Raw genomic sequence first — 54,226 nt, 5'->3', positions numbered from 1 at the left:
AGACTGAAAAAACTTTGTAGAAGGAGAAAATTGAGATATTCTGAGATGAGGGTAAAGGCATTCAGGAGATGGCAGCCTCAGAGCATACAGATGAGGAAGCTATAGAACACAGGTGTTGAACAGTTTTCCCGGAGCATCAGGTATATGAAGTCTTCATGAGACAAGAATGCTGGGTAAACAAGTTTAGACTTAAGCTTATGGGTAATAAGGACATGTTTCATCTATTATAATTTTCTTTTTTTTTTTTAAAGATTATTTATTTATTTATTTGTCAGAGGGGGAGAGAGAGAGGCAGCACAAGCAGGGAGAGCTGCAGGCAGAGGGGGAAGCAGGCTCCCCACTGAGTAAGGAGCCCAGATGCAGGACTCAATCCCAGGACCCTGGGATCATGACCTAAGCCGAAGGCAGACACTTAACTGACTGAGCCACCCAGGAGTGCCTATTTATTATGATTTTCATCCCAAAATAATTTTTGTAATATTGCACAGGATTCCTCTTGTTGCAGTTAACCCGAGCATGTATACAAGTACCCCATTTATCCATCTCATGACCTACCACGTTCTCTATGAAAACCAAGTTTTATTTTTTAATTTTTTTTAAAGATTTTATTTAGGGCGCCTGGGTGGCTCAGTGGGTTAAGCCGCTGCCTTCAGCTCAGGTCATGATCTCAGGGTCCCGGGATCAAGTCCCGCATCGGGCTCTCTGCTCAGCGGGGAGCCTGCTTCCCTCTCTCTCTCTCTCTGCCTGCCTCTCTGCCTACTTGTGATTTCTCTCTGTCAAATAAATAAATAAAATCTTTAAAAAAAAAAAAAAAAGACACAGAAGTCCCTCCTGGTGCCTGGGTGGCTCAGTGGGTTAAAGCTTCTGCCTTTGGCTCAGGTCATGATCCCAGGACCCTGGGATCCAGCCCTGCGTGGCTCCCTGCTGAGCAGAGAGCCTGCTTCCCTTCCTCTCTCTCTCTGCCTGCCTCTCTGCCTACTTGTGATCTGTGTCAAATAAATAAATAAAATCTTAAAAAAAAAAAAACGATTTTATTTAGTTATTTGACAGACAGAGATCACAAGTAGGCAGAGAGACAGGCAGAGAGAGAGAGAGAGGAGGAAGCAGGCTCCCTGCAGAGCAGAGAGCCCGATGCGGGGCTCCATCCCAAGACCCCGGGATCATGACCTGAGCTGAAGGTAGAGACTTTAACCCACTGAGCCACCCAGGCGCCCCCCTTGGTTTAAAACCAAGTTTTGGGGGGGGGCGCCTGGGTGGCTCAATCGGCTGAGCATCCAATGTTGATTTCAGCTCTGGTCGTGATCTCAGGGACCTGGAATCAAACTCTGCCTCAGACTCCAGGCTCAGGGTGGGGTGTGCTTGAGACTCTCTCTTTCCCTCTGCCCTTCCTCCAACTCAAATGCATGTGCATGCTCTCTTTCTCTCTCTCTCTCCCCACTCTCCCAAATAAATTAATAAAATCTTTTTTAATTTTTTAATTTTTTTAATTTTTAAAGAATTTATTTATTTATTTATTTGAGAGAGAGAGAGAATGAGAATGAGAGGGAGAGGTCAGAGGGAGGGACAGACTCCCTGCTGAGCCAGGAGCCCGATGTGGGATACCATCCTGGGACTCCAGGATCATGACCTGGGCTGAAGGCAGCCGCCCAACCAACTGAACCACCCAGGCGCCCCAAAATCTTTTTTAAAAAACAAATAAGTTTTAGGGGTGCCAGGCTGACTCAGTTAGTAGAACATGTGACTCTTGATCTCAGGGTTATGAGTTCAAGCCCCATATTATGTGTAGAGATTGCTTAAAAAAGTAAAATCATAAAGAAAACCCTACTTGTTTTAGCCATTAGTAAGTGAAAAAAATCTCCTGGTCGAAGCATAGAGTATTCTTCTGGGGCAGGGAAGAAGCTGGATATGACAGAGTGAGGAAAGCATGATCCTTTATTTCTGTAGCTCTACAGATGGTTTAAGGCATCAGGGGATATGAAAGGAAGCAGGATTAAGCTTGGGTCCTGATAAGTAAGATCATCTTTGGGATAAACATTAAAATGACAAAAGAAACATATGAAGAAAAGAACAAAGTTCAGGACAAACAATACCCGATTTCAAGATTTACTGTAAAGCTTGAGTAAAGAAGATAGTGTTGTGCTGGTGAACGGATAGACATACAGACCAATGCAATGAAATAGAAAGTCTGGAAGAAGAACCACACATTAGTCATCAGTTAATTTATGACAAAGGTGCAAAGGCATTCAAAGGGGAAAGAGAAGTCTTTCCAATAAATTGTATTGGAACCACTAGATATACATATGCAAAAAAAAAAAATCAAACCCCAGTCTTCATCTTACATCATATGTAAAGATTAACTCAAAATGTCATGTAGATCTAAATGTAAAAGCTAAAACAATAAAACTTTTAGAAGGAAATAGAAAAATGTTTATGACTTCAGACAGAACCAAAAAAAGAAGAAATCATTTTAGAATTGATGATTTGGGGACACCTGGATGGCTCAGTGGGTTAAGCCTCTGCCTTCAGCTCAGTTCATGATCTCAGGGTCCTGGGATCCAGGCCCGCTTTAGGCTCTCTGCTCAGCGGGGAGCCTGCTTCCCTCTCCCCATCTCTGCCTGCCTCTCTGCCTACTTGTGATCTCTGTCTGTCAAGTGGATGGATAAAATCTTAAAAAAAAAAAATTGATAATTTGAACTTAGTTAAAAAGACGTTTGCTACTTAAGAGACATCATTAGGAAAGTGAAAAAACTGTCATAGACTAGGGAAAACATTTTATGTGTATCAGCCAATAGATTTGTATCTAGATTGTATAAAGAACTCTTACAACTCAATAAAAGAAAGGGCAAACAACTTTTTAAAAATCTGAAGACTTGAACAGACACTTCACCAAAGAAGATACATGAATAATCAATGGGTGTTCAACATCATTAGTCTTCAGGGAAATGGACATTAAAACCATAGTAAGATACTACCACATAGGGCGCCTGGGTGGCTCAGTGGGTTAAGCCACTGCCTTCGGCTCAGGTCATGATCTTAGGGTCCTGGGATCGAGTCCCACATCGGGCTCTCTGCTCAGCAGGGAGCCTGCTTCCCCCTCTCTCTCTGCCTGCCTCTCTGCCTACTTGTGATCTCTGTCTGTCAAATAAATAAATAAAATCTTAAAAAAAAAAAAAGATACTACCACATAACCACCAAAATGGCTAAAATTAAAAAGATTGACAATACCATCTGCTGGGAAGCATGTAAAACAAACAGAACTCTAATATGTGGATGGTGGTAATGAAAATACGCTACAGCCACTTTGAAAATGGTTTGTTAGTCCCTTATTACGTTAGACATATACTTGCCATATAACCCAGAATTTCACTCCTAGGCAATTTGTCCATGAGAAATTTAAAAATATGTCCATACAAAGACTTGTCCTTGAATGTCCATAGCAGCTTTATTCACATAATAGCCCCCAAATATAAACAACCCAATTGTCCATCAACAGGAAATGGGTAAACACATTATTACATATTCATTTAATAAAATACTCAGCAATAAAAAGGAACAAATGACATATGCATTTATATAAAATTCTAGAAAAGGCAAACTAATCTATAGTGATAGGAAGCAAGTCTGTTTACCCAGGTTGGAGGTGGAGAGGGGAAGATGTGTTCAAAGGGAACTTTTGGGATGATGGAAGTGTTCTCTATGTCTTGATGGCGTCAAAACGCACTGAGCTGTGTACTTTATTTATTTATTTTTTAAAGATTTATTTATTTATTTGACAGAGAGATCACAAGTAGACAGAGAGGCAGGAAGAGAGAGAGAAAGAGAGAGAGAAGCAGGCTCCCTTTTGAGCAGAGAGCCCGACGCGGGACTCAATCCCAGGACCCCGAGATCATGACCTGAGCTGAAGGCAGCGGCTTAACCCACTGAACCACCCAGGCGCCCTGAGCTGTGTACTTTATTGTATATAAATTTACCTCTATACAGCATGAGAGACATTAGGCATGCCAGGTGCAATGCTGAGGAGTGGTAGCACACGCAGATGATAAAATATTACTGTTCCCTAGGCTTCACAGTGGAAAATAATGTGCATAATTTTCAATAAAGATAGAAGTTTGCTTTCTTTGTGCTGCTCCTCATTCACTGATCCAACACATATTTATTGAGCTTCTACTATGTGCCAGACATTTGACTCCATGTTGAGAGTACAAAGGCAGGCAAACAATCTTCACACAGTTCCTGACTTCACAGAGCCTTCAGTTCAGTGAGGGAGGTAGAAAGACCAACGATAGTTTATGAGGATAATTTCTGTGAGCAGAAGAATAGGAGATGTCAAGGAAGTACATTTGCCTTGTGACCACTTCTGAAGCAAGTGACATCTAAGTTCCTATCTAAAGAGTGAGGTTTAGGGGCGCCTGGGTGGCTCAGTGGGTTAAAGCCTCTGCCTTCGGCTCAGGTCATGATCCCAGGGTCCTGGGATCGAGCCCCATATCGGGCTCTCTGCTCAGTGGGGAGCCTGCTTCCCCCTCTCTCTCTGCCTGCCTCTCTGCCTACTTGTGATCTCTGTCTTTAAAAAAAAAAAAAAAAATCTTTAAAAAAAAAAAAGAGTGAGGTTTAGTTAACCAAAATAAAGCTAACTGTCACTCCAGAAATGCTCCCTTTCAGAAGGGACACAGAACGGATGGTCACATTCAGTATGTTCATGTGTACAAGCTTTGAATTAATGCTTCCCCAACTAATCGGTTTTTCAAAAATTTTTCAAAGCTGCTTTTTTTTTTAAACTTATCCATGCTGGGGCACCTGGGTGGCTCAGTAGTTTAAAGCCTCTGCCTTCAGCTCAGGTCATGATCCCAGGGTCCTGGGATTGAGCCCCGCATCGGGCTCTCTGCTCAGCAGGGAGCCTGCTTCCTCCTCTCTCTCTGCCTGCCTCTCTGTCTGCTTGTGATCTCCATCTGTCAAATAAATAAATAAGATCTCAAAAACAAAACAAAACTTATCCATGCTTTTAGCTTAATACCAAAAATACATTCATTTTTAATCAAATCCTGGTAGTTTTATGACTGAAATCCTTACCCATTTTTGTACAGTATAACTTGTTATACTAATGAGAGTTTTCATTTTAAACCTATTTTAGGTAGTATAATTGTAGAGTCACACATTATTTACTATGAAATAATCTGATACAATTAATTATACTGTCAAGTCAGAAAAAAGAGGAATAGACTACATATGAGATATACTACAAAGGTAACCTTGTCAAATATATTTCCTACTCTAAAAGAGAGTAGAGGATAATCCTTCGTGAAGAGTGTTATGCCCACCTTAGAGTGTTTGGAAACCTTTGGGATGGTTTTGTGGTTGGTGCATTGATTGGGAGAGGTATTTACAACCAGAGGTTAGGGTCAGGGGTGGTAAATGCTTTTCTATGGTTGGGGCAACGGCACACATACAAAAATTACTCTGGCCCCCCAGTGCTAGTTGTATCCCCACTGAGAAGTACCATTGGAAGGTCTCCTGTGCCCTTTCCAGCTCTAAAACTTTGCTGGTGGATTTTATCCATTCACCTGAAATGGCATTGCTTTATCAAGAAGACAAAAATCAGCCAACTTGACATCTGTGATGATTAATTTTATGTATTAATCTGGCTGGGCTACGGTGCTCAGATATATGGTCAAACAAAATTCTGGATGCTTGTGTAAGGGTGTTTTGGATGACATTGACATTTAAATCAATGGATTTTGAATAAAGGATAATGCCCACCGTAATGTGGGTGGGCCTCAACCAATCACCTGAAGGCCTGAGGAGAACAAAAGATTTTCCTCCGGGAAGTGAGAGGAAATTCTGCCAGCAGATGGCCTTTGAACTTGAACTGCAGACTAAACTTTCCAGTCTCCAAAACTGAGTGAACCAATTCCTTAACTCTCCCCCAAATTCTTTCTATTTCTCTCTATATTGGTATCATTTCTTTGGAGAACCTTGACTAACACAGTGTCCTTATTCTTTTTTTATATATATTTTTTTATTTATTTATTTGAGAGAGAATGGTGGAGGGAGAGATTAAGAGAACAAGTGAGAAAAGGGGCAGAGAGAGAAGCAGACTCCCTGGAGAGCAGGGAGCCTGACGGAGGGCTCCATCAATCCCAGGACGCTGGGAGCATGACCTGAGTGGAAAGCAGATGCTTAACTGACTGAGCCACTCAGGTGCCGTTCTAACATCCTTAGTCATGGGCATAAGATTTACAAAATGTTGAATGGAAAAACAAATTTATCCACATTTCCACATTTGCCATATTATCACATTTACTCCTGAGATGGATAGCCATGGTTTCATTAATGCATACCTCAAATCTCAAGTATTTCAAGTATTTGAGTTTTAGAATGCCCCTGAGCTTTTATTTTTTTTTTTTAATATTTTATTCATTTATTTGACAGAGAGAGATCACGAGTAGGTAGAGAGGCAGGCAAAGAAAGAGGGGGGGAACAGGCTCCCCACTGAACAGAGAGCCTGATGCAGGGCTCGATCCCAGGACCCAGATCCCAGGACCCTGAGATCTTGACCTCTGCTGAAGGCAGAGGTTTAACCTACTGAGACACCCAGGTGCCCCTAGAATGCCCCGGAGCTTTTAACTGAGTATCTTTCCTCTGCACATTTAAACTCAGGCGCACATAATCCCTGTGATTTTGATTCATTTACAGGTAACTCATCAAAACCTCGACTTGCAGCCTTCACTCTGAGCCTTCTGGATGCTTAAACTTAGCTCCAACAAGTCTTTGTCCAAAGAACCAGAAGTCACTTTTTGTTCTATTGAAGAAATAAAATAAAGTAAGAACCCAATTTGTAGTAAATTCAGAAGGTACAGTTTCTGATTCCGTTCCTATTCCCTTTTTAAACACGTTTATTTTTACTCCTATTCACTTGAAAAAAACTGCTGTGTACCTTAAACCTATTCAGTGTTCTCTCAGACACTTTTAAATACATACATATCTTCAAACCAAAAGCAGCAAGTAATTTTGTATAAAGCGTATTTGCATTAAAGTCTATTTCTTTCCGTGCCTTGGTTATATATGCCAATGGAGGATTAGTGTCAAGTTCAGGGGATCCAGGCATAACCTGTATTAAAGGATTTTTGTTTTGTTTTGTTTTTTGTTTCCCTTTAAGTGCCTCATGTTGTTTTGCAAAGTCCACGTAATTTAATCTATCTAATTATCCTTTCAACAGAAAAACATCCCTGATGTTGCCTTATTCCAACAAAAACAACACTATCTGATCCAATAAAGTAATGCCCCTGAGACATCATACAATAACAAACCAAGATGAACAGGGAAAGAGAAAAACCGAATACTCACAAAGAGAATTAAAAGGCAGTTTTGCACTTCGAAGAGGCTAACCTCTCATTTCTTTTAAACATCCGATCTCGGGACTGTGGGGCTGACTTTAACTTGTAAATAATAGAAAATTTCTTAAGCTTGATTAAAAATTTTTCAGACAATTTAAAGGTTACAAATGTTAAAAACAAAAACAAAACAAAACAAAAAAACCCACAATCCTTTTTCTCTGGCTTTGACAGCTCAAGTTTTATTTCAGAATTGCACATAAAATTTATCTGTAATAGTCCAGACTCTAAGATAATGACAGTTAATTAACCCAGCAATAACCGTCATCTATTTTTCAGAGAATTAAGCACACACCATGAACCACACACCAGACAAAACTCAGTCTTTGAACAGCAGTGTACCTAATGCTTCAAATCAGAATTAGATAGAGAGGTGCTCTTTTCAGGAACTGAATGAGAATTGGGCTACTTAAAATAAATTTCATTTATCTGATTGCTTTCTAAATTAGAATAACCCTTTTCTCACAACCTCAACGTAATGTATGCTTACTACCAAAAATACAGAGAAGCAGAAAGAGAGAAATAAAGAATATTACTCAGGTCCATCCCCCCCAGGGATAAACATGTTGATAACACAGTAGGAAGCCATGTGGCACAGGGTCGAAGAGCTCAGTACATACAGCTAGGCTGTGTGAGTTCTCCCCTAACCCCACTACTCGCCACCTCTGTGCAGAGCTAGTAATTTCATTTCTCCATCCCATCTTCCTCATCTGTAACATAGAGGAGCAAGGATGTTGTGAAGATTAAATGAAACATATCCTGCAGTGTGTCTTGTATATAGCAAGCCTTTGATGAATATTGATGATTAGTTCCACTTTCTTGATTCTTTTTGTCTTCGTGTTTTCAAGTAGGGACATCACTGTTTTTCTGTTTTGTTTTGCTTTTTGTTTTTAAGATTTTATTTATTTATTTTAAAGAGAGCAGGAGCGGGGGGAGGGGCAGAGGCAGAGAGAGAAGCAGAAGCCCACTGAGCAGGGAGCCCAATGTGGGGCTCCATCCCAGGACCCAGGGATCATGACCCCTGCGGAAGACACCTACTTAACCCATGGAGTCCAGGCGCCTGTGACATTGATGGTTTTGATTTACATTCGAAAAGGGCACTGAGAGTCTCAGAAGATAGTCATTTATAATCACAATTATCTTTTTCTTCACACTTCATACTTTTTTTTTTTTCAAAATCATATAAGGGGGAAATTGCATATAAAATTATGCTATTTTTAAAGTCAAGGCTGGTTTTTAAAGCAAGGACAATCTTTTATTTCACGAATCAAAAATAATATATCATTTTGCAATTTTCTTTCTTTTTTTTTAAAGATTTTATTTATTAATTTGAAAGAAAGAAATCACAAGTAGACAGAGAGGCAGCCAGAGAAAGACAGAGAGAGGGAAGCAGGATCCCCGCTGAGCAGAGAGGTCCAATGCGGGACTCGATCCCAGGACCCTGAGATCATGACCCGAGCCGAAGGCAGCGGCTTAACCCACTGAGCCACCCAGGCGCCCCCATTTTGCAATTTTCCATGCAATAATGTTTCAAGCTCTTCCACACATACTAATGCTCACACAAGACTCTTTTGAAAGAACAAGACATTAGAATTATCTCCATTTTTTTAACTAACTCTTCCCTTACACTAATAATAGACCATTGTCATTTGCATTTGCCCTTGGAGACTATATTTAGATTTGGGGAGAAATAAAATTACATGTCTATCTGCTCAATGCTTAAAGCTAAAAATTCCACCTGCTTCCCCTCCTAAGTTCCCTATCTTATTTAGAGATAGCACCAACCAGGAAGTCAGCCAGACTCTAAACCTGAGTCATGCTATGCCTCTCTCCTCACCCTTACATTCCTGAATTACTGAGTCTGTTGGTTATATTTCCTTTTTTTTTTTTTTAAGATTTTATTTATTTAGGGGCGCCTGGGTGGCCCAGTCGGCTAAGGATTTGTCTTCGGCTTAGGTCATGGCCCCAGGGTTCTGGGATTGAGTCCCACATCAGTCTCCTGGCTCAGCAAGAAGTCTACTTCTCCCTCTCCCCCTGCTTGTGCTTTTTTTCTCTTTCTCTCTTGTCAAATAAATGAATAAAATCTTTTTTTAAGAGACTTTTAAAAATCGTCCTAAGGGGCGCCTGGGTGGCTCAGTGGGTTAAGCTGCTGCCTTCGGCTCAGGTCATGATCTCAGGGTCCTGGGATCGAGTCCCGCGTCGGGCTCTTTGCTCAGCAGGGAGCCTGCTTCCTCCTCTCTCTCTCTCTCTGCCTGCCTCTCTGTCTACTTGTGATCTCTCTCTGTCAAATAAATAAATAAAATCTTTTTTTTAAAAATCGTCTTAAAATCTTATTTTTAAAAATGTTTTATTTATTTATTTATTTGAAAGCCAGAGCACATGAGTGCAGGGGTGGCAAGAGGTGGGAGTTGGAGGGGCCAAGGGAGAGGAACAAGCAGGCTCCACACTGAGTGAGGAGTCCAATGTGGGGCTAGATCACACGGCCCTGAGAACATGACCTGAGCTGAAATCAAGAGTCAGACACTCAACTGACAGAACCATCCAGGCACCCTGGTTATATTTCTTAAATGCATCTGGAAACAACCCCTTACTTTCCATCCATCTTCATTGGCACTGCCCTATTCCAGGTCTGTAGCGTTGCAATCGCCTCGGTGCTCACCTCTCTGCCTCCAACCTTACTCCCTGATGTCTGCCACAGAGAAAACTCTTTGGCCACCACTTCCAGACCAGTGGCATAATAACGCTTTTCACGATCCGGCCCCTTCCAAATGAACAAGATACCTATTTACAAACCGTGTACCAAAGTAATGTCATGGAATATTCCTCTGCAGTGACTAAAATTCAAATGTCTGCTCTTTCAGGCCCTTTCTTCCTGTTAGCAAGGAAACCAGAAAGTTGCAGTGACAAAGGTAAGGTAGTACTTAGTAAGCAGAAGCACTGTATAATCACTAGGGAAATTTCATGCAGACTAGAGCAGATCCCAGTACTCTCTCCTTTGTCCACAACAGTGTGCTTTTCTAATGTTCAGAATACAGCATTTGCTTCCACTAGATTATCTCTGCCTCTCAGACTTCATTTGGGAAACATTGAGAAAAATTTATTTTCCAAGCTAATTCTCACCTTTTCATGAAGACTTCTTGTATTTCCACCCAGTTAAAATTATTTCCTGCCCTAGCTGTCCTATCATAGTACTGTGTTCTGTATTGACTATTTCTACTATAGGACTTGTTAATTTTTTTAGCACTAAAATGATTTATGAAGGTTGCTTTCTGCTAGAAGGCTGCAAGTAAACCAGCACTTGGGTCAACCAGATCTGAGTTTAAATTCTGATTCCTTCACCTACTCATTGAGTGGCCTTTGTCTAGTCCCTTAACCTCTCTGGACTATATAGTTGCCTTATCCATAAAATATAGATAAGACAGTTCTAGCTTCATAGAGTTATTGAGAAGATTCAATGTCAAGCTACATGGAAAGTACTTTGCATAGTACTGGACACATGGAAAACACCCAATAAAGTAGATCTTACTGATCATCTGTTCATTCAGTGTGGCAGTGAGGAATCCTATGCCTAGGATAGGATCCATTATACAGTCTTGTTTTCTACTTAGTGGTTTATCTACTTTGGAAACCAAGAATGTTTTCTCTTTTAAAATATTTTGTCCATTATTTAGGAAGCAGACTTTCTCAGACAACTAGAAATACCCAGTTGGCTTACCTAGGTACCCCCTACCAGACTATAAGTTACTAGAGAAGAGGTGGAGGGTTTTAATTCTTTTTGAATCCCCAGCACCTAGAAAGAGCAAGTAATTAAAGGAAATGTCTACTGAATGAATAAACTTCTAGAAACTATTTATGACACATTTTTTATTTTATTGTCTAGACCAGTAGTTCTCAAAGTATGCACCCTGGATCCGCAGCACAGACATCACATTGAGTTTGTTAGAAACACACATGGGGTTCTATGTCTTAATTGGAAACAGATTACAGGAGTTTATGCCTATGTCAAACTCATAAACCTGGGGGTGCTGGGTGGCTTTGTGGGCTAAGCGTCTGACTCTTGATCTTGGCTCAGGTCTTGAACTCAAGGTTTTTTTTGTTTGTTTATTTGTTTGTTTGTTTTGGTTTTTTTTTAAGATTTTATTTATTTATTTTACAGAAAGAGATCACAAGTAGACAGAGAGGCAGGCAGAGAGAGAGAGAGAGAGAGAGGGAAGCAGGCTCCCTGCTGAGCAGAGAGCCCGATGCAGGACTTGATCCCAGGACCCTGAGATTATGACCTGAGCTGAAGGCAGTGGCTTAACCCACTGAGCCACCCAGGCACCCTGAACTCAAGGTTTTGAGTTCAATCCTGTTTTGGAGCCTATTAAAAAAAAAAAAAAAGAAAGAAAACCTCATCAAACTGTATACTTAAAAACCTTTTTTTTTTTTAAATTTGACAGAGACATAGCGAGAGAGGCAACACAAGCAGGTGGAGTGGGAGAGGGAAAAGCAGGCTTCCCACGGAAGAGGGAGCCCAACGGGCTCAAGCCCAATGTGGGGCTCAATCCCAGGACCCTGGGATAATGACCTGAGCCAAAGGCAGACGCTTAATGCCTGAGCCACCCAGGTGTCCAAACTGTATACTTAAGATCAGTGCATTTCACTGTATATAAATGAAGTACCAATAGGAAATTAAAATAAAGTATTGCTATTTTAATTCCTTCTGTATATGTCTTATCAGCAGAAGTTTTTTTGCCTATCAATCTTAAGATCTCGACAAGGCCCTTGTGGATCTGATCTCCCACCTACTTTTCTAGACTAAACTGTAACCACTGCTCCTGTCACTTTTTCAGTCCTTCACCAGCAATTACCTCTTAGTTCCCCAAAGGCATATATTCCTATCCCGCCCCAGGGCCTTTGCACATGATACCACTCTCTAAGAATGTTTCTCTTTCTTCCCTTTCACCTGGTCAGCTCCCATTCTTCTTTCAGCTCTCATTCTTCTGTGTGTTCCTCAAAGAAATCCTCTGAAATCTCATTTCATTATAGGTGTCCATGGAAACTTTTGTAGGGCTGCTGGGTATAATTGTGCAGGATGTTCATCTAAATAAGTTTTCCCAGCTGAAATGCTAGTAGATGAAATCCAATTTTCACTCCACTCACAAAGCCTTGCATATGGAGCAGGGCTATGTCAGTCTAGAAGGGGTGACTTTTTCTAATCCATCAGAGGCATAGTCTGCTTGCTAAGCTCTGCCTACTCTGGGTTGTTTTTGTCCAAGGAGACACCTTTTAAAAAATAGCACACGAACATGATATGGCCTAGCAGCAGTCCTGACCTTATACTTTCCCTTCATAGTATTTATCACAGCTGTAATTTTACATTTATCTGTGTGATTATTTGGTTAATGTTTGTTTTCTCCCACTAGACAGTAAACTCTGTGACAGTAGAAAAGTATCTGGTTTTGCTTATTATCAGGTATTCCCCACACTGAGAATAGTGACTGACACGTAGTGAGTAATCAGTAAATGTCTATTAAATGCATGAGACATTTGGTGGGGAGGTTAGACAATGTTTATTTTTCATTTTTAATTATATACGTACTTAAATTACAAAGTAAAACAGGCTTATTATAAGAAATTCAAACAACAGAGAAGCATATAAAGACAAAAATGAAACTCTCTTCCCCACCGGCCCTATTTTTCAGGTATAACTACCGTTAATATTTGACATGCATTCTTTAAGATTTTCTTCTAAGCATATGTAATCAGATTCATTATTTTTTCTTATTTTTTAAAATGCAACCCCACTCTCCTTATTGTTCTGTGACTTGCCTTTTTCACATTTTCATCAATAGTTGGATGTTTTAAACATCATTTTATAAAATGTACTTTGTTATTATTTTTTAAAGTAGGCTCCACACCCAGCATGGAGACCAATACAGGGTTTGAACTCACGACCCTGAAATGAAGGCCAGAACTGAGATCAAGAGTCAGACGCTTAACCAACTGAGCCACCCAGGCTTCTCATAGCATCATTTAAAAAAAAAAAAAACAAAAAAAAAACTAGAAAAACAATAAAGTTATTTTGTTTGGGGGAATAAAAATGATCAGCCAGGAGAGAACAAAATGCATGCATGATCTGAGTAGTCCAGTGAAGAGAGGCACAGGGCAGAGACTTCCTAGTATAGGTCACCATAGTGGTAAATACAGGTGGGGACCCAGACATGCCCAGTTCACCTTGGGAAATTGATGTGTCCTGTTCTCCCCATATCCTCAAAGCCAAAGAGGGACTGCTAGAGTTCAGCCTCAGGCTAAAAAGTCCCTGACACTGGGCTCTGGGCTGCCCCCAGAGATGCATTTCCTGTGCCAGTACAGTGGCCCAGGGAGCAGGTTCCATGGGATCAAGAAGGACAAAGCCATGAAAGGCTACCCTGCCTGCCACATGCCAGCAACGACACTTCCCTTGGGCTTGCTGCATTCCCTCATGAAAAGCACCCAAGTGGGGACGTCTGGGTGGCTCAGTTGGTTGGACGACTGCCTTTGGCTCAGGTCATGATCCTGGAGTCCCGGGATCGAGTCCCGCATCAGGCTCCCAGCTCCACGGGGAGTCTGCTTCTCCCTCTGACCTTCTCCTTGCTCATGCTCTCTCTCACTGTCTCTCTCTCAAATAAATAAATAAAATCTAAAAAAAAAAAAAAAGAAAAAGAAAGAAAAGAAAAAAGAAAAGCACCCAAGTTCCTTTTTCTTTTCCTCCCCTGGTTCTTTCACTTGTCATATTCCTGGGGAAGGGGCTTAATGAGGGGTCAGAAATGCTTCTAGAACCTCATTAGCCCCCTGCAAGAAGGACCAGGTGGGTCTCCTTGCCCCCTGAGTCCTGGAGAGAAGCCAGAAAACAAACCTGTCACCGTGTCTGTCTTGCAAGGCAAGAAGATGGGTCTGGTCTCAGAGACCCAGGCCCCAGAGAGCCACAGCAGAACTGTGCCTGCCTTGGGAGGGCCATGTATTCCCTACAGTGAGAACTATGAAGAAACTAAGCAAGAAGATTGAGCCCCTTGCTCTGGGAGATCACAGCATGTTGTGCCAAGTTGTCCCAGTCCCTGCACCGCAGAACACAACCGAAGATGGTGATTTGTCCGGTGGTTCTGGCCTGGAAGTGCTTCCACAGGCTCACTGTCCTGTCCTCTGGGAAGTTCTGGGAAAATCCTTTCGGTTTTTCTTTCTGATAATAAAACCTATGCTCTGTGCAGAAAATTGCAAAATGGCAGGAAGGTACAAGAAAATCTATCAATGACTCATAACTCCATTCCCCTAAGATGGCTTCTGAGTATCTTCATGTATCTTTTCCACTGTCTATATGGGTATGTACATATTTTTAACAGGATTAGGGCCAAAGTCTATACAGGGTTGTTAAATGCTTTTTTTTCTCAATATGCTTTTTAAATCATTACATAAATAATATTAAAGGACCCCATGTATTATGCCAGGTACAGTACTAGGGACATTAAATATATTATGAATTAGGTAGTACTATTACCTTATTTCAGAGATGAAGTAACCAAGTATTGGAAATGTTCAGTTTCTGCCCCGGGCCCCACGGGTCCCATGGTTGGGGGGACTGAGCTGACAACCTGCCTCTTGGGCGGCTGCTTCCATCTGTACTCTCCTCCTGCCCTTTTCAGTGAACACTCCTAGCTCTCCAGTGGTTCCGCTTTGCTCACTAATGGGCTTTACTGCCCCCTTCAGAGAGCATTGCTGAAATGCAGGTGCTAGAGATACCGCTCCACATTTAACTAGAAGACCAACCAGTAAAGATGGTGCAAGGAGCCAGAGATTAGAGAGCTAGTTGGAGGGTGAATTATCCTAATTTAATGCCTGTGTCAGATAATCCTTTTCTACTCTAAGCATTTGGTGCCTTTCTCCAAGACGCAAATCCTGGGAAGCTAAAAACAACTGCCTCAAATCAAGCAGCAGGTCAGTGGGAGATGGATTCACCCCTGCTCCCAACAAATCTCTAAGGACTGTGATCATTCTGTCATGGGCTGCGGGGCATTCATGTCATAGCGCCTCTAGAGATGTCACAGAGATTTAAAGATGGCCACCTCTCCAACTGGGTAATTATTCAGAAGTAGAAAACTCTGACCTCTGCCTAAGTCAGATGTCAGCAGACTTCCTCAGTGAAAGACCAGGTATCAAATGTTTCAGGCTTCGAGGACCATATAGCTTCTGTCAGCTCGGCTGTTGTGGAAAAAAGAAGCCATAAATAATACGTAACCGACATGGCTGTGTTCCATTAGAATTTTATTTACAAAAATAGGTGGCCGTCAAACATTTGACCCATAAGCAGGATTAGACTGCTGAAGGGCGGAAAAGAAGAAGGAGGGAAGGATCCCTCCAAAGGACAGAAGAGGAAATCCCTCACCATTTCCGGCAAGGTCAGTCTCGCTGGTTCCCCCTGGGGCTTCAGACCCTCGCTGACAGCCTCCGCCAGAGGTTGTCAATTTCCTGAAAAGTACTAGAATTGATCCACAAAGGGAAAGTCCTGAGAAATTTCTGGAGAATCCAAGGAGTGCAGCGGCCGACAAGGGCTCCCCACCAAATGCAGAGTCCACCAGATGTGGGGTGATCTGATCAGGTGGAGGCCAGCAGCTCAGGGGGTGAAAGAATTGACCAGTAAGAAGGAACAGAAGTTTATTGAATATACCGCAAGGGAACATGGGCCAAGCAGCAGAGGAGAGACTGTTAACCAGGTGGTGGGGAGCTTAGTGAAGGGGGCAAGGTGAGGAGGTATGGGAATCTATGAATTTTCCTTTTTTTGTATCTGTGCCCAGGTGTAAGTAACCCATTGGTCAGCTAGGGCTTATGGTTATTTTGAGGTGATTTGCCCAATGGCCTGGTGGTCAGTATGGGCCCTTTTACCATACTTGGGTTTCCATTGCTCACGTTGGTTGCCTAAAAGCAGCCTCTACAAGCTGTAATTTCTCAACCTCTGCTTTTATGGTTTAAGCCTTCCCCAAAAGCACCTAGATATTGGGTAAGTTATAATTTACATACAAATCACCTAAATTTTAGAGCATAAGTTCACTTCCGAGGGGTTGACCTGTTTTTCTTCAGTGATGTAGGAACACAATCTTTCAACTATTAATCTAAAATCTTGGGGAAGTACAGGGAAATCAGAGAATGTTTTGGCTTATATTGGAGTTGGTCAGTATTACTAACAGATGAAAAGGGAAATATTTGGGGCACCTGGGTGGCTCAGTGGGTTAAGCCGCTGCCTTCGGCTCAGGTCATGATCTCAGAGTCCTGGGATCGAGTCCCGCATCGGGCTCTCTGCTCAGCGGAGAGCCTGCTTCTCTCTCTCTCTCTCTGCCTGCCTCTCCATCTACTTGTGATTTCTCTCTGTCAAATAAATAAATAAAATCTTAAAAAAAAAAAAAGAAAAGAAAAGGGAAATATTTTACAGATCTATAGCTACCAAAATAGAGGATGAATCAGACCGAAGGAAAGAAAACATTAGGAAAATCAAAAAGGGAGTGTGAGGAGGAAAAAAATGACATTAATAAAACCAGGCAGCTCCATTTGGTTTCAGGTAGCCAACTGAGGCAAGGGGCAGCTTATCCAAATCAGGAAATGAAGGGACTCAACAGCTGTCATTAATAACTGGCATTTCCCTTCAGAGGTTTTAATTGAGGCAAAGATACTAAGATCACATTTGGGACATTTGGAGAGAAGAATGCCAGGTAATGTACTGATGAGAAGTTGAATTGCAGTCTAGGAATAACTCACACCGGGGACATGCTCTACACTCCTCATTCCATCTTCCTGACTTCCTTCATTCACCTGCAAAACTGGGATGAGGTAGCAAAACCCCATCTACCTCCTGGATCTGGAAAGAGAGCCTTGAAATGTGCTGTTGAGCCTGGGTATGCTGAGGTTATTAACACGCCCAAGAAGGGGGGGTGGGTGGACAACCGTCCCTCAGCTGGAGAGCTTTAGAAGACGCATTCTGGGGACAGGATTACACTGAGCCAGGCAAGGTCCCAAGGATTAGAATGTCAGGGCTGACAAGAATCCATGACTCTGATGGCTTTCCTCTAGCCCCGGCACCTTCTTGGGAAGAGCTAGTCTCAAAATGCAGGCAGAGGGACGCCTGGGTGGCTCAGTTGGTTAAGCAGCTGCCTTCGGCTCAGGTCATGATCCCAGCGTCCTGGGATTGAGTCCCACATCGGGCTCCTTGCTCAGCAGGGAGCCTGCTTCTCCCTCTGCCTCTGCATGCCATTCTGTCTGCCTGTGCTCGCTTTCTCCCCCCCCCTCTCTCTGATAAATAAATAAAAATCTTAAAAAAAAAAATGCAGGCAGAAAGTCTGCATGAGACATTTTTTAATGCTGGAAGAATATTAGGCTTTTTGAAGGCAGGGACTGTGTCTTATTTTTCCCTTTTTAATCCCCACCCCCACACCCAATTATCATAATGTTTTGCACATAAATGGCATTCAGTAAATTCCTCCTGATTGATTTTAAAGTGTTCAAAGAAGCCCTATGATGTTCGGTTCATAGAAAACTGGATCTGCAAGCGTATGATTACACATTGCCTGAGTGATGATGAACAGCTGCTATTTATGAAGCAGAAGAGACAGAAAAAATGTTGAATGAATGAGAAATAGACTTCAACTGAAATAGGAAGGATTTAATTTAGCTTTTGAAACCCATTTCCTGATTTGAAGCTTGCATGCTACTAGAAGACAATACGAAGGGAAGCTGTTAAGTTTCTTTATAAATAAATGATCTTTGAAAGTTTTTCCCAAAAAATGAACCCTTTATTTGAAGACTAAGGGTATTTCTGACTAGCATTTTCCATAGTCTAATGAGATAGATTTTTTTTTTAAATAGAGTTTTTGAAAAAAGAGAGAGAGAAGCAAACTGTAGGAGACTCTTAATTATAGAGAACAAACTGGCTTGATGGAGGGTGTTGGGTAGGGGATGAGCTAAATGGGTGATGGGTATTAAGGAAGGCATTTGTGATGAGCCCTGGGTGTTATTTATAAATTCTGCTCCTGCAGCCAAAATTACACTATATGTTAACTAATTAGAATTTAAACAAAAATCTGAAAGAAAAAACGGGATTTTTGGCATGTGGAGGATAATTTTATAGAAAAGTTGCAAAGATAGCACAGAGACTTCCTGTATACCCCTTACTCAGATTCCCTCATTGTTAATATTTTTATTACCATGGCACGTTCATAAAAAATGCTATAAAGGGGGCGTCTGGGTGGCTCAGTGGGTTAAGCCTCTTCCTTCGGCTCAGGTCATGATCTCAGGGTCCTGGGATCAAGCCCCGCATAGGGCTCTCTGCTCAGTGGGGAGCCTGCTTCCTCCTCTCTCTGCCTGCCTCTCTGCCTACTTGTGATCTCTCTCTCTCTCTCTGTGAAATAAATAGTCTTAAAAAAAAAAAAAAAAAAAAAAGGAATCCTCCTACCCTGAATGTGTCTTTCTCCTAAGTTTTCATCTACCCTCTTCCTTCCCACAGGGGAGGAAAGCCTTTCCCTCTACCCTCCCAGGTTTCTACTATATTTGAGTGCATCAAATATAGTAGAAAAGGTATACAAATTTATTAATTTTTCATATAACATGCACAGGGTCACCACAGGGAACAAAAAGTGAATACCCAAAACTGAGATTTGAGCTTATACCATCTCAGTAGGGGAAGGGGATGGGAGATGTATGTCACACAGGGGAGAGTAAATGATTTTTTTGGAAGATGAATAGGCCCTTACAATCAATGGGAGATCCGACGGTTCATAACAAAGTGTGTCTGGATGTGGTGTGACTTCTAGTCTCTTCTTCTGTGGTAAGAGTCAATCTTCTCTGATTGATGAAACTCCTGGAGAGGGGATTTATGACAGTTGCAGTCTTTTTGGATGATCTCTCTTTAGGCAGTTAAGAGGAGTTCAGAGAAAGCCTTTTGTTCAAGTGACTTCAGCTCAAAATAACCAATATAACCCAAAAAGCATATTGTGGGTGGTACGTCCTTAAGCTCCTTCACCCCCATCTCTGCTCCTTAATTATAAATCGCCACTTGTCCTTGCTGCATTTTGGAGTTGAGCCCTATCTCTTTCCTATTGACAATAGTCTTTTTTTGTTTCTTTGTTTTGGGGTGTTTTTTTTTGTTTTTTTTTTTTTGTTTTTTTTTTGGTAATGGTCTTGATACCTATTACTATAGTCCTAAATAAAGTTACTTACTATTTTAACAAGTGTCAATAATTTCTTAACATTGGTAATAACAAGCATTAACTAATTTCCATTTATTCCTGTCTCATTAGAAAAAAAATTTAAATATTCCTTCAAGTTTTAATAAAATTCTTTAAAAACATTTTTGCTTTTTTACAGATAACATGCATGCTTAGAGGAATCTTCTTTCCATGTATGTCCTTTATTCAGATGTTGAACAACTGTCCTAATTTTATGACCAGAATTTGACTCCCATTTTCTAGCTCCCACAGATCCCAGACACACAGAGTAATATAGGTTGGAAATGCTTTAGTTAACTATCCTGTAATTGTAGAGCAAAATTTCACAATCTTCTTGATAGAAGTTTGTCTCTGCACATGAATATATCATACTAAGTACATGTTACTTTCTCAGTGTCTGACTCCGTACCAGTCTCATCTCTTTCTCACCAACTGAGGAATGTCTGGCACATTAGAAGAGTTCAATAAATAACTGCAATTATTATTAAGACCTGAACTTTAATTTTTTTCAACTTCCTTATTTTTCCCGACTCTGCATTGCAGAGACCTCTTATTCTGCCCTTCCTTTGATTTACCTTCCTTTTTTTCATTCTCAACTGAGTTCTCTCCTGGTTTCCAAAAGAAAAGTGACTTGCAATCTGCAGATAGTGAAACTGATAGTCTCCCTCTTAAGGCATTATGCAGAAGTAATTCAAATACACGTAATTTTATTGGATGGGGCGCTCTATCAGGTTATACATTGGGTGATGAGGTCTAACTGAAAAAATGTGTTATCAAGTAGGTGTTGGAGAAATGTCAGGTCGCTTCCAATTTCCTCATTTTTACATAAGAGGACAATGAAGCCCAGGAAGTAGTCATAACTAAGATGTACAAAGAGGGGATGAGGGCCTGGCTTTTATTTCTTGTCATGGTTCTCCTTTTCCTGCTTACTATGGGACTTATGAACCATCTAACAAACCTACAAGGTTCGCCAGTATTACTTGACACCTGTCAAGCGCACAGATATAGTTAACAGAAACAAGTATTTTGGTGAAGTCTAAGTTTTGTTTGCCTTTCCCTAAAATTTTATTGTATCTGGTATGTCCCCAAATCCTGTCCGTTGTTTAAGCCTCACATTCTTATACAAAGTTGGAGCTAACCACTGATTTTTAGGCCATGACATTGTTCAGTGCCGTGACAATGTTTTTAACAGTTAAAACGAGCACTTTGGGCCGCAACTCATTGGAGTCTAGAATGCTAACTACAGGATATTCCTATATTAAATGATACTCAATATTGGCACAACGGGGTGAGAATAATCATTGATTGAAATAAATATTCACCATATTAAATACCCATCACGAATTTAGGACGCGTCCAAACGCTATGACTCGGTCGTGCTTAGAAATCCATCCCGGGCTACGGAAACCCGGTGGAAGACTACCTGGTTCAGCAAACAAGATTTCGAAGAGGAGGGGCACGGGGAGGCGGGTCTGGACGACCCAGCGCGAGAATACGCCCCAGCGCATGCGCACGTCTTAACTGGCAACTTCCATTTCCTAGATGGGGGAGGCAAGTGAGAGGCACGCTACAGTTTTCGAACGCCTATTCACAACGATACACTAGATCTTCAGCAGTTCCAATGATTAATGTGAGGGGTTTTTTCTCCGAGTTCAAGATTAAGGACACTTGGCATACGTCGCTAAAGCAAGAGGTGACTTCTCGTATCTTCCCCCATCCCCTGGAACATCGGTGGTCTAGTCCATTCCACAGACTTTCGAGTCCTTGCAGCGGGTCGGGAATCGAAGGATTGGGCCGATTGCGGCTGAAACGTCTTTGGAAGAAGGAAGGGGGTGAGGGGGCATCCCTTTGAGTTCCGCCTCTTCTTTATCGAGAGGGCAGCAGGGAAAGGGGACGTGCGAAATACTGCTCTTGATAGCTAACAGATCTCACCTCTCCGTGCAAACTGCCGGGAGGGCGGCGGGAAAAGGGCAAGACGGGAGCAGGGAAAGGGAAAGAGCCAGGAAGCTGCGCGGGAGGGCGCGCACGCGCGCCCCTTTTTCAGCAGTGTGGCGGGGTCGCACGCACGCCCGCCTCGGCGGCTGGGCGCGGTTTGCGACAGTGGGGGGAGCGGTGGAGGTGGCGGCGGCAGCGGCAACTTTGCGGCAGGCTCCGGCCGGGCTTGCTTGACGGCGGTGTGGCGGAGGCCCCGCCCTAGGCGGCAGGAACCTGGAGGGAGGCGGAGGAATATGTCCGAGAGGGAAGTGTCGACAGCGCCGGCGGGAACAGACATGCCTGCGGCCAAGAAGCAGAAACTGAGTAGCGACGAGAACAGCAATCCGGACCTCTCTGGAGACGAGAATGTGAGTGCAGCCCAGAGCAGTGCGGACGGGACTCTGGAATGAAAGTTTTAAATTCTTTTTAAACTCGGCGTGGGGGCGGGCGGGCTGCTGTGGGGGGGAGGGAGAGGTGTCACCCTCAGGAAAACGCGGGCGGGGAGGTGAAAATCGAACTTGTCTCTGGGGATTTTGAGCAGGGGCCGAGAGCAAGGAGAAACTTGGCGAAGGAGAGTGGTTTTAGAGAGAGCGTGGTAGGCGGAGGGGTTGAAGGGGTCCGCTGTGAGATCCTTTTGCGTGGTTGGGCCTTTGGGAGATTTGGGGGAGAGTGCGGATCTGAGATTCCAGTAGTTTAAAAGGCAAGTTAGAAGTTTTTCTGAGAAAGTTGGAAGGAGGAGCCAGCGTGAGTTAGCGACTCTTAAGAAATGTAGGGTTTGGGTCACTTTTCGACCCTTACAGACTCTTCAGGGTGGAAAGAGCAGTTAGATCTTCGACTTAGGGGGTTTGGGTGACTCTTCCAAAGGTGGGATTTTATGTCTGCTCCTGTCCTGCGGGTGGAGTTGGGGTATGCCTGACAGTCGGCTTTTCTTCCGGAGGAGCTGAATTGAAGAGGGTCGTCCTATGAGTCGGAGGGGGAAACCACCTTTGATGTAGTAAGAGTCGGTTACTATTTTTAAAGTTTTTACCAAAATGAAGGGGATGACTTAGAAGATTTAAGCAACAGGGGTAAAGACGATGTCTTTAGGGGTGGGCTCGTGGCTTTGCAAATGTAAGGCTTTTGGAATCAGATATTTTTTAAAAAATACTCTGAAATAGATCTCGGTAATCATCTAGTGTTTAGGTAAGTTGCCAGTAATAAGTGAAGTGACGTTAATTTTCAGTTTTAAGTTTATATCGAATAAGGTCAGCGAAGTGTTTTGGCAATTCACTCAAAGTTATCCAAATGTGAACCTCCTGTGATACCTGAATATATTTTTAAAATCTTTATAAAGTGTTGTTGGAGGGTGATGTCAGTTTTTCATTTTCTCAGTTGGGCTAGTTTTAGGAGTAAATGCTATCTTACACACCCAGTTACTAAATTCTACATCATTACTTCACTAACAAGCATATATATAGAATGGTGTCATAATCAAAATTTTCAATGAAGAGATGGGAAAGAATTTTTGTAGACAAAGAAAGATATTCGGGGGTTTGTCAGTTTTTGGGATTTGGATTTGAAGTTTCTGGAAAGTTTAGGTGTTGAACGTTACTTTAAACCTTTTTCCAAGGGCTCTGGGTGGCTCAGTGGGTTAAGCCTCTGCCCTCAGGGCATGATCTCAGGATCCTGGGAGCTAGTGCTGCAGGGCTCCCTGCTCAGTTTCCTTAATTTCTTAGAAATGGGGATTAATAATGGTATTTACCTCAAATAGTATTTGTGAGGACTAAATGAAATAATACAGGTAAAGGGCTTAAAAGAGTCTCTGCCCCAGAAATACTATACAAGAATTATTTATGCTATCTGAAGAGAAATTACTGTGAAGACTTCCACTTCTGGCCCCAGCACATACTAAATAAATAATCAAGCAGAAATGTAATGAAAATGTCAATCATCTGTTTAGACTGAGGAAGATTTCAGGGGACCAAATAAATGGAAAGCCTTTCTGGTAGACCCGTAAGGAGGATATATTCTTTGCATTCTGAAGCTACTGAGAACAGTAGATGAAGCCTTTATTTTGGTTCACTCATTTATATAGAGGCTTTAAGCCTTTTTAGTGCCTTGACCACCTCATTGAATCTTGGGTAGCCTTCTCAGAACAACATTTTTTTTTTTTATTAAGATTTTATTTATATAACAGACAGAGATCACAAGTAGGCAGAGAGGCAGAAAGAGAGAGGAGGAAGCAGGTTCCCTGCTGAGCAGAGAGCCTGATGCGGGGCTGGATCCCAGGAATCTGGGATCATGACCTGAGCCGAGGCAGAGGCTTTAACCCACTGAGCCACCCAGGCACCCCCAGAACAACATTTTTAAATTTATAAAATATAATGTATAAAGTTACAAACAAAATAATAAAATTATGAAATATGTTATAAAAATTTCTCAAAACAAATTTTTTTTTTAAATTTTATTTATTTATCAGAGAGAGAGAAGGGGAGAGAGCGAGCATAGGCAGACAGAATGGCAGGCAGAGGCAGAGGGAGAAGCAGGCTCCCTGCTGAGCAAGGAGCCCCATGTGGGACTCGATCCCAGGGCGCTGGGATCATGACCTGAGCCAAAGGCAGCTGCTTAACCAACTGAGCCACCCAGGCGTCCCTCAAAACAAATTTTTTAAGATTTGTTTTAATAGAGTGCTTTAATAATAAAATAGAAGTGCTAATTTGTACATCCAGCATGGGCTTCAAACTCAAAGGCTGGAGATAAAAAGTTCTATGTTTCTCAGACCCAGCCAGCCAGTGCTTCTGTATTAGCACATTAAGTAGCTAGATCTAGGAGGGGGTCTGGTAGTAATGATGGACATAAAGCAGGTTTTTGAGATCTGCAACTAATAGAATATAGGAAAATATTTGATTTCCGTGATGAGAAAGTGACAGCTACAGAGGTAGTCTCATGTATTCTACCTTTATTTAACAGAAGGAAGTGCTAAATTTCAGTTAAAGATGGTGAAAATTAAGTGGGTTTGTGTAGCCATTTACATTCACAGGCCCTCAGAATTCCACCCAAAGACCCTAGATCCAGGACTTAGGTTAGAAGGAAGCAGTAAGGAAAGATAGTAGAGAACTCTAGGAAAATGAGTTCAGAGAAAGCTAAATGGACAGCGTGGTCTTTACTCTTGAGGGAACTGAGTAGTGATGAGAAGGCCAAAAGCAAGTGAGGAAAGAACGTGGTGTTTGAGTTGGGAATTAAGATAATCTGAGCAGTTACTACTATGTATATGAATCAAAGAATTGAAAGGACATATTTTAAGTTTTTTGTATGTGTATATGCCATTTTATTGAATTTTTAAAAGGTCTCATGACTTGCAGAGTATGTAGCTTCTTGAAGAGTATTAATGGTTGCCTAGTAGAGGGCTGAATCTGAAGACTTACACTTTGCTTAAGTAACCCATGGCAAGATTAAGGGACAAATTACTCTCCCTGTTTGCTTTGTTTGGCCAATGAAGATGGTAGTGCCATTTCATCATTCTGTACCTTGAGAAGGGGCCATGGTGGAAGTCAGCCTGTACACAGATACTCAGCCAAGGTTTGATTTTAATTTAAAGATAAAGTTAAAGCGTTGTGACGGCATTGCATTTCCATTTGATTCTTTTGTGATTTTCCTTTGGAGGAGATGGGTAAGTGGTCAGAGTTAAAAAACAAAAGTGTTTTTTGTGTTTTCTTGATTAGCAATTGAATTTTGTGCCAGGAAGTAAAGAAGCTGGTGAATAAATGTCAGTTTCATTATTTTACTTTTCTAGTGTTAAAGGACAGTTTTCAGAAAAAGGTAAGTAAAACATGTTAAATTTTTATTTTACCCTCATATGAGGGAACGGGGCATGTGTGAGTCAAACAATATACATTTATACATTAAAGGAATGTAGAGGTGAAATTGCAGATGGAGACCAAAGTTTTTTCCACTGTGGAAGGGAAGACATAAGCCTCTACCTTTGGAGACAGAATTTACACAACTGTCAGTTACTCACAGTATAACAAGAGTTATAAAATTGTTCAAAGGCAATGAAGAAGGCTGGAATGTGTAATGTGGAAAGGTGTGCATAAAATAGTACATAGTTTTCCACTGAAAGATGGTTAATTTTCTACACTGGGTGTTAACTGTGAAACTGTAAAGAGGGCAAGAAAGAGAGATATAAACCATGATTTCAGCCTAGGAACTTAACTTTTAGAATTTTACATTTTCAAATGTCTGATTATATTTACATTAAAATTACAGTTCAGATATTGAGCACCTACTGTAGATTATCTATCTGGTTTTTTCATCCTAATTGATAATATTGGAGAATAACAATTGTAGTTTTTTAAAAGGTGGGAATCATTTGAAATTTTGAAAATCACCCCGAGAACAGTTGTGTAATACCACACTGTTTTTAGGTGAATTTGTATGAATTTTTTTATATGCTTTTTGACACGCCAGTTAATTTTTTACCTTCTGTAAACATAAAACTAGGAAGCAGTCATTTAGAAATAGCCCCTAAGGCTGTGTTTCCTAGACTTGTTCTAATAGATATTAACAGGCATTCCACGAAAACAGCCTTCCTCTGGAATGAATTTAGGAACTATTGCCCTAAGGCGATAAGTTTAAATAAATCTCTTTATTCCAGAGAACACATTGGAATATGTAATCAAAGGAGGTAGTTAAATCTTAGATTAGAGGGCCAAGAATGTATCCTGTGAACTGGAGAAAGGGTATAAATTAAGTGAATTTTCATGGTTTCCTGCAGTCGTTTCTACATTTGAAATGATTTTACTTTAATTATGGAGAGTGTCTGGAATTCTATATAGGTATCATTATTACATAAGAGCTGTGAGGCAAATGTCACTTGTAAATAGCACAGAATATGTAGGATTTTTTAAAAAATCCTAAATGGTTTGTATTCTAATTAAGCGGAGTTTGAACAGTAACAGGATTTTCAGAAACTATATCTAAAATAAGAGGCACCAGCATTCCGTCATCCTAAGAGGCCCATTAACCGCTGTACTCCAAGCTGAGCAGCTGTCAAATGAATTACGAAGACATGTAGTTCAGTCAGATTTAGGAGTCAGAGCTTTGGTTTGAATCCCAGCAGCCCTAAGTAGCAAGAGACCACTTAACGCTCTCTAAACAACCCTTCCTTATCTAACAGTACCTTCTGTGAAGAGCTGTAAAGATGAAATAAGCCAGTGTGCTAAGGTGGCTGGCATAGACCAGGGCTTTGTTATTAGAGGCAATATTATTCTTGCCAATATTCTGATTAGCTTTTTTTACTATATTGTTGCTGAAATAACACAAGTCCACAAATCCTAATGTTTAGCTGGTTTGCTTTTTATCCTGTTTGGAGACAGGAATATATTTTTCCATTTCTTGCAGAATTTATTAATCACTACTTTAAGGTCAGTCAGCAGCTCCCCAGCACAAAGTCATTTTCTGCTACATACAGTGTTTTGTTTCATGGAATTTTTCCTGATTTATTGCTTACAGGACGATGCGGTCAGTATAGAAAGTGGCACAAACACTGAACGCCCTGATACACCTACAAATACACCAAATGCTCCTGGAAGGAAAAGTTGGGGGAAGGGAAAATGGAAGTCCAAGAAATGCAAATATTCTTTCAAGTGTGTAAATAGTCTCAAGGTATGTGCAGAAAGATCCTGTGGGCTGAATGCCAGGCTTCAGAATTATTTCTCAGTGGTAAACATTTTATGCTCAGATATTTTGTCACATTTAAAATACTTTAAAATTAGAGTACTTTGAAAGTTGTTTTGTTTTGTAGCATAGACTAATTTCAGTGGGTAATGCCTAGTACTACAGACTAGGTTTTCTTTATTATCTGCATTCAGAAAAAAATATTTGGGATATGTTATTCTTCCTATTTTGATAAAACTTTAAAAACAAAGCCACTGGGCACCTGGGTGGCTCATTGGGTTAAGCCGCTGCCTTCGGCTCAGGTCATGATCTCAGGGTCCTGGGATCGAGTCCCGCATCAGGCTCTCTGCTCAGCAGGGAGTCTGCTTCCCTCTCTCTCTCTGCCTGCCTCTCCATCTACTTGTGATTTCTCTCTGTCAAATAAATAAATAAAATCTTTAAAAAAAAACAAAAACACAAAGCCACTTCCTGATACCTCTTCATAATAAGAACTGAATGTGACCCATTAACTTTCAGTCAGCATAAATTGAAACAGATGTCCTTGGGCAGTTTTTAAATATTTAATCCTTATCATTTGTGTTACTTGAAATTGTTTTCAAAGGAAAAGGTATACATTAACATTTTCTTACTATTCAGTATTTGGGGAAGGCAAGGTTTTGGAGTTACTTAAATTACTGCTTCCTCAATAGCATTTTTATTTTAAGAAGGATTAGTGATATTCAAAATGTTTTCCTTTACATATTATGTATTTTCTGTTTTTTTAATTTGGGAGTATTTTTCTTAAACTGAGCAAAAGTATGCATTGCATTATTTTATACAGATGTAAGTTAGAATCTTTTATAAGTATCTAAATATACTTTTAGGTAAAGTATTCAGAAAGCATTAGAAGCTCTGGCTGTATGGAAATTATTTTCCTGTCTGTGTAGCAAAATACATTGCTCAGTATGCCAAATTAAAGTCTCTTAAAAGGAGGGAAATTAATCTTACTATATTTTTAAAAAAAAAAAGCAAAGTGTCCCTTATAGTTTTGTGTTAATATTTTGTTATTTTCACCTGTTTTTTAGGTAATATGCTTGGGAGGTGTTGGTTTTAGCTGTTTAAATAATTTGATTAAGTATTTCAGAATCCTAAAGCTATGGCTTTTCAAAGGATAAAAAATGAAAGTTTTACACTTTAAAAGTGAATATGAAAGTTAATGTTCAGTGCCAGGAGATTGCCAGTAAAATTCTAAGGCTGAAAAATAACTTTGAATAAAGTGAATACTGTTGACCCTTGAACGACTTGAAGGTGCCACCACCCCCACTCCTGTGCACTGAAGATCCAAGTTTAACTTTTGATTCCCCCAGAATCTAACTACTAATAACCTCCTGTTGATCAGAAGTCAGTAACCTACCTTGCCTATAACATAAAGTCGATTAACACATGTTTTGTGTGTTGTATATATTATGTAATGCATTCTTACACTAAAGTAAGGTAGAGCAAAGAAAATGTTAAGAAAATACTTTTTTTGGACGCCTGGGTGGCTCAGTGGGTTAAGCCTCTGCCTTCCGCTCAGGTCATGATCCTAGGGTCCTGGGATCCAGCCCCTCATCAGGCTTTCTACTCAGTGGGGAGCCTGCTTCCTCCCCCCACCACCCGGCTCTGCCTGCCTCTGCCTACTTGTGATCTCTGTCTGCCAAATAAATAAATCTTTTAAAATATATATATATATAAAATATGTGTATAAATATTTATATATATATATATATATACATATATAAAATACATCTGCAGGGGCACCTGGGTGGCTCAGGTAAGCATCTGCCCTCAGCTCAGGTTGTGATCCCAGGGTCTGCTTAGCAGGGAACCTGGTCTCCCTCTCCCTCTGCCTACTTACACTCACTCTCTGTCAAATAAATAAATAATATATTTAAAAAGAAAAGAAAAGAAAGGTATCCAAAAAAATCCATGCTTAATTGGACCTGTGCAGTTCCAACCTGTCGTTCAAGGGTCACCTGTACTTGTTTTTTATGCACCTCATTATAGCATCCTGGTAACTGGCCTTACAGTCCTTTGCCTTCCTTGGTCCCCAGTGCTCAGGTATTCTTGTTCATTATAAAACTTCTTGGGATTTTTTTTTTTAAGGACCCAAATTCAAGATTATTTGAAATTGTTTCTATAGGAGTAATAGAAAGTGGAGATTTGCATGGAGTATGATATGGTTCACTTTACAAAGGAAAAATTAAACCTAATAAAGTTTAGTGAGTGTTAGAGAAGCTTTACTAATTCTTGGTGTATTTGTTCTTTTCATATTTGAGAAACATAAATTATGTACTTATGTCCCAAGAGATTAAATGCAGCTGTAACAATTATCCTGTTTAATTTTGAATCAGAAGAATCAGTGATTCCTCTTTTTTTTTTTTTAAAGATTTTATTTTTATTTATTTGACAGACAGAGATAACAAGTAGGCAGAGAGGCAGACAGAGAAAGAGAGAGAGAGAGAGGAGGAAGCAGGCTCCCTGCTGAGCAGAAAACCCGATGCGGGGCTCTATCCCAGGACCCCGGGATCATGACCTGAGCCGAAGACAGAAGCTTTAACCCGCTGAGCCACCCAGGTGCCCCGAATCTGTGATTCTTCTTAAACCAGTGATTTGGTTTCAGAAAGTAGGAGGCGAATATCAGAGTGTTTTCATAGATGAGAACTTGTTACCTGACCTCTGATTTTTTTTTTAAAGGTTATTTATTTATTTGACAGAGAGAGAGATCACAAGCAGGCAGAGAGGGGGTGGGGACGCAGACTCCCCGCTGGGCAGAGAGCCTGATGTGGGGCTCAATCCCAAGACCCTGAGATCATGACCTGAGCCGAAGGCAGTGGCTTAACCCACTGAGCCACCCAGGCACCCCCTGACCTCTGTTTAAATAGTGGTCTACATTTGGGGAAAAAAAGTTGTAAGGGGAAATGGTGGATTCACCATTCGTTTGTTTCTAAATTATAGTAACTTTTCTGTTTTACTATTATTTTGCAGGAAGATCATAATCAACCATTGTTTGGAGTACAATTTAACTGGCACAGTAAAGAAGGAGATCCATTAGTGTTTGCAACTGTAGGAAGCAACAGAGTGAGTGTTCAGGGATCTATTTGGCATTTGGCTTGGCTATTTGACTCTGGTGTTACTATAGTATTGAAGTGTAATGATTTTGAAGTAAATTTGGCATAGCTGGTTTAACAATAATCCTTATGTAATATTCTAGATATTGTCACAAAACTAAAGTTTTCAAAACCTAGTATTCACTACTGAAAATACAGCTTTCATATATTACTCTCAGCTCTCAGAGTTCATATATTACTATCAGTTGTTTCTGTTTATATTTTGTCCTTGTTAATATTTTTTTGTGTGTGACTGAAAGAATTGACTCCTGTTTTTGGAAGCAGTTTTAATAGTTCTGTATCATGCAAATTAGGATATAAAGTCTGTAGTTTCTTAAAAATAATAAACTTACTTAGTGGCTCTCTGTAAATGCAAAGGATAAATCCAGTGGCTTTATATATTAGTTATTGAAAGTACTTTAACTATTTGCCATAAACATCTGTTAGATTTGTTTTTATTTAAGGAAGCCAAAAGTATCTTGAGCTGAGAGAAGTATAGGGAAGAAGCATGTTGGCACATTTTAACATCAGCCATTATTTAACTTTTTAGTTAAACCGGGGGCTGACTTGGTGGACTGCAAAGACTTACTATTCTTTTCAGTTCTAAATAAATGGAGAACAGGAAGAGTCCTTAGTGCTTTCCAGGGAGTGCTTTGGAATTAGTTATTAAATTGAAATCACCACAGGGAAAAATTGTCCTCTTACTAAGGTTACATTAGCTAACATTCTGGTTATCCATTAATACTGTACTAGGAGTTATGAAGAACAACATAGAAATTTATTGTTGTATTTGGGGAAAAATAAAAAACAGAGGCAATTGACTAATTAGATACAGGTTGGCAACAAATACAAGTCACTTCCTCTGCTTTTAACCTAAGAGATGAAGAGGAGTGAATCTGAGAGATGGTACGTAAGTTGTTACTTTGAGTAAAATAAAATTTTATGCTTCTTTAGTAGTTGTACTAAGTTTCTTAGGCAATAAAAGCATGTGGTTTTAATGCATACTGTTTTCTGTATTTGTTTTTTGTTTCTCAGTATTGGTATTCTGTTCTCAAACAAAGTTAACTTGGTAATAAGGGAGTTGTCAACTCCGTATTTTTCCAATGTCAGCATATTTCCAGGCGTTTTTCGTGCAAGTTCAAGAATCATAACAAGCAGACATGCATCCATTCTGGGCTAGATCCTCTCTATTTCTGTTTTCTAAAAATTAAAATTTGGTTTTAGGTAATTTCCTATAAAACTTCTTTTAAGGAAGGTTTTCGTTACATTTAAGGCTCTGGCGCTTTTACTAGGTCACTGAAATCCTGAAAATTTGAAACTTGGCTGCTGCAGTTGGTAACATGGAATAACAGCTTTTCTTGGTGTTCAGCCAAATGTGGCTTGTGACATGTAGCCTGCTTATAGTTGTCTGGTTACTGAATTCTTCGGAAAAAAAAATTCGTGGGGAAAGATAACAGGCTCAAGAAAAGATCAGGTTATTTTTTCCTATTTGGGAACATAGTGCATTAATTACTTTGAATCTACTTTTAAGACGTTACTATAAACCAAAGATTATACTTCACTAACTTGGCCATGATAATACCAGAATAGTTACAATTTGTGCTTCAGTGTGTTTATTTAAATGTTCAGGCATTGTAATAAAAAGTATCCCTAGTTTCATTTAAAATGACATGGAAGGGCATTACATAGTTCATCGAATTGTAAAAAGTTCTGCTTTTTTTTTTTTTTAAAGAAAAGAAAAATTATCTTCTAGAACATAACCTGTTTTAGCAGTCATAAGGGATATTTTTAAACTATTGTAGTGATTTTATTAATTTAATAGGGTAGTTTATAGTATCTTTATGGAGTTCTTAGATACTTCTATTAAAATTAACAAGTAATTGCTAACATGACTATAAGCTCTAAAAAAGGAAAGAAATCTATTAAAGTTTAATTTTACATAGTGTATATATTAATTTAAGAATATGTGGCAAATAAAAAGGACCACCATATATCAGAAAGTTAATATTTAATGAACTGTGTCCATGAGAAAAACATTATTTAGGCAAGTTATAAGCTTTCTTATATGTAATTAATATGTAAATATTCTTAAACTACCCAAAGACTTTAAGAGCTTAATTAAAAAATGATAAATTACAACTTTACTTTGAGGTGTTCAGATGTATTCACTTTGAGGAGTTGGGCAATTACATGAATGAGATCTAAAATTAAAGATTGGAATTAGAAACCATTATTATTACTACAATATTTAATATACTCAGGAAGTTATCTAATACATTAGGCTTTATAATGCTTCCTTAAGTTTAAAGAAGCTATTTTAAAACAGTTTCTGTAGTATCTTTAAGACACATTTGTAACTAAAATATGTTGCAGAGGTGAAAAGAATGTGGTTTCTGTGTTTGAGATTAAATTTACTATATTTTTGTTTTTATTAGGTTACCTTATATGAATGTCACTCACAAGGAGAAATCCGGTTGTTGCAATCTTATGTGGATGCTGATGTATCCTTTCTTGAGTTTTTAATATCTTTGCTAAAGAAATTGACTTTCAATAAGTACACCAAAACTTTTCTAAATTAATTAGTTCCCTTAAGCTATACTGTCCTTTAAGCAGTGCTCTTCCTTTATTATCTCCCAAGAGATTCCTCGTATCTAGTTTAATTTTCCTGATCCTAGAAATGCATTGTAAGGTGGATATGAGAGAGTGGGGAGAAGTGGCTAGAGATGAGCATTGGAAATCTAGTAATAGAAATGTTAGCAAAGAGTAGCTACAACCTCCTGTTTCTTTGACCTTGCTTAGAATTTTATTACTTGAGGGTAGTTAATATTAGTGAGCTGGGGTTGATCAGAAGCTATGACTGGCAGTCATACCAAGTATTTGAGCAACAAAGCTTATAGGGGAAAAGTAAACAACTACAGTTTGTTTAGGAAATAAAATATTGCAAAACATGAACACATAAAGAAAAAGAAAGGCTTAAAAAGCCAGAAGGTTAGGGGCGCCTGGGTGGCTCAGTGGGTTAAGGCGCTGCCTTCGGCTCAGGTCATGATCTCAGGGTCCTGGGATCGAGTCCCGCATCGGACTCTCTGCTCAGCAGGGAGCCTGCTTCCCTCTCTCTCTCTCTCTCTGCCTGCTTCTCCATCTACTTGTGATTTCTCTCTGTCAAATAAATAAATAAAATCTTTAAAAAAAAAAAAAAAAGCCAGAAGGTTAGACAAAAGGTGGTGATATGGTGTTTCTTTCAGATCATTTCAAAAACCTAGCAAAAAAGAAAAGGCAAGTCTTCAGTAGTTTATGGAAAGAAGTGACCTGTAGCCATATTGGGCAAGTCTCACAGGACAAGGTAGAAAACTCATAGTTAACGCTATTCAGACTGAATAGACATGCATAGTCAGACATATTGGGATAAAAGAAGGGTCAGCAATTTATAGCCTGTGGGCCTAGCCACCTGTTGTTGTAAATAGTTTTACTGGGACACAACTATACCCATTTGTTTACATTGTCTACTACGGTTGCTTTCGAATGACAGAGTTGAATAATTATGCATCGAAATAGAAATCAAAATTGAGTGGAAGAATTGGTTTTGTTTGACCATTTGGTTTAGATTGTAGACCTAAAATGGTCACTGTTTAAATATGGTAATATAAGAAGAAATAAGAACTTCTGTGTCAGAAACTTTAGCACTTCTTTAGAGGTTTCCGTGTAGTATATACCATAATCATTGATGTGTTTACTTTTCAAAAACAAATTACAATTCTTAACTGGCATTTCTTAGGCTGATGAAAATTTTTACACTTGTGCATGGACATATGATAGCAATACAAGCCATCCTTTGCTGGCTGTGGCTGGATCTAGAGGCATAATTAGGATAATTAATCCCATAACAATGCAGTGCATAAAGGTGGGTTTTTGGTTAAATTGTAGATCTGCCCTTTTTTGAATACACACTTGTGAAAACTTGTCATTTTTAACTTAAAACCAGTAGAATCAATATCTGTACAGTTTCTAATTTGATTTGCACTTGGCTTTTTGCTTCCTTTAGACTGGTCTTTGAGACCTTTGTCACATATGATAACACAGATTCTGGAATAAACGGGAAGTTTTTATTTGCAATTTTTAAAAAATAATTTCCCTCCTCCAAAGCCTTATTCTGAGATGTTCTAAATGAACTATAGGGAAAGAGTGAGTACTTTTTCTAAACATCCTAATTAGGGATATAGAGTCAAGGACTTGTAAAGAACGGAAATGTAAAGCCTGGGAATTTGATACTAAGTTTTGCAAATTACTTTAATCAGAAGTTTTTAACCCTGGGGCACATTAGAATCATCTAATGATATTTTAAATCCTTCCTTGGGTCTCCGCTGATCCAGTCAAATCAAAATACCTGCAGATAGGACTTGAGCATTTTTTTTTCCCTTCAATTTTGTTGGGTGATTTTAATATGCAGCCAGGGTTGGGAACCACTAATTTAAGTGAAACTGTTTTTCCATTCTTTAAAGATTAATGAAATAATTTATTGATTTTTAATATGAAAGTTGAATGTTCTAAATTTATTGTAGCATTATGTTGGCCATGGAAATGCAATCAATGAACTGAAATTCCACCCAAGAGATCCAAATCTTCTCCTGTCAGTAAGTAAAGGTAAGAGAAGCAAATGTTTCTTTATTTCTGTTTATTTGGGAATGATTTTATTTTTTAAGGGACAAAAGAGTCCTAAGTTATTAAAAAAAGCCAAATTTAAAAAGAATTTATAAAGTATGTTTTTAGTAGAAAAATCTCAGGCTACAGTAGCATCTCTAGACGAAGAATTAGGTAAAAGGGCTGTGAAATAGTTAACATCAGACATAAATAATTTGTACAGGTTAAGTATGTGTAACCCTTATTAACAGTAGTATATTATGACACTAATACACTAATATTAGGTAGTGTATGTATCCTCAGTTGAATTATTTTAGTAAGCTTTATTAATTTCAAGTGGCAGATCACCAAAGTTACGACATTTTTAAGAATTTAAAAAATAGTATTGCAAATCATATCACTGATCGGCTGTGTAATAAGAAATAATGCATCTGAGAATCTGTATTGCTTTTTCATACATGAAGTTTTTATTTTATAAAGGAGTCCGTAATAGAATTCCTTAAAATGCTAAGTTCTCCAGCATAAGCTCTTTGAAATATTTCCCATATGCATAAAGAAAGCCTTGCCTTCCTCTGTACGCTTAAATTGGCATTATAAGTTTATTCAGGGTTCAGACAAGCCTCTTAATAATTTCTGAGCTCTCTGAAATCAGCTGTGTTATTTCTGCATTCTGTTCTTGATTGTTCTCTTTTTACTTCCACATTATTATTCTAGTCAAGTTTATTCATCTTAAAGGCTTTCAAACCTATAACCTTCCCCCACAATCTGCTCATACTAAAAGATGTCCTCAGATTAAAACTCTTCCATGAAAATGCTTCATTGTGATTTTCCTTTACCTACCAAGGCTTACATTTGAAAATCAACAACTAAGAAGAGCTGATAACTTTTTCTCTTTTCTTGATAATAGCTGGGCCCAGATATTTCTTTACAAGTCATATAGGTCATGATGCCACACTCTCTAATTATCACAACTCCCAGCCATACTCTTCCCCTTTTGGGTCAGTAAGTACAAAGATAACCTAAAAAGTATAAGAAAATATTTTGCAAATTATGTATCTAATAAGGGATTTATATCAAAAGATGTTAACAATTCAACAGTAAAGACAACCCTTTAAAAAATGGGCAGTGGTATTGTTTAAATTTTTATTTATTTATTTTTTTAAATTTATTTTCGGTGTTCCAGAATTCATTGTTTATGCACCACACCCAGTGCTCCATGTAATATGTGCCCTCCATAATACCCACCACCAGGCTCACCCTTTCAATTTGTAAATGTGGATTCTGTGGAAAAACTTCAGTATCTTGTTCTCTGTCAAATCCCTAAGTATTTGTTATCTCAGGAGCATAACTCCATCAAATTAGGATATTATTTAAAGGAAATTATTGGAGGCAAATAAGCTAAACATATTTTAAGATCACATAAGTACTTTTTTTCCATCTGGAAAGTTTGAGCTCATACTTCATTAGAAAATGTAGCTTCCATTCTTACTTCTCACTGTGCATTGCTTGAGTCCGAACTTTTGTAGTTTTTACTTCTTTAAAGAGGTTTTGAGAGTCCAGAGTAAATGAATGATAAAAGTCCATTTAAGGGGCACCTGGGTGGCTCAGTGGGTTAGGCCTTTGCCTTCCACTCAGGTCATGATCGCAGGGTCCTGGGATTGAGCCCCGCATCGGGCTCTCTGCTGGTCAGGGAGCCTGCTTTCCCCTCTCTCTTTCCCTGCCTCTCTGCCTACTTGTGATCTCTCTCTCTCTGTGTCATATAAATAAATAAAAACCTTTAAAAAGGGGGGGGGGGCGCCTGGGTGGCTCAATGGGTTAAGCCGCTGCCTTCGGCTCAGGTCATGATCTCAGGGTCCTGGGATCGAGTCCCGCATCGGGCTCTCTGCTCAGCAGGGAGCCTGCTTCCTCCTCTCTCTCTCTCTGCCTGCCTTTCTGCCTACTTCTGATCTCTCTCTCTGTCAAATAAATAAATAAAATATATTTTTTTTAAAGTCCATTTAAAATTTTTTTTATGTCTTTACTAGATCATGCATTACGATTGTGGAATATCCAGACAGACACTCTGGTGGCAATATTTGGAGGCGTAGAAGGGCACAGAGATGAAGTTCTAAGCGCTGTAAGTTGAAAACTGCAGGGCAATGACCTTTGGGTGTATAGAGCTCTGAACAATCCCCGTGGAACTCTTACAAGAAAGTATATGGTTTATTTGACATAGCCTGCTAGGCACTCAGTTTATTTACTTGTGATATAACAAGGTTTTTACTTTACAGATGAAGGAATTAAGCAAGTAAGGCTTTTTATGCTTTATCTCTACTTTTGTAATTTATACTAGCGTCTCTATTCTCATGAAAAAAACCATGAACTTGTTCAGTCATACAACACCAAAACAACTCTTGTTTTGTTGGTTTTCAGTTATTAAAGAAAAAGGTTAAGCTAGTTAGCATTTGAGATCAACTTTCATCTTTTATTTACAGTTGAAACATAAAATCCATTTTTAGGAAGTTGTTTTATTGTGCTAAGTCTTAGATAATTTTTTGTCATGTTGTTATTTTTATATTTATGTATTACTATGTTTATCGATTTAGTGATATGATGTTGGTATTTTTAGTCAGCTAGTATTTTTACATTATTTTAGCTTTATTTACTTTCCATTTATAGCTTATGTAGTGGTTTTACAGCTCTTCCATATTAAACTATGCAGGGGGCACCATGTTTTGAAGTCAGTAGCATTTTATTTGGAGGTACTAAATATTTCTGTTGTTGGAGTCTTTATGCTTTTTTTGAGAATCACACCTATCTTCAGCTACCTTGTCACCTTGGATTTTCTAAAACTTGCAGCAGCATTCTCCCATTTGGTTTTATGTGTTCTAAGAGCCATGACTACCATCCTTTAAGAATTATAAATTAGGGGCGCCTGGGTGGCTCAGTTGGTTAAGCAACTGCCTTTGGCTCAGGTCATGATCCTGGAGTACTGGGATCGGCAGCATCAGGCTCCCTGCTCTGCGGGGCATCTGCTGCTCCTTCTCCCACTCCCCTTGCTTGTGTTCCGTCTTTTCATGGTGTCTCTGTCTGCCAAGTAAATAAACTCTTAAAAAATAAATTGAAGTTAAAACCAATATAACAAGTATTTTGACTTAGATACACAGATAAAGTAAAATTTCAATTGTTCAGGGACTGACTGTATAGTTTATAGCTCTTGATTTCATTGTTTAATCAGGGTTGGACAAAGAACTCTAACAAACTTACTCAGATCTTTGTGTCATAAAATAATTGTTTTACTTCAGTTTACCTTCAGAATCAAGCAAAGAAAATATTTAAAGGTAATTGGATAGGTAAAACTAAATTCAAACAATTTACTTTCTTATATATTGTGTAAACTCATATACTATAGTCATGACAAATCAGCTAAAACTAAATCTTGAAAAAATAAGTCTTGGAAGTAGTAACAATTGATTTATGGGTTACATAGATAAACTCAGAATGTTTGTGTGTGACTTGAAAAAGATTTTTCATTATGCTGTATATCAGATGAAAATTGGGTAGTGTTGGGGCACCTGGGTGGCTCAGTGGGTTGGGGCCTCTGCCTTTGGTTCGGGTCATGATCCCGGGGTCCCGGGATTAAGCCCCAAGTCGGGTTCTCTGCTCAGTGGATGCCTGCTTCCCTTCCTTTTTCTGCCTGCCTCTCTAACTCCTTGTGATCTCTGTCTGTCAAATAAATAAAATCTTTTAAAAAAAGAGAAGGAAAAGAAAATTGGGTAGTCTTAATTTGGGCAGTTTTATATATTTAAACTTTTTTCTGTTTTACATACAGGATTATGATCTTTTGGGTGAAAAAATAATGTCCTGTGGTATGGATCACTCTCTTAAACTTTGGAGGATCAACTCAAAGAGAATGATGAATGCAATTAAGGAATCTTATGATTATAACCCAAATAAAACTAACAGGTAACCATTGTGCTATTGAAAACAATTTGTTTTTTCATGCTGTTGTATAGAGGCATTCTACTTTTTCCAAAATTTTTACATAATGTCCCAACATCGAGTTTAGAAGCCCTTCTTTGAATAAGTTTATATACCATAAGATTTTTAAAATCAAAGCCCTTTATTTTTAGTTTAATGTTTGTGGAAAATCCCCTTTGAATTGTGTTTTTTAGTTTAGTAGCATGTTAAACTTTTATTTAGGTATGCATATGCTTGACTGTTTACATTATAACAGTTTTAAAAGCTTAAAACTTGCTGTGGGGTAGGGTAAAGGACCCTTCAGAATAAGATTACTTGTATTATTTGTGAGCACTTTTAAATTCCAAAGTCTAGATAGTAGATCATGAATTTTTTTAAATGGGCTTCTTGGCTTTATTTTATGGTAATATAATGCTTTCCTTTAAACGATGATCCCTTTTTTAGATGGAGAAAATTCAGAAGCAGGAGCCTTGCTTCATGGGACTGACTATGAATGGGAACTTGCAATTTTCTTAAAATACATATATATGAAGATTTTTATTTTTTTTTAATTAATCGCTATATCCAGCATGGGGTTCAAACTTAGAACCCCAAAGATCAAGAGTTGCACATTCCACCTGCTAAGCCAGCCTGATGCCCTTTAATGTATTTTTGAAATGCTTCAATTCTTAATTCAATAACTGTCTTTTCAGAATCTCATCAGGCTATTAACACTTTCATTGTAACTATGGTATGTCTGTATATTAACTTTGTCCTTCTGTTTTAACAAAAAGCATTTATTTTCTGGTTATCAAACCAGATTATTAATAGGTTATCAGTTAAATTTATAACCAACAAATATTTCAGTGCACTATCATATATATTTGGCTAAAAAAGTAATTAACATAATTATAACAATTAAGAATTTATATCAGGTCATTAATAACATTTTAATGTTTTAATAAAGAAAAGCTCCCAGAATTTGAACTGGAAAGAATGTTTGAGATGATTCAGCCCACCATCCTTTTTGCATATGAGAAAAAAGTAAAGAGAGGACATGTGAGTTGCCGAAGACACAACTAATTCTTGGCATCATATCATTCTTCTACAGTTATTTCAGTATAAATCCGAATCACTAGATTAGAAATGTTAGGTATACTTTTAAGTAACTATAGAATTGGTAGCAACTTCTCTGCTTGGTCTTCTCAAAAACATCTTTAAGGAAAAAAATAGCACTGTGTTTTACTTGCCTAAATATGGGAAAAGTCTTTAAAGTCAAATTCCTGTCAGATAACATTTTTAGAAATTTTTGCTCAAGGCGGGACTCTTCTCTAAACTTACCTTTAGCAGCCTTTGGAATGATGTCATTGTTCCTAGAAAGGTGACTATCTTTTGAAATAATCTAGATATGTTGATGCTTAAATATAAAGGATTGAATAGATAGTTTAATGTTTTCTGTGAGAATCTTTTAGTGCTGCAGACCTTGCTTATCATTGGTTAGGATAGCCAGAATCGAAGTGATTAATTTTGGTCACCATAGTAAGAAAGCTACGGTTCTTATAAATGAAATTTCATAAGATGAAATTCAATTGAGAGCTGATAATGGAAAAAATATAGAAACAAATACATGAAATGAGAGTTCAGTTCTCAATAATGAGAAGCTTTGCAGTTTTCTAGGAACATAAAATTAATAGTCATAAATCTGAAAGTGAAAATGAGTGTGATTCTACATTCTTTTTTCTTTTAACTTTTGACATTTCCATTGCAGGCCATTTATTTCTCAGAAAATTCACTTTCCTGACTTTTCCACCAGAGACATACATAGGAATTATGTCGATTGTGTACGATGGTTAGGTGATTTGATACTTTCCAAGGTATGCTAACTGCTGTTAAGCTGTACTTCTGTTGTTTGTGTTTGTGTGAGTTGGAACCTTGCAGGGAGCACAGTTTTTTTATAGTTTTGGTAAATTGGATGGCAGATGGGAAAGTCCTTTTTTTTCCTTGAAGTCTCAGATTTGGAAACTTGTTTTAGGCATATAACATCCTGATGAATTATTATAACTTGTTCTGCAATAAAGGAAAAAATGTTAACTTATAAGATGAGATTCTTTTCTGATATCCAATGTTATAAAATAACGATATCTAAAGTCAGTAATGGGTTTTTTGTTATGTTTGTGTCCATTTCAGTAAATTTGTATTTACAAATATAGATAGCTGGAGTTGGCTGTGGCTGCAGTTTGCCAACCCCTGCTCTCTAATGTGTTGATTTTTTTGCTGATAATTTAGAGTAGTTGTTGGTGATGGTATCTGAACGTTTAGGATTGTCATATTTGGAAAAATTGCTGTCCAGTTTCTTTTCTTGATGTGGATTTCAGGGCATTTCATATTTTCTTGGGCAGAGCCTGACTTATTTTTTTTTCTTGGCTTTACAGGTATAGTTTTACCTTTTTTTTTTCTTTTTTTCTTTTTTTTAACTTTTGATCTTGAAATAATAGATTCTCAGTAAGTTTCAAAGAAAGTACAGAGAAGTCCCATATTGCCCTTCACCCAATTTCTTCTACATACATCTCACATAACTGCAGTATAATATCAAATTTAGGAAATTGTCCTTGTACAATGTGTGCATATAGTTCTATGTTGTCATTTTATTACATGTGAATTTTGCCATTTCAAGAATGTTACAGTATGGGACCTTTTAAGATTGTTTTTTTTCCATTCAGTATGCCATCCATGTTGTTGTGTGTATCAATAGCTTTCCTTTTTTATTGCTGAGTAGTATTCCATGGTATGGATGTGCCACCGTTTATTTAACTATTCATCTATTGTAGAACATTTTGGTCCTTTTGCAGTTTGGAGCTATTACAAATAAAGCTGCTAATAAACAATCGTGTATAGGTTTTTGTGTGGACTTAAGTTTTCATTTCTCTGGGATAAATGCCTAGAATGGCAATTGCTGGGTCATGGTTAAGTTTGTTTAGTTTTTTAAGAAACTGCCAAACTATTTTCCAGAGTGGCCGTGCCATTTTACATTCCCACCAGCAATGTATGAAAGATCCAGTGTCTCCGAATCTTCGCCGGCATTTGGTATTGTCACTATTTTTTATTTTAGCTGTTCTGATAGGTGTGTAGTGATATCTCATCGTGGTCTTAATTTGCATTTCCCTGATGGCTAGTGATGAACATCTTTTTCATATGCTTATTTACCATCCGTATATCCTTTTCGATGATGTCTCTTCATATCTTTTGCTCATTTTCTAATTGGATTGGTTTTGTTTTTTTATTGTTGAGTTTTGAGAGTTCTTAATATATTCTAAATATAAATCCTATGTCAGATACATAGTTTGCAGATATTTTCTTCCAGCCTGTAGCTTGTCTTTTCATCCTCTTAACAGGGTCTTCTGCAGAGCAAATATTTTAATTTTTGTTGAATTTCAGTTTATTGATTGTTGTCTGAAAAAATTTTATGGATTATGCTTTTGATGTTACATTTAAAAGCTCTTCACGCTCTGGATCCTAAAGGTTTTTTTGTTTTCTTCTAAAAGTGTTCTAGTGTTATGTTTTGTTAAATGTATGATCTATTTTGAGTTAATTTTTGTATGAGGTTTAGGTGGTAGTTCATTCTTTGCGTTTGGATATCCAGTTATTTAGCACCATTTATTGAAAGACTATTCTTTCTCCTTCGAATTGCTTTTGTACCTTGGTCAAAATTGTTTGGCCTACTTGTGTGAGGCTGTTTCTGGTTTTTCTGTTCTGTTCCCTCTACCACTGCTATATATACACAGTCTTAATTAATGTAGCTCTGTAATAAGTCTTGGAATTGATAAGGTGTTTTCTTCCACTTTATTCTTTTTCAAAATTGTTCTAGCTATTTTGATTCCTGCCTTTCTGTTTAAATTTTAGAATAATCTTGTCTACGTTTTATAAAAAATCTTGCTGGATGTTTTTTGGGCAGGGAAAAGTTTGGTATTTTGTTAAACTTGTATATCAGTTTGATGGGGAATTAATGTCTTTGCTCTGCTCTCTAGTCCATGAACATAGTATGTCTCTCCATTTATTTAGATCTTTGATTTTATTATCAGCATTTTGTAGCTTTTAGCATACAAGTCCTGTACATACTTTGTTGGATTTATACCTAACTACTGCTCTTTTTTGAGTGATTATAGATGGTATTCCTTATTTCTTTGTGTTTACTGCTAGTTAGTATACAGGAAAGCAATTAATTTTTCATACTGACCTTGAATCCCCTGATTTTTTTTGTCTAGTACTTGGGAGTGTTTATGTAGACCATCATGTCATCTGCACATAGGGACAGTTTTATGTCTTCCTTTCTGGCCTTGCTTTATTTCACTGGCAAAATTCCAGTTCTGTGTTGAATAGTAGTGTTAAGATCAAACAAACATTCCTGACTTACTTCTGGTACTAAAAGGGAAAAATTCTGTCTTTGACAATTATGTATATTAGCTATATGGTTTTTGTAGATGTTTCTATCAAGTTGAGAACTGTCCCTCTTACTAATTAATTTTTTGAGAAGTTTGTCATGAATGGGTGTTGAATTTTGTCAGATGCTTTATCTGTATCATTTCTTACGACCAGGTGGCTTTTTCTTCCTTAGCCTGTATGGAGTGTATTTAATTTTTTAAAAATAGATCTGGTCCTGTATCCCTGGAATAAATTTTACTTATTCATAGTGTGTGACTTTTTATATATGTTGCTAATAGCTGATAATCTTGTTAAAGATTTGTTTGTATTAATGAGGCTGCGATATGAGTCTGAAGTTTTTTGTAATGTCTTTGTCTGGTTTTGGTATTGATAACACAGGCTTATGGACATGAATTGGCAAGTTTTCCCTCCTATTTTCTGGAGAAATATAGAAATTCTTCATAAATGGTTGTTAGAATACTCTGGTTAAGTCATCTAGGTCTAGATATTTTTGAGAGTTTTAAAGATAAAGATTCCATTTCCTTAGTAGTTAAAAGAGCTGTTCAAATTAACTATTTCATATCGTGTGAGTTGTGGTAGTTTGTGTTGTATGAGGAATTAATTGACTATATCTAAGGTAAAATTGATGTGTAGAGTTATTTGTAATATTCTCTTACTGTACTTTTGACAACTGTAAGGCCTCTGATAGCCCTGTTTCATTCCTGAGATGGTAGTTAATGTCTTCTCTTTTTTTGTAAGTCTTGGTAAAGGCTCCTCAATTTTTTATCTCTCCTTCCATTTGTTTGCCCTGGGTGTATTTTGCTCTTTTACTAGTTTCTTAAGGTGTGGGAGCTCAGATTATCGAGTTGAGACTTTTCTAAGATAAGTATTAGATGCTATAAATTTTCCGCTCAGCAGTTCTTTAGCTGCATCTCACTAATTTATTTTTTTATTTTTTTTTTGCATCTCACTAATTTAGATATGAATTTTAGTTTCTAGGTGTTGGAGATTTTCTTGTTATCTTTCTCTTAAATGATTCCTAGTTTGACTCTATTGTGGTCAGAGCATATTCTTTGTGATTTGGGTTCTTTTAAACTTTTTTGAGATTTGTTTTATGACACTATCTTGAGTATGTTCTGTGGGAGCTTGAAAGGAGTGTGTAATTCTGTTTGTGTGCAGTGTTCCATAAGTGTCTATTAGGTACTGTTGGTCGATGTGAGGTTGAATTCTTTATGGCTTCATTGATTTTTCTGTCTACATATTTTTTTTTTAAGATTTTATTTATTTATTTGACAGACAGAGATCACAAGTAGGCAGAGAGAGAGAGGAGGAAACAGGCTCCCCGCAGAGCTGAGATCTCATGACCCCAGGATCATGACCTGAGCCAAAGGCAGAGGCCCCAACCCCCTGAGCCACCCAGGCGCCCCCTGTCTACGTATTTTATCAATTGTTGAGAGATGGGGATGTTTGCAGCTGTACTTGTGGATTTTTTTCCCTTTTTGCTTTCAGTTTTATGGTGGTTTGCTTGTTATTGCTGGATTTTGGTGACTGGAATCTTTTTTTTTTCTTCTTCTTCTTCTTCTTTTTCTTTTATCTGGGCTTTTCCCCTAATTTCCTATAGGTAATGCAAACATTTTTTTTAAGTAGGTTCTACGTCCAATGTAGGGCTTGAACTCACAAGCCCTAGATCAAGGGTCCCATGTTCTACTGACTAAAGCAGCCAGGTACTTCTATGTGAACAGTTTTTAGAATCCCACTTTTCTTTTTTTTAAGGTTTTTTTTATTTGTTAGAGCACACAACAGAGCATAACCTTTGAGGGGAGGGGGGTGAGAGGGAGAGAGAGAAGCAGACTCTCCACTGAGCAGGGAGCCAGACCCGAGATCATGATCTGTGCTGAAGGCAGATGTTTAACCAACTGAGTCACCCAGGTACCTCTGGAATTCCATTTGATTTATCTGTAATACTAAATACATTTTTTTTCTTTTTTAAGATTTTATTTATTAAAAAAAAAAAAAAAGACTTGGTTTATTAGAGCACAAGCAGGGTGGAGAGGAAGAAGCAGGATCCCTGTGATCAGGGAGCCTGATGTGAGGCTCAATCCCAGGACCCTGGGATCATGACTTGAGCAAAGGCAGGTGCTTAACTGATTTGAGTCACCCAGTCTCCTGAAGTACATTTCTTTATGTAGCTTTTTAGTTTTCCTCTAGATGTTATATATGTATATTTATTAAATATTTTGTTACCTTTTGTTATATATATTATGTATCTTTATTAATGCTTTATTTGTAAGAAAGTCACTTTAAGTATAAAATGTGTGTAGATTAAAAGTAAAAAATTGCCAGATTCCCTGGTGACTCAATCAGTTAAGCATTCCACTCTTGATCTCAGCTCAGGTCTTGATCTCACAGTTGTGAGTTCAAGTCTCGTATTGGACTCCATGGTGAGCATGGAGCCTACTTTAAAAAAAAAAAAGATAAAAATTGCTCAAAGACATGCCTACTATGCAAACACAAATATAAAAATATATTTATGTAGCCTCACTACTGTGTATCAGCATTTTGCCAATCTTACTTTCCTTTATGTTACTTTATCCACCATTTATAGTTTGATTGTCTTGAATATTCCCTTTATAATTGAGAACAACAAAAAAAGTTACTATTTTTTTAATGTTACTATTTCTGCTTCAACCATCAAACGTAATTTAAAAACTCAAGAGGAAAAGGAGAGTATCTACTCATTTTTGGTTTTTCCCTTGTTCTTTCTTCCTTTCTGATGTTCAACGATTCCTTCTCATATTATTTTCTTTGTGTTTATAAAACTGCCTGTAACCATTCTTTTAGGAAAGGTCTGCTGGTGACAAATTCTTCATTTTTCTTCGTCCTTCATTCCTGAAAGGTATATTCATTCAAAATGGGATTTTACATAGACAGTTATTTTCTTTACACATTTGAAAAATGTTGTGTTCCTTCTCTCCAGGGTCTGTGGTTTCTGATGATCCCTGCCATCATTGGAATTATTTTTCTCCTAATCATAACGAGTTCTGTCTTACTTGCTTTCAGGGTTTTTTTCTTTGTCTTTTTAGTTTTCAGAAGTTTGAATATGATGTACCTTGATTTCTTTGAATTTATCTTTAGGAGTTCACTCGCCTTATATTTGTAATAGATTTATGACTTTTGGAAATAGTTTGTCCCAAATTTGGAAGTTTTACAGCCATTATTCAAATTCGTTTCTAGACCTCTCTTCTCCTTTTGGAACTTTAATGATGTAATGTTAGATCTTTCATTTGACTCCTGGGACTGTCATTTTTTTAGGTTTGTTTCATTTTGTTTGGATTGGGTAGTTTCTGTTTTTCAGACGTTAAATTGACTCTTTATTGAACCTTTCAGTTGATTTTCTTATTTTGGTTATATTTTTCAATTCTAAATTTTCAATTTGATTCTTTTTATTTCTTTGCTGAGACCTTTTTAAGTGTATAATTGCTTATTGAAGCATTTTTTTCATTGAAGCATTTTTATTATGGCTGCTTTAAAATCCTTGTCTGGTAGTTTGAACATCTGCATCTCATTGTTGGCATTTATTGTCTTTTAGCATTAAAGTTGAGGTTTTTTCTGAGTCTCGGTGTGACAAGTGAATTTTTTTATTGAGATCTAGGTATTTTGAGTGTTACACTACAAGACTGCATCTTATTTTATTTAGATCTTTTGCAGCAGTCTTCCTCTGACAGATTTTCAGCTGGAGAAGAGGAGCACTGCTTCATCATTGGCAAGTGGTGGGGAAGTCGAGATGATGGCATCTCATTTCTGTTCCCAAGTGGTCTCCACTGACACTGAGGGCTGTGGATGTTTGTAAACATCCATTGCTGGGCCTCCTCTGATACCACCCTAGGCAAAGAGAAGGAGACCAGAGTTACCTCATTACGATGAGGGGCAGGTAGAGTCAGGAGTAGGGAGGGTTGGGTATGCATTTGAGGTACATAGGTTACCACCTGAGAAGTGCTCCCCACTGGGTCATTGGTGGTTCATGCGAGGATGAGCCTACAGTTTTTTTCTGTGGTGTTTTCCTGGAATAGGATGTTTGAAAATTTTCTCTCCTGCTAGATTGTCACTTTCCTGGTTCTTTGGTTAGAGAGAGCAGGCTTTTGTTGTGGGTGTTTTGTAATAACCCATGGGTATTGATCGCTGAGCTGCTGCCTTCTCTAGCATCCAGTCTGGGATACATAAATTAGGCAAAAGAGAACCAAGGAACTCTGCATCCTTCATGTCCCAAGGTTCCTAACCAGTCTGCCTTTTCTCTGCCTTTCAAAGTCTTATGTTTGCTTTCTATTTGATACTTAGTCTTTTAAGCTATAGTGAGGATAAATGGAGAAAAGTACACCTACCCCATCGTTTTGGAAGTAGAAGTAAAAAGGCACTAGCTCTAAAATTTCTTTTCTTAGACCTTCGTCAGACGATAGGAAGGGATTTCTGCATTTTAGGTTTCAGGAAGCTGACCTGAATGAAATATATTGGTGGTCACAAATCTATTTCTAAATCAGAATCACTAGGAGAACATTGTAAAAATAGATTCTTAGGCCTCAGTCCCAGAGATTCTAAATCTGGCAAAAGGACCTGGGAATTTGTAATTCTAAAAAGCTCTCTAGATGACTTTTTTAAAGATTTCATTTATTTATTTGACAGACAGAGATCACAAGTAGACAGGCAGACGGGAGGCCGGGGAGCAGGCTCCCCGCTGAGCAGAGAGCCCAGTGCGGGGCTCAATCCCAGGACCCTGAGACATGACCTGAGCTGAAGGCAGAGGCTTAACCCACTGAGCCACCCAGGCATCCATCAAGATGATTTTCAAATGCAGTCATCCATTATAATGAGGAACTTATCTTTACCTCAAGTTAGTTCATGAGGGGACTTGACTAATAAAGAATCCTTTACCAGTGTAATCGGTGCAAGGCACTTGAAGAACTCTGTCACAGTTGTTCTGCTTCAGCCTTCCCTTGTAGAGATTCTGATTCAGTAGGGTTGGGACCAGGATGAGTTTTTTGAGGGAAGTCTGTGGGCTATCAGTCCAGTTGTGCATTTAGTTAGGTTATCAAAGTAGGTGATCTCTAATCTAAGGTACTTTTAAAAAAACTTATGTATCAGATATATAGCCCTGGGATTTTACATAATCTAAAAAAGGCAGAGAAAGAAAAAAGTTGGGGTACTGTCTCCTCCCTAATCTTCCTATGGCCCTGCTGTTAAACTGTTCATAAGTCAGTGAACCAGACACAGAATTGCCTGGACTGTGTGTCCTGTAACACTCCAGCAGACACTCTTTCCCTACACAGGCATTTCTCATTTCAGTTTCTGTTGAGGTAATTGGGCTAGATCTTTTTTTTTTTTTTTTTTTTTTAATGGGAGGGGCCATCCTGTACATTGTAGGATGCTCAGCAGCATCTTTCCTTGTCCACCCACCAAAGGCCAGGGACATTGCCAAATGTCCCTCATTATCACACCACTGGCCTTTAATATAAATAGTGCCCACCGTGTTGCAGTTTTTCTTCCATTGTAATCCTTATCACTTGCTGCTTAATGAGAATGTGTGCAAAGATAATGATATAGAATGAGGAAGATGTAACTTAGTCTAGTTCAGTCCTATGCCCATATCAGTGTCTTGATGTTAAAACTACTGCGTTTATTGCCTTCTATATAATCTGATCTCTAAGGCCTCTAAGCAGGGGCCATATTGAAGAGCCATGCATTTGTACAGAGTTTTTGTAATTTTACTTTCGTTATAGGACACTGAAGTCTGGATGCCACAGTATCTAGAGCTGAATTTGGTTTGGAAGAGAAATTGTGACTTCAAAATGAATACTCCAGATAACATAATGCTTTTGAATATTGTTAAATTCTGTTCTAATATGACTTCTTGTCCTCAAGTGTGGACATTGACTCTGTAAATATAAATGAATGTATATCACTGTATTTAGTAGTTGGGTAACCAGGTTTTAAGACTGTCAATTCTAAAAAGATAATAAAGAAGGGCTTTGTTTTTAATATTTAAAATTCAGTTTTGTATGTAACATTTCTTGTTTTCTCATTTCTCTCTTTTAAAGTCTTGTGAAAATGCCATTGTTTGCTGGAAACCTGGGAAAATGGAAGATGATATAGATAAAATTAAACCCAGTGAGTCTAATGTGACTATTCTTGGGCGATTCGATTACAGCCAGTGTGACATTTGGTACATGAGGTTTTCTATGGATTTCTGGCAAAAGGTAGCAGCATATTTTTACATTTTAAACTTAAGACCATTGAAAATTTCACTTTTCTCTGTTGTTCATCCATCTTCAGTTTCCTCTAAGAATCTACCTTGATCTTTTGGATTGATTACTTTAGCGATTGATATTATTTATTCTATCTTTGTGGTTCTGCTCACTATCTGCAATGTTTATTTTAAAATGTAGTTAACGGGTGTCAGTGGTGGCAGTGAGGTGCTTACTTTCCATAACATCTGTTACTAAGATTTAATGTTTTGGTGATTAGAGTGTTAAACTTTTTTTTTTTTTAAAGATTTTATTTATTTATCAGAGAGAGAGAGGGAGAGCGAGCGAGCACAGGCAGAGGCAGAGGGAGAAGCAGGCTCCCCACTGAGCAAGGAGCCCGATGTGGGACTCGATCCCAGGACACTGGGATCATGACCTGAGCCGAAGGCAGCTGCTCAACCAACTGAGCCACCCAGGCGTCCCAGGAGTGTTAAACTTTTTAAGTAGATTTTTTTATATAAAAGCTTGGAGAAAAATCAGCATGGAAGGTGGGACCAAGTAATAGTTACCTAAAATTTTAAAGAGACTTGTGTTAGGAATTTGTAGTAACAAATTATCTGGATATTTATTTCTCAGAAGACTGGAGAAGCTCTCTGTAGCTGTTGCTATAATTCTTTAAGGCAGAATAAAGAGTACATGCTAACTATGTAAATGGTAAAGTCCTTCATAAATTTGCAAAATGCCTTCTAATTTACTCAGGACGTCTCTGAAGTATTAGTTGCTATTATCCCCATTTACAAATCAGAAATACAAGGTGCAAAGAACTAATCATGAGCATAGCCATAGGATAAAGCTGAGGTTTTTCTGAAATATGAACATGTCTTAGGAATGCTTGAAGGCCCTGTAGCCTATTTAATAATTTGAATTTTTTAAAAATATGTTTATACAGATGCTTGCATTGGGCAATCAGGTTGGCAAACTTTATGTTTGGGATTTAGAAGTAGAAGATCCTCATAAAGCCAAGTAAGTATTTAGACTATGTATTAATAGGGGCACCTGGGTGGCTCAATTGGTTAAGCATCTCCCTTCAGCTCAGACCATAATCCCAGAGTGCTGGGATAGAGTCCTCAGGCTCCCTGCTCTGTGGGGAGTCTGGTACTCCTTTGACATGCCCCCGTCCCCTGTTGTGTGCATTCTCTCTCTGGGAAAAATAAAGTGGGTTTTTTTTTTGTTCTGTTTTTTAAAGATTTTATATATTTGTCAGAGAGAGATTGAGAGCTAGCATCAGCAGGAGGAATGGCAGGTAGAGGGATAAGCAGGCTCCCCACCAAACAAGGAGCCCGGTGCAGGATTCAATCCCAGGAACCTAGGATCATGACCAAAGACGAAAACAGATGCTCAACCAACTGAGCCACCCAGGCGTCCCTTTTCTGATAATTTCTGCCTTTTTACTCAAATGCCAATAGATAGGAAGTAATTAATACTTAAAGTACCATTCTTAAATCATTTTTAACATTTACATGACTCAGTTATTTTAAAATACTTTGTGTTCTCATAATGACTATTTATCATAAGTACTGTGGTGACAAATTACTTTTTTTAAAATTAAAAATATACCCAAGTTTATGAAATTAGAGATTGAGCTCTTAGTGATGTTTTAAATGCTTTCCATATGACTTGGAACATCTATTTGTTTTCTAATTCACTGGTTTAATTTGATACAACATTTTTTATGAATGGCATTTAAACTATTGTTTTGTTTTTTTCCTAGATGTACAACACTGACTCATCATAAATGTGGTGCTGCTATTAGACAAACCAGTTTTAGCAGGGATAGCAGTATTCTTATAGCTGTTTGTGATGATGCCAGTATTTGGCGCTGGGACCGACTTCGATAAAATACTTTTTCTTAATCAAAATTAGAGTGTGTTTTCTGTGTATAATAGAATTACTGTATCTTGCTAGTAAGGGCACATAGAGCATTTAGAGTTGTCTTTCAGCATTCAATCAGGCTGAGCTGAATGTAGTGATGTTTACATTGTTTACATTCTTTGTACTGTCTCCTGCTCAGACTCTACTGCTTTTAATAAAAATTTATTTTTGTAAAGCTGTGTGTTAGTCTGTTTTCATTGTGAGAAAAAAAAATGTACACCCTTTTTTGTAATGATCATTTTGGTAGTTCTTTTAAGTAAAGAAAGCTCTATAATGTGATTAAGTTCTAGAACTAAGCAGAATTTAATTCTGCAACTATGAGCTGAGCTAAGTAACTTAACATCTACCTCAGTTTCCCCCTGTGTGAAACAGGGATAAGAATACCTACCTTATAGGGATTTTAAGGATCAAATGATCAAAGTGAAACAGCTGGAACAGTACTTGACATACACTAAATCCTAAATATTGTTACTTATTTTTACTGGAAAGTGTATTAACTATGTCTTTTGTTTCTTATTTCTTCTGTAATAACTTCATAGTAATTATGTTTAAAATTCTATAGAGTTTCCATTTCTTTTTTTATTTCTTTTCATTTTTCCATTTCTTCGTGTCTTCCTCAATTTCTTGAGTACTTTATAGTTTTCTGAGTACAGATCCTTTGCCTCTTTGGTTAGATTTATTCCTAGGTATCTTATGGGTTTTGATGCAATTATAAATGGGATCAACTTCTTAATTTCTCTTTCTTCTGTCTCGTTGGTGTGTAGAAATGAAACTGATTTCTGTGCATTGATTTTACATCTTTCCACTTCACTGAATTCCTGTATGAGTTCTAACAGTTTTGGGGTGAAGCCTTTGGGTTTTTTCTATAAAGTATCAATATCATCTGCAAAGAGTGAGAGTTTAACTTCTTTGCTGATTCATATGCCTTCTATTTCTTTTTATTGTCTGATTGCTGAGGCTAGGACTTCTACTACTATGTTAAACAAAAGTGGTGAGAGTGGATGTTCCTGTTGCACTATTGACCTTAGGGAAAAAACTCTCAGTTTTTCCTCATTGAGAATGATACTCACTGTGGGTTTTTCATAGGTGCAAGCCTCTTGCTTATAAAGCAGGGAAAAGGGGCACCTGGGTTGCTCAGTGGGTTAAGCCTCTGCCTCAGCTCAGGTCATGGTCTCAGGGGTCTGGGATTGAGCCCTGCATGGGGCTCTCTGCTTAGCGGGGAGTCTTCTTGCCTCCTCTCCTCTGCCTGCCTCTTTGCCAACTTGTGGTCCCTGTCAAACAAATAAGTAAAATCTTAAAAAACAAACAAACAAAACCAAGTTCTGGTTCAAACTCAAAGCACAGCTTCTTAGGGTTGTCAGGACCGCTGTCTACTCAATTTTAGATGAAACACACTTGCACTCATTTTGAATCTAATAATGGAATTCTTTGCTCATGAAGAACTGAAAATGCTACATATGAATAGAGAGGCAAGGAATGGTAGACAGATACGCGTATTGCATGAATCCCCTCTTCACATACATGCTGTCTTGTTCCACTGGACTTAAAAAATGCAAGTTCAAAGAAAAGAATGTCAAGATGGGAACAGAGGAGGCATTAAACTACGCATGGGGGGGGGTGCCTGGGTGGCTCAGTGTGTTAAGCCTCTGCCTTCGGCTCAGATCATGGTCTTAGGGTCTTGGGATCAGGCTTTCTGCTCGGCGGGGAGCCTGCTTCCCCCGCTCTGTCTGCCTCTCTGCTTACTTGTGATCTCTCATCTGTCAAACAAATAAATAAAATCTTTAAAAAAAATAAAATTTAAAAAAATAATAAACTATGCGTGGGTTCTTTCTGAACTCAGTCCCCTGTACTGCTTACTGCATTGATCACACACCTGTGAAGCTGATCCTGTCTGGGGCTGATCTGAGGTCCTGTGCCTCACTTTTCTAGGAAGCTCCTTTGGGTACTAACCACTCTGTAAGTAGGTTCTCATTTTTTTTTTTTCTTAACTGTTTAGTCTTGTTACCGTCTCTTTCTGGCTCTATCTTGGTCTTCTTTGGTCCTTTCAAGTAAAATGAATAGAATGATTTTCCACCTTCTCCCCTTCTCCCCACATTTGCCCTCAAAAGAAAAATAACAAATTCAGCTATAGGAAAGAAGGCAGAGACTGGGAGCCATATTGTGCTCTGTGAGCAGGGACCTGAGTTTAAAGAAATCTATGATGCAGAGTAGATGGCTGCTGCTGCAGAGATGACAAGTACAGTGGAGTCTTGGGGTCTTTAGAAGGAAAACAAAATGGGCTACGAAAGGACTGGGATGTGATTTTAGGTGTATCATCCTACAGAATATTGGAAAGGGGCTGTATAGAATTAAATAATTTTAAAGTTGTTGTTTTTTAAGAAAATGCCTGAGAAGGGCAGAGGTATAAAGAACTTGTGGTCCAGTTGTTCAAAAGTGCTCAAAGAATTAAAACTCTCACTTGAAGCAAAGGCGATAGACATTCTGCTTAATCGCATCATCTAGGATCATCTAGTAATTTTATTTTTTTAAAAAAAGATTTTATTTGGGGCGCCTGGGTGGCTCAGTGGGTTAAAGCCTCTGCCTTCGGCTCAGGTCATGATCCCAGGGTTCTGGGATCGAGCCCCGCATCGGGCTCTCTGCATAGCGGAGAGCTTGCTTCCCCATCTCTCTCTCTCTCTCTGCCTGCCTCTCTGCCT

The 54,226-nt window shown here is 38.5% G+C and overlaps 1 protein-coding gene across 2 annotated transcripts; it reads left to right on the top strand.

Moving 5' to 3' along the window:
* The first annotated feature begins 21,294 nt into the window (after nucleotides 1-21,294).
* On the top strand, nucleotides 21,295-51,705 carry EED (embryonic ectoderm development). Of its 2 annotated transcripts, XM_059187267.1 has the most exons (13): nucleotides 21,295-21,954; nucleotides 27,077-27,229; nucleotides 30,248-30,340; nucleotides 32,805-32,870; nucleotides 34,142-34,267; nucleotides 34,926-35,007; nucleotides 37,029-37,120; nucleotides 38,816-38,949; nucleotides 40,712-40,817; nucleotides 41,953-42,027; nucleotides 49,452-49,610; nucleotides 50,548-50,621; nucleotides 51,370-51,705. In XM_059187267.1, exons 1-13 carry the CDS (start codon nucleotides 21,841-21,843, stop codon nucleotides 51,494-51,496), a joined length of 1,401 nt encoding a protein of 466 aa, XP_059043250.1. In that variant the 5' UTR covers nucleotides 21,295-21,840; the 3' UTR covers nucleotides 51,497-51,705. The 2 variants fall into 2 exon arrangements, with proteins under 2 accessions (XP_059043250.1, XP_059043259.1); XM_059187276.1 differs by lacking the exon at nucleotides 41,953-42,027 and having other exon boundaries at nucleotides 21,322-21,954.
* Nucleotides 51,706-54,226: the final 2,521 nt, after the last annotated feature.

This window comes from Mustela lutreola, chromosome 1 (genome assembly GCF_030435805.1).
Source record: "Mustela lutreola isolate mMusLut2 chromosome 1, mMusLut2.pri, whole genome shotgun sequence".
Taxonomy (NCBI): domain Eukaryota; kingdom Metazoa; phylum Chordata; class Mammalia; order Carnivora; family Mustelidae; genus Mustela; species Mustela lutreola.
Note: the sequence above shows the minus strand (reverse complement) of the source record. Positions and strands in the feature narration are given on the sequence as shown.

Excerpts from the sequence above, each read along its gene's own strand:
- EED (XM_059187267.1), top strand. The coding sequence starts at position 21,841 with ATGTCCGAGAGGGAAGTGTCGACAGCGCCGGCGGGAACAGACATGCCT. Across the intron at positions 21,955-27,076 it reads ACCTCTCTGGAGACGAGAAT|GACGATGCGGTCAGTATAGA; the intron begins GTGAGTGCAGCC and ends TATTGCTTACAG. Across the intron at positions 35,008-37,028 it reads TCTCCTGTCAGTAAGTAAAG|ATCATGCATTACGATTGTGG; the intron begins GTAAGAGAAGCA and ends TGTCTTTACTAG.